The 61,513-nt window shown below is 36.3% G+C and overlaps 4 protein-coding genes across 6 annotated transcripts; 1 reads left to right on the forward strand and 3 right to left on the reverse strand.

Moving 5' to 3' along the window:
• The first annotated feature begins 35,491 nt into the window (after positions 1-35,491).
• On the forward strand, positions 35,492-44,877 carry tbx20 (T-box transcription factor 20). 2 transcript variants are annotated; one of them, XM_043260242.1, is made up of 8 exons: positions 35,492-35,891; positions 36,933-37,173; positions 37,369-37,533; positions 37,978-38,086; positions 38,538-38,696; positions 39,029-39,105; positions 41,283-41,398; positions 42,320-44,877. In XM_043260242.1, exons 1-8 carry the CDS (start codon positions 35,765-35,767, stop codon positions 42,658-42,660), a joined length of 1,335 nt encoding a protein of 444 aa, XP_043116177.1. In that variant the 5' UTR covers positions 35,492-35,764; the 3' UTR covers positions 42,661-44,877. The 2 variants fall into 2 exon arrangements, with proteins under 2 accessions (XP_043116177.1, XP_043116178.1); XM_043260243.1 differs by having other exon boundaries at positions 41,286-41,398.
• Positions 44,878-47,680: 2,803 nt separating this feature from the next.
• herpud2 (HERPUD family member 2) lies at positions 47,681-53,957 on the reverse strand. Of its 2 annotated transcripts, none has more exons than XM_043261880.1 (9): positions 53,802-53,957; positions 52,763-53,119; positions 51,616-51,693; positions 50,655-50,756; positions 50,256-50,380; positions 50,034-50,159; positions 49,247-49,570; positions 49,042-49,144; positions 47,681-48,310 (listed from the first exon to the last, which is right to left on the reverse strand). In XM_043261880.1, the coding sequence occupies exons 2-9, from the start codon at positions 52,907-52,909 to the stop codon at positions 48,134-48,136; spliced, it is 1,182 nt and encodes a 393-aa protein (XP_043117815.1). In that variant the 5' UTR covers positions 52,910-53,119; positions 53,802-53,957; the 3' UTR covers positions 47,681-48,133. The 2 variants fall into 2 exon arrangements, with proteins under 2 accessions (XP_043117815.1, XP_043117816.1); XM_043261881.1 differs by lacking the exon at positions 53,802-53,957 and adding an exon at positions 53,552-53,792.
• Positions 53,958-54,577: 620 nt separating this feature from the next.
• Positions 54,578-56,117, reverse strand: pkdc (protein kinase-like domain containing). The gene is made up of 2 exons (XM_043260302.1): positions 56,044-56,117; positions 54,578-55,722 (listed from the first exon to the last, which is right to left on the reverse strand). The coding sequence occupies exon 2, from the start codon at positions 55,712-55,714 to the stop codon at positions 54,740-54,742; it is 975 nt and encodes a 324-aa protein (XP_043116237.1). The 5' UTR covers positions 55,715-55,722; positions 56,044-56,117; the 3' UTR covers positions 54,578-54,739.
• A 1,857-nt stretch (positions 56,118-57,974) lies between these two features.
• On the reverse strand, positions 57,975-60,367 carry si:ch211-215k15.4. The gene is made up of 6 exons (XM_043260196.1): positions 60,274-60,367; positions 59,770-59,846; positions 59,281-59,578; positions 59,020-59,174; positions 58,524-58,806; positions 57,975-58,332 (listed from the first exon to the last, which is right to left on the reverse strand). The coding sequence occupies exons 2-6, from the start codon at positions 59,840-59,842 to the stop codon at positions 58,185-58,187; spliced, it is 957 nt and encodes a 318-aa protein (XP_043116131.1). The 5' UTR covers positions 59,843-59,846; positions 60,274-60,367; the 3' UTR covers positions 57,975-58,184.
• Positions 60,368-61,513: the final 1,146 nt, after the last annotated feature.

Consider the following 61,513-nt stretch of genomic DNA (forward strand, 5'->3'; position numbering starts at 1 on the left):
AGGATGCTGAGTTGTTTCGAGAGAAAACAGCATGAATCATCTTGTACGGGGGTTTCAGCCGTGCACGAGGGTGGTGGGACAAACCGGTGTCACCAGATGTGCTATTTTGAGCACGCCACCACCAGGCTGAGGAAGAAGCGGCTGTATTTCATTTCAAATGTGCTACTGATGTCTTATTCAGGAAGAGCCTGAGGAAATTAGTCTGGCAGGAAGCCACCGGGGTCCGACGCCTTTCACACAGTAACGGCTACCGGGCAGCGAGCAGTGACCAGAGAGAAGCATATCAGCCGTGGCCCGTTTGAAATAACCAAAAATCATGTTCAGGATCCAAAATGTTCAATTGGTGGCAGAAAAATTGGAAAATGTATATTTTTGTGACATTCACTTTCTTCTGTGGAATACAAAATAATAATGTTTCTGCTGTACTCTAATGAATAAGACAAAAAAGCCGGAGAACCGTGTGAAAACCATGTGGAGTTCTTTAGATTATTCAAATGTTCTTCACACTACAAAAATGGTTCTGTTCTCTGAAAGGTTCTTTGTGGAACCCAAAACTGAAAAAAAAAGAAAACATGGATGTTGCTCTCCCAATGCTTGAATTGATCAAACTCAGGTTTCAGGTCAGAATTGATGTTGCTACAGCAAATATCCCAGTGTCTATAAGTAGGGATTACTCTAAGCTATAGCTTTCAGTAATTTGCAGCTTATCAAAAAGCGCACTTTTCTGCCAGCTACTTTAAGAACACTTATAACAAAGAGGTCAGACCTGGAGAATTTCAGGCAAGTTCATACAAACAGACACCCTCAAACACACACACGTTACTACCTCCTTGTTTTTTTTTTAAATAAACAACTTCCTTATCATAAAAGAATATTTACTTCATGATTGGAGACTTACACTGCCGTTCAAAAGTTTGGTCGGTATTAAACATAGTAAAACAATGTTATATTCAAATATTAATTTAACTGTATATATTTTAATATGTTTTAAAATGTAATTCATTCCTGTGATGGAAAGCTGAATTTTCAGCATGCATTTGCTGCTCAATAAACATTTCTATTATAAGTGTTGACACAGCTGTTCTGCTTAATATAATAATATCTGGAACCAAAACATTTTGATAAAACATTTAAAAGAAAAGTAATTACATTTGTTTTAGTTTTTTTTAGTAACACAGCTCACAGTCACTTTTGATCATGCTGATGCGTAGTATTTAAATAATTCTAACACAAAGCCTTTGAATTAAATAATAAAATATTAAAAATAGTGCTGTCCGATGATTCATTGCATCCAAAATAAAAGTTTTTGTTTACATAATAAATATACAGTGTGCGTACTGTGTATATTTATTGTGCATAAATACAAACACATTATTTTCAAATTATTTTCAAATATATACTGTATTTATAAGTACCTAATACATACAAAGTATACACACAAAAATAACTTTTATTTTAGATGTAATTAAACACATAAACCTTTCTGAATCCCATAAAATAACTTGATTATAGCTTGTATGTTTAAAATCCATACAATTTTAGAATATATTTTTCGTCTAAAATACTACTGCATTAGTATATAAATATTTCAAAGCTTTTCTAGTGTGCTATCCTTCTTTAAATTAAGCACATCTCTTGTCATTACATTTCCTCTGACATTCAGTGTCAGCTTCAAAGTAAAGCGATTGAGATTTTCACTTCGTTAGACCCCTCAAAAATCTCACAGGTTCTGCTCACACCACATCCGGCGTCCCTTTAAGACTCACAGTCACGTCTCCTTCACTTTAGTCTCCTGATCTCTTCTCGCCTCCCCAATTACAGCACTAATTTCCTTAATGGAGCATTAATGGACAAACAGGCCGCTGAAGCGACGAGGGAATAAAGCTCACTGCTCAGCATAAAGCGAGCGAACACAACACAAGCCTATTAGATTTCACAAACAATGGCACTGCGATGCCTTTCCCGAGAGACAAACATCTCCCAAGTAGCAGTCGCGGCTGCTTAGCATGCGAGACGGGAACACCGAGGCTTGTTTGCATGTCACGGTGTGACCTTGGTGTGAGCTCCGGCTATCGATTGTGCTCTCCACGTGCTCGCTGTCGTGGTGATTATCTGTGTTGATTCTCCAACGGCCCGTATCCAGTGCGGTCTAGTGCTTTAAAGAGCAACGAGTTGATTTGCGTGGCATATTAGGGAAAATTAACTTCATTGCCAGGTTACCGCCGCGAGGCTCTCGTATCCAGACAGCCATGAGCGAGTCGTCGTTTTTTTGTGTTTGAAGATATGCGGTCTCTCGAGCTGATATGTCAGCATGGGAAAGCTTTGAAGCTGTGCCCGCTAAAAACGGGAACGCTGAAAGATGAGGAGTTGTAAGATCTGTTGTACAGTACTTAGATATTGGCATTAAAGAAGGGAGGGTGTCAGGAAAGGCCGAACAAAAAGAACACCACAGCGGCGCCAAGACCCTCTTCTTATCCTTGTCATTCGCTCACACACGCACACAGCTGTATCACTTTTCTCTTGCACCAATAACATTCAAACACTGGACACAGACGTCACACTGCTGGGAACATTGCTGTTTGAAAATGAATAGGAAATCACTAACATCTCACACAAACTCAACTTTATTTTAACCACAATAATCTCACTTCTTGTAATTAAGCCAACAGATGTATTTACAGACAACACACACACACACACACACACTTTCTCTTTAAACATATGTTTGGTTGGAGTCGCAGAAAATCTAATTTGCACAGCCTTTGTGTCCTTGGCACACAAGTCAGTAAAAACATATTGAGAAATTATACCTTAATGAAAGTAAAATATCCAGCCAAAAGACATAAATAAATTAAATAAATACTGTCATTTTGAAATGGATTTTATTGGGAGGTAGGTAAATAAATAAATGCGCATATGTTTATGTTATATTTTTACATAATGCTATAAATAAACAATTAAATTAATACATTGTCTGATAAATAGATATATTGATTTAGAATATATTTAATAAATATATATATTTTTAATATATAATGTCATTTACTTATCATTTTTATACAGTATTATAAATATGATATTATTATATATTATTATAAGTATCTGTGTTGTCGAGTTGTAGCACTGGTAGGGTGGTGTCCAACTGATGGCAAGATGGCAGAAATACACTCAAATATATTTTATTACAAATTAAATCAGTTTAATGTCTTGAAACTTTGTCTTATGCAACTTAATAAACTATGTGTTAGACACCATGCATCAAAAAATCATATATACTGTAAAAGTGACGTGGGTTTATTTACTTACTGCTACAACCATTATCCCATATTTATGTCTTCACTGCATCCAACCCAGAAGAAGGAGGATTTTATGGAAGCCTTTTTCCGACTTATTTTCTCAGAATTGCGAGATATTAAGTCAGAGATAAAAAGTAGCAATTCCGATTTTATAACTCGCAATTGTGAGGATATATCCCACAATTTTGACTTTTTTTCTCATAATTGCGACTATCTCACAATTCTGACTTCATAATTTGAAATTGCGAGGTAACATCTCAGAATTGCAAGTTTGTATCCAAAAAATTCTGAATTGTGAGATAAAAAGTCGCAATAACCTTTTTTATTTGTGGCACAAATGGGCTTCCATAGGATTTAGATGCATTAAAAAAACAATAATAATTATTATTAAAACAAATATTTTTAAACAGAAATATGATTCAGCAGAAGTGTAATTCACTTTCAGTAGCAATCAATCTAAGTACAAATACATAAATGAAAAAATAAAGTACAATTACACAGGCTTTGTATCCCTGCCGGAGTGACATGTCTGGAAACTGTGAACTGTGGGAGGGAGGAAGGGCCGACGGACAAGTTCAGCAGAAAGAAAAGAAAGCAAGTCAAGAGAGCAGAAAAACGCAGCCGCTCTAATCTCAAGTCTGGCTCCACAAACAGTTTGGGTGAGAAGCTCCAGAGGTCAGCTGGACCTGGGACCTGAATCCACCTTCTGAGGAGCAAACAGTCGCTGCCAGATGACTCACGCTGGAAGACCTTCTCTGGTGACTTCATCTTGAGCGGAAGAAGAATGAGAGTCCATACGAATACAGATGCAAAAAACATCTTATGGCACTGCAACGGCTCCCAGTCATGAGAAATGTTGGGTTGTAATGCGTTACAGGTAACTTGTGTTACATCACCCAGGGTTCTTCAGCATTCTACAGGCCAAGGATCCCTGCGAGGGTGCAAAAGCCAGACAGTGCTACTGTTCTGGAAGAACGAGAGCGTCAGGCTGATGGTCAGAATATGAACCCTAACCCAGCTGACTGCGTGCTTCTCAGGCCCTGCTGCGCTGGGGCAGATTCAAAGGAGGGAAGATAAGAGCTGGAGCCAAAGAGTTATAAAACTGACTGTCTGTTTGCATTCCTCACATCTCTCAGTGCCTCCTACCACGCTTAAACACTCACGCTACAACAGTCATACAGTACTGATGCATTAGATAGACTGACAGTAGTTTTACATTTTAAGTCATCGTTTCTTGCTCGTAACTTAAAGAAGTGGTGACAGTGGAATATAAATGGCAATCTTAGTATTATAGATAAATTTGAATGTTGGCTATGAAAATTCAACTGTATGATTATTTTAGAAGACCTTCATATTTACACACATGTGTACATATATTAAAGTACTTTAAAAGTACTCTCCGAATGAATCACACAACACAGACAAACTGTTTGTAAAATAAACATCATATGGTGCACTGAATAAAGTAATAGCTCAAATAAAAAATAATAAAAACTAATATCAACATTTAGATGATGTACGTAATTGATAGACAAAATTGTTCAAAATAAATCAAAATTGTCACGTAAAGCCATTTAAAATAGCATATTACATATTTTTAAAAATGCCTAATAAATAAAAGCTATTATTAACATAAATTAATAAATGCTGAGTTCTTTAGAACTTTCTACTGAAAGAATGTATCAACAAAAGTAAAAAGACATTAACTGACCGGTTTCAACATTGATAATGATGTTTCTTCAGCAGTAAATGATTTCTGAAGACCCGTGTGACACTTAAGACTGGAATAATGATGCTGGAAATTCAGCTTTGATGACGCAGAAATGAATTAAATTAGAAAATATATTAAAATAGAAAAGTTATTTTACATTGTAATAACTTTTCAAAATGTTATTGATTCCACTGTATCTAAACTCAGCCTTAGTTCACGTAAAAAACCTTTTGCCTTTCCTTTAGTTTCCGTCTTTAAAGCATTAAATCTTCAACAAGACAAAGAAATTATTCCACACAATTTGAGTGGTATATTCTAAATCTTCTGCGGTGACAGTCACTGAAGTGACAGCTGACCCTTTAATGAGAAAAAAGTGTAAAGGAGATTTGTGCACACAATAGACAAAAATAACTTGAATATGCATATGTTTATGCGAGACATGATTTGTCTCAAACCTACTGTTACGAATATACTAGTTCATGAACTACAGCTCTGTGCACGGCCGTGAATACCCAGGCTGACATGAAAATAACCTCCAAGTAAAATACAACATCCGATTTCCCAGAGTATGAATGAAAAGGCTGCTGCTTTTACATGCTACGTAATGTTTGTGAGTGTCGCCTTAAACTTTTCGGCAAGACTGTTTTGCTAAGGAACAGAAAGTGCCCTGTGTCAATAACCTTGTTAGTGCCCTCTTTTGTTCTGAACTTGACAGTTCCTCAACTAAATGGCCAGGAGCAAAATTTGCTGTTCCTCAATAGGAAAAGAGCAGGCTGCTTTCCTCTGGCAAGATAATCACTGAAAAAAATGTAAGTGCTTATGCAAAAAATGCAAATTTTTGTCATTGTTTACTTACCCTCATGTCATTACAGCTCAATAATTCTGTCCTTTTCTATGCAATTACAATAAATGGGCACTGAAGATTGCAAACTTCAAAAAGTGACAGCAATGCATCATAAAAACATCAGAAATGAAAACTGAGAAACATATGACACGTGATTCAGTGATAATTTTACTCCTCCATTGTTCATAAACCTGCTACATTGAACTCAAGAACCAGATCAGTTTGACTCCTAAAAGAATCGTTCAGAGTGGTTTTGCGATCTATAACACAACGACGTTCATATAGCATCAGACTTGTAATACGGTGCATAAGTCAGTTACAGAACTTTGTTCATACTTCACAGAAACATTCATTGTAATGAAAAAGTAAAAAGAGCATTGCCAAGCTTTTAACATTTTTCTTTTTGAAGAAATCACTCAGAAATGACAAAATTTCACAATAAATTTCAAAGAAAAGTAACACATTGAATTAAACGTGAGGTTTGGAATCAAAAATACTGAAACAGCATTTCCTGCTTCAATAATCTTTTTTTTTATTTTATTGTTTGTGAAATGACATACACTGAATTCTACTACATTTATTAAGGTAAGTGATCATAATTTATTTGACCTATTTACTTAAAAAAATATATGTTGACAGTTAAAATCAGCTAAAATAAATTGTTTGCAACCACTTACCTTATTAACTTACCTTATTATATATATATCTTTTTTTAACTACATTTATAAAAAAAAATAAAAAATTCAGTGTAAGGATTAGTAAATAATGGAAGGTTTTCCTTCTTTTTTTCAGTCGATTATTCCATTAAGAAATTATCTTCCAATGAAATGAAGTCTAAACTCACCACAATAAAGTGTTGTGAATGAATAGAGGGAAAAAACTGTCTTGAAGTCTTGAATTTGCCAAATAACACAAATGAAAGCCACTGGGAAATTATAGCATTTGGTTTTCCACACTGCCCTGAGGACACAGAAATCTGTGTTATGACAAGAATACATTTATAACTAACACGGCACACCTCTGAAACCACAAAAAGTCATTCCTGACAGGATGTTAGTAGCGTTTAACAGATACCTCCGATCATGAGTGTTAATTGATGCATATAAGCAACCCGTTTATTTTATTTCTGCCGGTTACAAAAGATGAACTTTTGCTATCCCATTCATCTTTGTTGTACTGGAAGAAAAGATTAGGCTTCAAATGTCCTCATTTTTATATGAATCACATTGCTGCTGAGCCTCGGGGGTCACGTTCACTTTCAGTAAGAGCATAAGCTGCCGGTGATCCCAACTGTCATCATTTCCATTCAAACACTTTGATGTATGGAATTATGCCATTTACACAGATCGGAACAGAGTAATGACAGCTGAAGCTTTGGGAGGATTTGGAGACAATAATGAAGCACACTTTACACTTCTCTTTGCACTTTCTCACACAAAAGCACGGTTTAAAGTTCCTCTCCTCACTAAGGCCCCCAGGACAGGGCAAAGACGCTTCACTTTTGAGGTGATCCATCTGGACACTTTGGTCTCGTAATTGCGCGCATTCTTACCTGACTGCATTCGTACTGCAAAACAACACCTCAGGTTGTGAGGAGTATCCGATCCTTGTGTTTAAGCCAAGAAGCGAATGTTACCTGTGTAAAAATCTCAGGTGATTTAATGCTGACACCTGGAGATTATGTGAAATTATGGAAAGAGTGTGTTGCATGAGGAGAGGTAATTATGCCTGATAGCCATTGGAGCGGGGGCCGACCGCAGGTCTCCTCTGTTAATCTCGGACCAGTTGTGGCCAATTAAAATCCCACCCGGCAGCCAAGACTGATGGGAGCTGTGGAGGGGGGCATTATCTGCTACTTTCATCTGATTAAAAGAGCAAAGAGAAAAGCTGCTAATGGGACAGACGTGATTCGCAGAGGGGAGGTAGAGGGGTATGCATCACGTACACACTCATTACATCAAGTCACACCTGCTGAGAACGTCCATCCGGTATTTAAAAAGTATTTCGAAATTTAATTTCATGGTTCTATCAACTTCAAATACAATCAATTTAATATTTAACTTATCGCCGAGTATTTTAAATCTCAAAAAAAAATAGAACTACAATTTTAGCAAATGTACGAAAATATTAAAGGTGCAGTATGTGATATTGGTGGGTTGCCAGATTGAGGAAATGAATGATTTATCCGCACTTTAATATTTGTCCTTTTTAAATGAATTCTGAGGAATTGTAGGTTGGGTGGAATCTGCGATGTCTAAACCGTTTCGCTTCCATGGTTGCAATACACTGTTGTTTTCCGCCAACTGGCAACCTGGTGTGTTGAAATACTGTTGGATAAATTGTCAGTGGGCGAAAACACACAGTCCAAAACAAGAATAGACATTCTGATACAGAGTGCACATTTCAAGATAGAATAACTGACTGTAGCGTTGGAACAAGCATGCAACCTTAGCATGCTTCCTGAATATCTGCAGAGGTATTATGGTATTTTTATGCTTTAGTTCAGTCAAAACAAAACCAAAAGAGTAGTATCTTGGTATTCTGGATGGTTAGTAGGATGTATGTTCTCAATTATATTCTGTTCTTCAGATTTTTAGATATTAATTGAATTCTTCCTTCGTTGTAAATATATGTATTTCTGCCAGCAAAAAAATAATAGGAGGGTTCAGAGCACAAACAGTGCTGGTTAAGTTATAAATCATAATTCGCTGCTTAGGGTCAGGGGTTCGTTCAGAGTCATAACAATAAGCAGTGTCAGGAATTAACTACTTACTTTGTAATTTAATTGCAAAAAAACTAAATGTATTTATAATTAGTTACAGCTACTGCAAGCATTTTCTGTCATATGTATGGAAATATTTGAAAAATGTACCTTGTTATGGTTTTAAACCTGTATCTAAAATCGGAATGATCTCAAATTAAGACTGATTTTAATAAAGTAACTGAAATAGTTACACTGCTTATTACATTTTGGATAATTTTAGGTCATTTGTAACCTAAGTAGCCTTCCAACACTGACCATAAGTACATGGGCAACAGTAATAGTTACATTTGACTGAATCCGCGTTCTCTCTGAAGGCATTATGCTTTCTGGAAGAACGTTAATGGCGACAGTAACTTTACTAAAGTAAAGACGTGTCATGCTAAAGGCTCGGCTCCTGTCTCCATTAGCAGTCTAATGAGAATCAGTCAGAATCACGAACTGTATCGGACTAATCCTGGCCAAATCCCAAACATATTTGAGGGGCACCAGACTACTGATTCCCGGCTAATGGGTAGAATGAGGATGAGGGTACATTCCAGTAGAAGGACGGCCATTGCTCTTGGTCATGGCCTCCTCCAATCACCACCATTCGCTGGAGTGATGCACAGCATTTATGCACGAGATAAGTTAGGGGTTAAAAGGCCTATTACGTCCCATAATGCCTTTTGCTCACGCCATGGCCTGCAGTACCAGTGAGCTAATGCTAAATCACAAAGATATACGTGAGAAAACCTTTCAAGCGCACTCAGAAATGCACACACTGCCGTTCATTCACACAGACACATAAACACCTGAGAGAGGTCAAGGTGCTCGTGTGATCGCATGGACTTCACCGGTTAACAAACACACCGTAAAGCAACAAGGTGGAGACAGGCTTCTCATCGAGTGCACTTCATCTTTTTTACCCACTCCCCTCCAATAGGAGGTTAACACCTTCTGGTACAAGGGACGTGTTTACACTACACTAAAGCCTCTACATATTTATTACCGGCAGCGCAATCCCAGGTACTTAAATGTCTGCTGACGGTGGGAGATGGGACAGAAAACAGAGCCGCCGCTCTGCACTCTCTGCTAATCCTCAGGCATCCCGCTCTGTTATCGAATAAGAGGGTCTGGATCGGGATGAGAGCTACAGTCGGGATTAGCATATTATTCTTATACGTCTACAATATATGTTTTTAAAATAATTTTTCAGTGCACAACAACTATGCATATATTGAATCAAAAATACTGCAATTTTTTTTTATATATATATATAATTTAAGATAACTTCTTGTCTAATTTAACATATTTTAATGTAATTTATTCTTGTGATGGATCATATCATATGATATCATATGATTCTTGATGTGATGCACAAGAAACATTTCTAATTATTATTAATTAAATAAACTTGCTACTTAATACGTGTGTTTTATCTAATTCTCTCATGAACAAATTTCAGGCATTAATATATTTACAAAGTGGAGCTCACAATTTTTAGTGCCTCTGCTATATAATATGCATATCATAATATATAAAACGTATATTTTTTCGCTGTATACTTTTGCATCCAAATTGCATTTGCATCTGCCCCAAAAATTTAAATTAAAATTGCCATCTGTTAAAATAGTAGAAATTTCGAAAATAGAATTAAATATAAAAAAAGTACGTAACTCCTTTTTCACTTGCTGTTTTTTAGAAAAAAAACATTATGCAATAAACAGTATAAGGTGTGAAGTATTTAGTAAGTTTACAGACAGTTTTAGCTGAATTAGTAAGAGCATATAAATATGTGAGAATTATTAAGAGTGTTATGCTATTTTGACAACATTAAAAAAGGCCAGGTCGGGGTATCATTTGTTAAGACAAGTGCTCCGGTGCTAATGCGCTCATCTCTTTTTGTGGCACGTTAGCTGTGGCGTCGGTTTCCAGAGGTTACCTGGAGTGATTTTCATCAAGACAAACAGCCCCGTCCCGTCTCACACTCACTCACACGCCTCTGTTAAGTACACTGAGGAGAGCAGGAGACTGAGGGATGGAGTTAAATGGAGAGAGAGATTGAAAGCGAGGGATGAAGATAAGTGGAGCGGGATTAAGTTGTCTTGAGTCTGTCTGAGGGTCTACATGGCAGAATGGCAGCTGCTGAAGTGTTTATCAACAGGAGTCCTGCTCCGACGCTCTGTTTGTTTTCAGCTGCATGCAGACAGCTCAGAGGTTCACACGCAGAGACAAGCTGAGGCTCAGGCGCTCATATCTCTTCATTGTGATGTAAAACATCATATTTACTTTCTTAACAGATTTACTGTAAATTTGTCAGTGTAGATTATTTGACAAATCATTTTGCAAGCATTTTTGTAAAAACTAATTAATTTTGGAAAAATTATTTCCTGTCGCTCTTCATGATAAAGTCCTGCTCTACAAAGTGACGTAACAGGATAACAATGTGGAGAATTTTAAATTCACAGATTTTTATCTTTTCTTAAAACAAGCAGTGGATTTAGACATTTTTTTTGACTCCTTAGACACTGATCTAATATAGTCATTTGATGTACCATATGATATATGAAATTAATATTTCAATAAATTTATCTGAAAATATCATAATAATAAAAATATATATATATATATATATATATATATATATATATATATATATATATATATATATATATATATATACACACACACACACACACACACACACACACATATATATATATATATATATATATATATATATATATATATATATATTTATACATATACATACATTTATATATATGTACATTATGTATATTATAATAATTTTATTGAACATAGGGGGGTTGTGAAATATATATATTTTCATGTCAATTCCACAGATTTTAGTCAGCTGGTCATGTGACAGATAATCAAATAAAATATATTTTTCAGTAAATGTTTTTACATTTTTTCTTATTATGTTTTAATTAATTACAAATTTGTTTTATTGTTTGCTAATTAATTAGCTTTTATTAACCACAGAGGTTTGTAAAATGTATTCATTTTCGTGTCAATTTATAATGAATTTCACAGTTGGTTTACTGTATATCATTACACTGAGACAGTCCTCGTTTTGAGCTGTCGGGCAGCAGAGTGCAGCTTCTTATCTATGGTGGCCCTCGCGGTGCTCTGGGTTTCTGGTTCTGTGGTCAGCATGGACAGTGTCCATATAGTGGCACGAAGCGATCAGCATGGGCCCTGCTGGGATAAGAATAGCAGCAATGAGGTGTGTGATGAGAAAGGTGACAGGATCTTGTGTGAACTAACTGATAGAGGAAGCTATTCCTGCTCATTCCCACGGACCGGCCCAAAAACATACACTAGACTGTCAGGAACGCCAGCAACACTGCTGACAATACAGAAAGTGACAAGTGTGTTCGCTGTCACCTCTCTACAGGCAAAGCAAGGCCCTCGAGCGGGTGTGTTTACACGCACACACACACACCACAAGCAGCGCAGAAGCTGCTCTATGTAACCTCTCAAACTAATTTAATTGAGGTGCTGATGGCCTTTTCTGCACACTTTGATCATAAAACCTGGATGGAAACAAAGCAAAGCTCTGACAGGAAGACAGTCACCATGTGGCCAGTCGATTGCATGTGTACGTGTTTCCAGAGGTCGCTGATTTTATGAATAAACACCTGTGAACTACACACAGGTTGAAACATTTTATCGTTTTAGTCTAATGTTCACGCACTGCTTGATCAAAAATACAGTAAAAACTATCATATTGGGAAATATTACACTCTAAGAAAAGTAGCTAAAGCTTTGTTTACCTGTATTTTGAATTCTATTAAAATATGAAATTTGTACATTTTATTATTATGTATTCTTTATTTATTTGGTTGTTATATTAAATTGTGTTTTAGGGTTAAAAGAAATGTTCATACTTAAAAATATGATGAAGCATTCATATGATGATTATTTATAGTGACTTAAAAACAGATGTAATAAATTAATTGTCATTTAGCACACTTTTATCCAAAGCAACTTACAAGGGAAAACAGAAACAAATTAAAACCAAATCAAAACTAACAAAGAAGTATAAAAACTATACTGGATTGGCTTCAATGGAGGAGTACAGGTAAGTTCTACAATGGATATATATATATATATATATATATATATATATATATATATATATATATATATATATATATACATTTTATCGAGCTTCAAAATAAGAGCCACTCTCCACCAGCATTACTGAGCTTGGAAGAGCCAGGATAAATTTGTAAAAAATTCAGACTGAGTTCATCTGAAAGAAGGAAGTCACATTATGGGGTCATTTAAATTTCTGGGTAAACTATTCCTTTTAATGTACAATTTCTGCCTTAGCTGATGTTAGTTTCTATTTTGTTTGCTCTAGAGACGCAAGGAGTGACATGCTTTGTCTGGCATTGAACCCGTGCTGCAGGAGAATGAATGCGCTGGCAGTGCGGGAATGAGCTAAGTGATGTTTCACTCTTTGCCCTGCCTTTTTGCTTTCCGCTCTCGGTGTCAACCGTGGAAAGCATCCTCTCATTCAGCCGGTCTGCGGACAGATCCTCAGCCTGCAGACAAAACATTGTCACCCATCACGATTGTCTGCAGCAGCCATGCCTCTGCGGCAGAGCGCTCGTTGGCTCGGCTCGAACCCCCAGTTACGCTGACAGCTCCTCCTTTTGTCCATCACTCAGACCGCTGCAAGCCACCCCGGCACGCAGGCCAAAGCGCAAACAAGAGGACAAAAAGAGAAAGGAAGACACAGATATAAAAGCCCTCCCCCTCGGCTTCCCCTAATCCAATTAGAAGGCTGTAAATTTGATTGGAGTCCTGAGAGTGTGCCTTCAGCTGTCCGTCATTAGCGAGTGCTGAGAGGGGCTCATACCTCACAGCAGAGGTAAAGACTGAGATCAGAGTACAAGGAGACACGCAGGTGAAAATAGAACTGAAAAGGATGCTTGGATACTGTACACTGCAAAAAAAAAAAACCTTTGAACCCTAAAACACAAGGCAATGCACAATTCAAAACACAGATAAAACACCTGTGAAAAGCAATACAGTGAAAAATTAATTCATATTAACATTGCTGAAAATCCTAATTTATAAAAAACATATCAATTACATTATTAACTTAAGTACTTTCTATAAAACTAACACAAGACTTAATTAAATACTTGCACTAAACTTAATATAAAAAATAGCACAGTATGTTTATAATTTTGCTTTGCCCTGTGTTTAACAACATCTCTTTACTATGTCGAAAATCACTAGGCCTTCATTATAATAGACTTGCATCCTGCATCCTGAAACGATTTTAGAAACAATATAATGACAGGGGAAACAACTTTGAGCAAAACTAATAAGGTCATCTGATCGCTCTGTAGTAAAACGAGAAGTGTTCAACATACAGCCTTGTTTCTTCTTTGTCACACAGACACATGTGTCTCCGGGTTGCTTTGTTAAAGCTGCCGGGTTATGGGGGTGGCTCTGGTCAAAACCTTAGACGTCGTGGTAACCAGGTTTGCCGGCCGCACATACAACAGGACAGCAGGGCCCTTTCTTTAGGTCATTGTGTAATTATTGTGTCAGAGCTGCATTAGTCTGATGGCTGTCACAGGGCTGTCCTCAAGCTCTTAGGGTCAGACTAATGGATGTAGTTACAGTGGTCGGTAAACAAATTGACTGAGGAATCCATACAGGAAAATAAAAAGAGAAAAAGAGAGAGAGAGAACGAATGAGCAGACAAGAGTTAGACAATAGAGAGAATGACAGGAGAATGGAAAAAATGGAAAAGTTAAGAGAAGAACATGCAGGAGGGGAAGGCGAAACAAGAAAAGACTGGGATCAATAAAAGTCTGCGGGATCAATAAGAGCTACATTTTCATCTGTAACAGGATTGACTCTCTGCGACCTGATATAAATATTCCCAGTGCATATGTTGAACGGAGGGAGTCCTGCCCTGGGGACGTGCCTGACAAGACTGTATCATACGGACACTGTTTGACAGGAATTTTAAAGAAAGAAAAAATAAATAAATTACATTAACAGAACTGTGCAATTTATGGAACTAAACTATACTGATGCGTTTATTATTTTTCTATTATAGATTGCTCAAAACATTCTTTTAAAGTAACTTTTCATAGTTTTCTTCTTTTTCGTTTTTAGACACAGCAAATCAGTAATTGTGGAAGCTTGTTTTCACCGTATATATATATATATATATATATATATATATTTATATATATATATATATATATATATATATATATATATATATATATATATATATATATATATATACTGTGTATATATATATATATACATTTTTATATATATATTTTATAACATATATAAATATAATTAATATTTTCTTTTTCTTAAAGGTAAAATTTAAAGAAAATCAAAAAAAAATTTAACTGTTAAAATCAGGCATCTACAAAATGTGAGAAAGATTAACCTTGTAACTTTGTTTTAATAAGCTTTTTTCTGCAAGTAAAAAAACAAGAGCGTCTGATCTCGGTCCCTTAGGAACACTGGAAAGGGATCTCATTATAATATTACCATCCCTTAATCTGTAGATTCGCCATCTTTTTGATCTCACACGTGACAACGTTTAGCAGTTCAAATGCCATGGATTACGTTTGAGCAAACCATGCTAACAGAGCCTCAGAGGAGACAAGAGAGCAGTGGATTGATGAATGTATTTACTCTTAACTTTAATTGCTGCTGCCACACAGATCTAATATAAAAGTGCAGCTTATTTCTCAGCTGTTTACCTTCACAGATTCAATTAACTGACTGTTTGGTAACTTTTGCGTTTTAAATGTAAACTTATATGTGAATGAAAACTTAGTTTAGCACTTGCATGCCTTTGACAGCCACTTTCTGTCCTCGTTCAGATGTGTACGCTCAGAAAACTGTATATCAGAAGTTTAAAACACATGATTTCAGTGCGATAAACCTAACATTTAGAGCTGAAACTTCACAGAGCTGAAACTTCTGGGGATGCCAGAGACTTATATTACATATTGTAAAAAGGAGCATAATATGTCTACTTTAAACAACTTAATCTGATTTGGTTGAAACCAGTGAAGACTGACAGATAGATAGATAGATAGATAGATAGATAGATAGATAGATAGATAGATAGATAGATAGATAGATAGATAGATAGATAGATAGATAGATAGGTAGGTAGGTAGGTGGGTAGATAGATAGATAGATAGATAGGTGGGTAGATAGATAGATAGATAGATAGATAGATAGATAGATAGATAGATAGATAGATGATAGATAGATAGATAGATAGATAGATAGATAGATAGATAGATAGATAGATAGATAGATAGATAGATAGATAGATAGATAGATAGATAGATAGATAGATAGATAGATATCTTTTAAAAGGAAGAATGTATATTGGACCTGAGATAGCTCTGTTTGGCACAAGAGTATTTGTGACCTAATTAATATCTGCAGCGAGAACATTAGTGTGCTCTCCACTAAGTCACTCACAGATATGCTCATAGTCTTATCTTTTATTGGCTGGTTGCTCTCAGTCTTATCTTTTATTGGCTGGCTGCTCCTATAAGCTGGGCCAGGCCTGCCTGACCATCCCGTAGCAGATAAGTCTACTGCCACAGTCTGGGAAAGCAGGCCTGTTTCCACTTTCTCCATCCCCTGTGCTCCTCTTTCTCCTTCAGTGTAGGGTGTTTGTGGCCGGACAGGATTAGAGTCTGCAGCGCTCCTACATTCATCATGGCCTCCGCACGCTCTTTTGATCTCACTGCTGAGTGATAGTACGGGAAGATGTTCAGAGTCAGGAGGGCTTCTGCAAATTATGGAGACCCGTAAAGAGAGGTCAGAGAAGAAGAGAGATGTTTTTAATGCACCGCTTTGTCTGACATGATCAGCTGGTTTTTGGTATCCTTAAATGAAATGACTTATAACTGCATAACATATGTACAGTTAAGTATATATTTGTACAGATTTTGAGGGCCCAACAAATAAATAATCTGATAGATTTCTACTTGCCTGTCAACTGGCCCCAAAACAAAAAAAAAACATGAATTTAACATTTTTCATTTAAATTTTAAATCAAATAACATTTAAATTTCTACTTGTACATAATATTTTTTTCTATTATTTATTATTGATTTATTATTTAATAGTGATTACTGGTAAATTATCACATAACCTTGACATTTTTATTTACAATTAGTTGCCCTGTCAAAATTTTCAAGGAACCAAAATAATAATAATTATAATAATAATTGTGCATTTACATTTAATAAGTATTATTTAAAAATATAATTTAAATAATGATTTAAAATATTACTAATGAATTATCAAAAAGAAAATATCTTGATAATTAGCAAAAATAGCTTGAAATTATTATTTATTACATATTATTCATTATTCATAGAACTCCCATAAGACAACCAGAAACACCTTCTGGGAACATGATGGCACAATGATGGCAGATGTGACTGTGCAGAACAGACAATAACTTCAGAAAATGCTTGCAGATGGTTAGTAAATGAGGCACAGGTTTTTGCAATGGCATACTATGCATTTAAAGTGATCTTTTTAGTGAATTTCCCCCTTTAGTGTTTCCGTGCCAGAGATGGGTCAAGAGCAGAAACCAAGTCTCATCCAATCAGTCAGTGACCCCAGACCTCCAAACCCCCAGCGACTGGAATCTGGAGTCAGGAGCCAAAGTTAATCCCTGGCTCTCATCAGGATCTCTAAAGTTGAGCTGGGCAGAGGTAATGTACCATGGTCTTCTCTCTCTCTGCCTCTACTACTGACACATGACAGAGCAGTAAAGAGCATCCTCAGCACTCATCTCCATAGCCCTAAATCACCCTAAACCTAAACAAGACATTCCAAACTCAAAGTCTTTTCACCACAGTAGCACCACAGAGCAGAGAGAAAAATCATCATGATGGCTTTTATCCATCATTACCGCTGACGATGCATTCTTCTCCTGTCAGTGATCCAATCCTTTGTCAACATTTCTATGTTCTTTAGAACGGGGGTTTTCAAACTTTCTAACAAAAACCCTCAAATATCCCACCGCAAGCAACCTAAAACGAAATCAAAAAAAAAAAAAAAAAAAAAATATATATATATATATATATATATATATATATATATATATATATATATATATATATATATTATGTGAGATAAATAATGTAATGTTAGAAATAGGCAATAGTCAAACAAAATAATTGTTTTTAAAAATAAATTACTTTTATATTGTCGCTTTATTATTTGATTTTTTTGTTTTAACAAAATTATGCAAAGGTTTTTAATGGTTAAACCAGAGCTGTCAACAAAAAACTATGAACTTAATGAACTGAATTATGAATTAGAAATATTACCAATATTGCTATTCTAAATATAGTATAAATATAATAATAATATAATTAAATAATTGGTTTCAGAACTTAAAACAAATTTCTTTTATGGTAGCATTTAACTAAAGCAAATTATTAAAATATTTTGAAACCAAAAAAATGCTACTTAGAGATTAGTAATTTTATATTTAAATTTATATTTCTAAATCATTAATAATCTTAAAATTATTATTTAAAATTCTACATTTTCAACAATTCGACATTTTACAAGTCAACAGTTTCACTGGCCCCAAACCAAGTAATAACAGAACAAGTTGATCATGACTGAATTTCATGATTTCCACCCAAACATTAAAAAGAATAAGAAAGATTACCAATTTGGCTTGAAATGAAATCAAACATGTTTTTTTTTTTAGAATATTTCTAATATTTTGTAGTAACTATTTGATCATTTTGTTAAGACTTTTTACAGGTTGACCCGTTTTACATTTTGAAAATCCCTGCTTAAGCGCAATCCTCCTAAAAAGACCAGCTTATTCCAGCACATGGGTTTGATTTAAACACGGAAACATCAACTTGTGATGTACTGAGCTTTTGTTAATTCACAAAGCATTTGCTGCTCTTTTCAGCCGGGAAATACCCCACAATGCCCAAAGTCCCCCCACCAACATCTTCATTAAAAACAGACCTGGGTTAAACAAAAGCCCCGTTGATTGTGATATTGGACAGTGAAGCCCTAAGGGCCGTGACACTCTCTCTGTCCAAAACAAACTCACAGAACCGGTTCTTGCAGAACTCTCCCCCTGACAGCTGCACCTGCTCACCAACCACAGGATGAGGTTACTGATTGTGCGTCATTGACAGAACCAGGCTTGGTGTGTATGAGGACCAGCAGTGTCTGGTGTAGCTGTGGACCCATTATCCACTCACTAATTGCTAAACAGTTAAAGAGAAGAGATAACAGTTTTGGCCATCGAAGGAAACAGTCGTGTATTATTAAAAGGAAATGTGAAAAACAAGAAATCAGACAGGTGCTGTGGCACAGCAGCTAAAACTCGGGGCTGGTGAGCACAAAGTTGGGGGTTTGATTTGGAGCAAAGCACATAATACTCTTATGTAAAAAAAAAAAGTGTGTTTTAAGGATATATTCATATCTGCTTATTAAAGGTACCAAAGAGAATTTCAACACTTTAGTTCGGCCCAATTAAGGCGGCATTGGTGTGGACCGGGAAACTTGTTTGACTTTAAACAACCAAAAGTTTATTAAAAACCTGCTGCACAAAATCTACTGGTGTCTAATCAACCATTTTTACTTTTTTAAACAAGTAAACGACATTTCAAGTAATTCTTAAACGGCACCAGACATATATTAGGTACACTTCTTTGGTTGTAAATCATATTTTCAATCATGTTTTAAGATAAAACGCTTGCTGGACTGAAGAACCTTGAATTAACCTTCAGTTATTATCAATGCATCACTTAAAAACGTATGAAACATCAGACTTTTTAAGGTTATTTATTTGTATGCCTCATTGACGGCATCTATTTTATGCATTATACATTTTGCCTCCACAATATAAAAAGTTTTGATCATAAAGCTAGCGTTTCAAACGTCATCACATATTGGATATTGCATGTCATCATATGAAGACCTATTGGAAGATACAAAGTGACAACTAATATTTATATATATTTTAGGCAAGTAGTCAAATATTACATTACATTACAAATATCAGCAACTTAAAAAAAGCATATTTTTGCCTCCTAAAAACCACTGTTTTTCCCTTCTTTAGTGAGCTCTATATTCTCTGATAAAAGCCTGAAAAAAATAACAAATGTCTTTTGAAACTTTTTCTTCAAAACTGTTTTAGTATTTTAGTATTTAATAATGCTCATCGCAGCTTTGGTAAAATAAAGGCTCATGGCAGCCAACACATTCACAGCTCTAAACATAAATCTAGTGAATTACTTAATATAACATTGTCTGCCATTATAATCTAATTCCCACTACTGATTCCCCCTCACTTCCCAGTCTAAGCTCTCTTATTAGTGGCTCCTCATCGACTATGACAGCTCTTTAATAACACTCCACAGAAATAAAGGTAATCAGTATCTTAGTAATATTAAAGTGTAAATATCATATATATATATATATGATCACTATTATATCTGCTGTTTTCTGTCTGTCTATCTATATACTAATAGCAGACGTAATGTTGATCATTATGGAGCACAAATGCTCCCACACAAGTATATTTCTTATCTGTAGTTGAAGACTAATTTGGTGAATTGGACCACTTGAAGCCTCTTTCACTATGATGTGAGGAGATAAAGAGAAATCTGACTGACTTGACAGATGCCAGAGGATGATGAATGCGAGAAGCTGAGACGAAACGAAGTCAATGACCTTCACACGGCCTCGTGAAACCCAGCTTTATGAAAAAGCCACAGTCGTACAGTGTTAGCTGTTGCCTGTTACAAGCGACATGTGTTACCCAGATTACTTGTAAAATGCGCAGGACCATATTTTTACATAAGTTTGACCAAAAAGCAATAAATATGCTAACACTGGAAGCGAGAAAAATGTCTAAAAATAATTTAATATAATAATAAGACCATCAGAGGAGATGTCACATAGCCTAAGACTGGAAAATTTATAGAATATATATATATTGTCCACTTAATATATTCTACTAAGTAACTTTTCAACTACCTGTCAACTCTGCTTAATAACTTTATTTTAACACTTTGTTTTAGTAGATCATGTAGTAGATCTAATGTGGACTGTCAAAAATGAAATGGTCAATCATCATAATAAATACTGAATATAACTGGATATAATTTTACAAAGAATGTAAAATTCTTTATTTTTGCTTTTGATCATTGCAACTGAAAAGTATTAATTTCTTTCAGAAAAAGAACAGAAACACACACACTGACCTGAACATTTCTTGTTTCAGCAAGAAAAAACTACACTGAAGTCTCCGCTTCGTTATGGAGAGGACAGAGAAGAGAAAGGAAAATGGATGGGATGTTGGTCCAAAGCATTTCACTACATGTCGTACTACGTATGTCTGTGTATGTGACAAATAAAATTTTAATTTGATTTTGAATTTGAAAATATTTGGCGTGGAAATGCGGAGCACATTTTAAATCTTCTGAATAGTCACTCATTTAGGATTACCATGTTTGTAGCTCTAAACATAACTGACCAGCTAACTTTAATAACTTAATAATATGTATGTGAATCAGCCCTAAGCAGTGCCCACACTGGCCTGGGTGTGAGAGGTTTGGTTGTATCAGTGCTGCTGCCTGCCTGTCTCCCTCTTATCAGAGCAGACCTCCCCCTGCCGGCTCCTATCAAACCCTGCTGCAGCCATTCTCTAACCGTCTACCACTCCACATTCTCTCTCTCTCTGGAACTATTTCTCTTTCTTTTGTCTGCTGCCCCGCTATAGTTCAGCATAACACTGCGGTAAAGCTCTCGTCCACTCTTTGGCTTTTCATAGACTCTCTTGGGATTGGCCGGTGTTTTTTGCGCACTATCAGAAAGTGAGGGAGCGCTGCGGCTCTGCACAGTGTCTCCGAGCTTGTAGTGTGCGCACATACACACTCACAATACTGGGTAAATGATTGGAGTCAGTGCATTGGTTGTCTTTTAATTTTTTAAAGAAATTAATACTGTTATTTAGCAATGATATCAAACTGATCAAATGTGATTTACAAATTTTTCTTTTTTTACAATTATTTTTTTATTTATCAAGAGAAAAGATGCTAAAATATATATTAATATTGTTTCCTTAATATTCTTTTCTCTTCTCTGTTCTGTCTATAAAAAAGGGGGAAATTATGTGCTTATTATGTGGTATTTTCAATGAAAGGTTTAGTGTCAGCATGTGCTTTTCCTTTTTTTGTAAAGAAATGAATACTTTTATATAGTAATTATATCAAATAGATCAAAAGAAAGTAATTTGCAAAAGATTTCTGTTTCTAAAACAATAATAATAAAAGTATAATGTTCTAAAATAAGTAATATTTTATAATTTGTTAGCGTTTCTGTTTTATTATATTTACAGAAAGAAAAATATATAAAACATACTTATTAATTTTTTTTTCTTTAATATTAATTTATTTTACTTTCTCTTCTCTGTTCTGTCTATAAAAAGGGGGATATTATGTGATTATTATGTGGTATTTTCATTTAGAAGTTTGGAATCAGTATGTTTTTCCTTTTTTATTAAAACAAAATTTAAAAAGAAAAGAAAAAAGAAGAAATAGCAATAATTGAGCAAGAAAGAATTAAGCAAGGATGCATTAAATTGATCAAAAGCCACAGTAAATACTCACATTGTGAGAAAATAAATCTGTTTCAAATGAACTCTGTTTTGCCCAAAAATATTAAGCAGCACAGCTGTTTCAAATATAAATATATCATGTACTAATTTTTTGAAAAAAAATATTAAGCAGCTGTTTTAACATGGCTCATAATAATAAACGTTTCTTGAGATACATATTTTCTGAGGGTTCATGTGACACTGAAGACTGGATGCTGAAGGATGCTGAAAATTCAGCTTTGCATAAAGCAGTAAATGACATTAAAAATGTATTTAAATAGACACTGCTACTTTAATGTTTCACAAAATCACTTTTTTGTGAAAAACATATTTGTATATGAATATTTTGAAATTGAACATTTTACCGACCACAATTTTTTTAATGTTATTGTATGTCACACATGCACATGATGAAACAAGTACACATACTAACAAAGAGCAACATCAAACTAGTTTTAAATCCACTAGTCATCAAACCGGTTCAGTAGCATTATTTTACACATAGATGTTTTGTTCCCATAAACATTAGCAGGAGCTTTTATCACTACTCTGTAACCAATCCAAAACAATCTCACTTCTTGTCACTGAACAGACAAAACTGTTTTGGTCAGTCAGATAGAAATGTGTAGTCTTCCACCGAGGATACCTTCAGTGTGACGAGAGCCTTTTGAATTTCACCCAGTCTGGTTTGGTTTTGCTTACACACACATAACACACAAAAGGACACACAACGTCCCCTGACCACCCACATACCCTTCCTTCAATGTACTCCGCCAACAGACATGCATCGGCTCAGTCAGCGCCGAGCTGTCATCTTCCTGTGTTACGTCACATTGTGAGTGTGGGAGCGCTGTTCTGCTCTGCACTTCAAATGTGTGAGAAACAAACTGATGTACATGTCTGCGGACCACCCTGCTTCTGTTCAGATACTGCCAAGAGTGTAGAGCAAACCTAAAGCAAAGACTAATCTGTTGTACATTTGAAGCTCATCATTGCTCATAGGGACACTATACAATAATTTTTTTAAAATATCATATTGTAGTTGTAACACACACAAACACACACACATATATATATATATATATATATATATATATATATACATACATATACCTATATATATATGTATATGTATAAATATATAATTTTTCTTAATCATACATGTGTGTGTATTTATATATACATATTAAATATACATAGTAAACACATATATTATATAAACAAAAACTTTTATATTGAATGTCATTAATCGTTCATTTATTTATTTATTTTGTAATGTTAAAAGCGTTTTATTACTATGATTTGATCAATTTATGTGACCTGCCGGATTTCTTAAAAATATATATTTTTTTATTGACCACAAACTTTTGAAGTCCTACAACTATATACAAATATGTACACACACACAAAAACCTAGAGTATGATATACAGAACAATCAATATGATGCTATATATAATATAATACACTTTAGTTGAAAGTCAACAGTCAAAATATTAAAAAAATTAATCGGGTTGGACAGGTAGCTGACCCAAAAATAAAAAATGTCAGATTGTCACTCCAAACCATTTGACTGACATTCTTCTGTGGATCAATCAAATTAATACATGTTTTATACAAAAGTGCAATGTTGGAACCTTTTGTGGTCTTGGAAAGACTTGGAATGATACAAGGGTACATTGATTATGAAGATATTTGTGGGTGAATTACCCCTTTATTTGTCTTCACATGACTGACCACTTGCCATCCTCCACAACTAATCAAATCCAGAAGTTTTTATAGATTTAGAAAACAGCAGATTATTTCCAACAGTATTGATGGCTCCATCCTTATCCCCTCCTTCCCCTTCCTCACTGTGCAGTACCTTTGGCCTGTCTATCAGTCTGGACCAAGGAAGCGTGTGTCACCCAGTCACTCAGGGGGCTCAGATAGGCCTGGCTCCCTGCTAGGCCTGGGACATGGCTTATCAGCCGAGCCTGGCTCCATTTGAGGGGGAGTGGGCCGACAGCGTCTCCACACCAGGCCTGAGCACCCCCACCCACCATACCAAAAACATACTGATAACACAAAGCAGGGAGTGTGAGAGAGAAGTTCCCGTTTCGTAGCGTCCACTTATAGTTTGCATTACACTAAAGGAATAGTTCACCAAAGAATTTCTATTCTGTTACCGTGTGCTTGCCATCGTGTCCTTCCCAACCTGTATGACTTTCTTTTTGTCCGTGAAACATAAAAGAAAATATTGGTAAGCAACCATAGAGTTTTGGTTCCCATTGACTTCCATTATTTTATGTCCAATTGAAGTCAATGGAAAGTGAAACTCTGGTTACCAGCATTTTTAAAATTCAGAACATGAATGACACGAGCAAACAATGACAACAGGGTGGACTATCCCTTTAAGGTTTTTTCGGAAAACAGTGCGCACTTGCGCACAACACGTATCCGCTCAGAAGTCAAATCAATTAACCATATAAGTGCAAAATCCATCATATAAGACAGAGTTTCGGAAAAAGGAGAGTTTAACTTAAAGGAAATGGGATTGTGAGTAAATGGGTTAACCAAACCATTATGAACCATTCCCGTATTTCGCTATTAATACGCTGGTTGTGTGCTGGTGAAGCCATTTCAGTGTTGTCATTTCTCTACCTTCGGGCCATATAGCAAGCTCTAACTTTATGGTGGTGCTTTTCATAAAATTAGCATGGCGTAATGTACTTCCTGTCTGACTCATGACTAGAGAGAAAAGAGGGAGTTTATTAGCCAATAATGCTGCGGCACTGCAGAATGTCACTGTGTGCTGTCAGGCCTGATTTCATTACCTTTCAGGATAAGAAATGCACTGTAATATTGAGGAGAAAGTCCATCATTCGTGGAGGGCATTGACAGGCAAGGAGGAGAGCAAAGGAGCCTCCACAACTCCTGGGGGCCATTTCCTCCCGTAATCTGTGAGACCCAGGCTGTTAGAGCATCCTTCCACCGGTCTGCCGTCTCTGATCCTGCGCCGCTATCATCTGCTGGGGCGTCTATGGGCTACATGTGACCCCATGTATCTCACACACATACAGAGACGCAGCCAGTCAGCTCATCTCTTATCGCCTCGGCCTGACGGCATCTTGAGACGCTAACTGTCTACAAATATAGTGATTGCAGGAATTGTCAGCACCAGTCCTGTGGCCTGATATCACTCGGGAAATGTTCAGAAGCACAGCATTTTATCTACACCTCGATTGGTCATGCCAGTGTCACGGGAGACGTCACATGTCAAGATATACAGGTTGGTCCAAAATGTCCAGCGTAAACGTAAATGCCTTCTCTTATTTACAAACAGTTTTAGGATTTCTGTCAATAATAACGAAGACGATATGAAATACGACACACGCAATGTCAATTAAACAATTTTCATTCAGATGTGCTGTTGACAAAATAAGATTTACAAAAATAAAATAATGCAAGATATTGACAACAATACCGTTTCTCGAAAAAGAAAAATATAGAAAGAATATGAAGTTCGGAAAAAAGAATTGTTCCGTTCTGGGAAGGGAGATGGTAATTGAGGTTTTGCTGACGGGGTTAAGGAGAGCAGGATTAACCCTAAACAGACTAGATTTTGACTGCAAGCTTCTTTCCTCCCCCTGCCTGACCCCGACTCACGCACACTAGGTCTAAAGTTCAATGTTCTGAGAAAAAGAGTTCAAATCCACAGTCAGATAACACTTTTAGTCTAGAGACACCAACCCTATGCATGAACCCAAAGGTTAAGGTCCCAGAGACATTCATCTGTGCATTCATCATTAGACCTGGAGAGATAAGGAGATCCTAACTGCATGGAGGTCTGCTGGGAAGCAGGTGAGGGTTAGAATAAACTGATCACAAGACATCAAATTTCACCACAAACATGATTATAAATTACACATACTGTAATTATGCATACTACATATATTCTGAATGCTTTTATTAATGTTAATTATGTTAGTTTTGACATGTATTAAACTTGCTTTATTTTTACTTAGTTACAAAGATAGTATTCCAATTCCAAAGTTTCACATTTTCATCCAACATTTACATTTTATGTCAACTTTATTTTATTTAAAACTAAAGCTTTGAATAATACGTTTGTTAATTAAAAATTTGTAAAATGTAAATAATAAATGAAAAAAATAATTAAAATTAGAAATGCTGAAATAAAATAACTGAAAACAAACATTTAAGACATGGTACTAAATTGCTAAAACTGAAATGGTGAGGCTAAAGAGAATTAAAAAAAAAAAAGAATTATATATATATATATATATATATATATATATATATATATATATATATATATATATATATATATATATATATATATAAATAATAAAACAACTAAACCAAATAAAAATAAATTCAAGATAAACAAAAAACAAATAACTCAGTTCAAAATATTAGCAAACAAATACTAAAATAGCACTGGTTTGCAATTAAAGTAAAAGATGACATTTTAGGATGAACTAATAACAGTTACAGTGAACTGTGTCTAAAGATTCTTTGTTCTGCTCCATCCTCATCATGTGAGATCTTAATCCCATTCACTAGACATCATGCTATTTAGAGACATAGGATATGCGCACAACTTGTAGAAATACAACTCACATTCAACAGCCCTACTGCAACAAAGTGTACTTATTCTACTCTTACTCTACTCGAGGAACAGGACGAATAGGAGACATCTAGCAGTTTGTAATGGTGTGACTGTCCCTGTCTGTGTTTACTTCACACCTTTCACCGAGTGCTAATGCAATCGGAGCATCTCACAGCTAAATGAGCCTCACTCGGGACGTCAGGGAAGCAGTGACGCTCTCAGTCCCGTGTGCCTGACAAACAGCGGTGGTAATGGACGCTGCGCAGGGGGTGGAGGGTGGAGATTTTGCCATGACCCTCTGCCACAATTTCAGAGAGATTTTCTGCTCCAGCGGAGGCACGAGGAAGCCCTCTTCTACCTCAGCCTCACCTCCCCTCCTTCCCTGTCTTCACGTCCTCCTTGGCACCCTCTCTCCCACCACTTGTCTTATCCTCTAAATTTTTGGTTCTGTCCCACCTCAAAAAACTCAATCATTGACTAATCAACAAGATTTCCTCTCCTGAGAGAGCGCCCAGCAGGGGTATATCAGGGGAAATGGGCTCAATGCTGCACTCCCCCTCATCCATCCAGCAGCATTTTAATTGAGCGAATATTTAAACTAAAGACAACATTTCATCATGGTAACACAGGCTTGACCTCAGATGTCAGTCATGGGTGATAAAGACCAGGGCATTGTCTGTTTCACACCTTCACTCTTGGTCTCACTCTTACACTTGACAGACTATGAAGGAACTAAGGTTACGCGAACTGACAGTGTAAATAAATGTAAAAAATTAAAATGGTAAAAATGCTATATTTAAAATGCTTTTTGTCATTTTGACGGACTACAAAGGACCTGAGGTTACAATAACAAGCTATACCAAAATGTAAAAAAAAAAAGTTGAAAAGAAATTTGAAAACGCTTCTTTTTATTTCCACAGGCTACAAAGGAACCAAGGTTACACTGACACTGTACCAAAATCTAAAGAACTGAAGCCTTTTAAAAAAGCTGTTATTCTTATAGAGATTTTCAGAGAGAAATTCCAAAACTTTACACTTTTTAAATTGTGAGGTGAAAATTGGAAAGTTTTTTATTGTTATATATTTTATCAGATCAGCATGTTTTTTTTATATTATGCCATGAGAATAAAAAGATCAGCATGGTTTTTCTTATATTATGCAATGAGAATAAAAAGAAACAAAAGTTATTTTTATATAAACGTCACATAAACAGATAAAACACGATGGAAAATTAGTTGTAGCACGACATCAGCCTCCGAACACGCTGCAAAGAGCAACAGGAGTTCACAAGCTGTGCTAATACCTTCAAAAGCCTGAAATAGTTTTTGTCCCTTCAACACTCACACAGTGCTGTATTTGACCCTGTATAGAGTATTAGGGCAACAGCAAATCTCTGAGAAAATCTCAGCTAAATACTTAAGAAAGGGCTTCAGCATGAAACTGCCTTTGGTTAGATTCACAGGTTAAGAACACGGTCAAACAATAGGCCTTTATTAGCATCTTGCTCTTTTTTTAACGCTAGTGTCATGATTAATTCCACTCATGTTATCCCTATATAGTGGATATTTTATGTAAAGGCTCAATCCGACAGCCTGCAAAGCCCTACATAAATCCTGACTGAGCTTGATTAAACTTCACAGCTTAAATTAATACAGTTCATGTGCAAGAGTGCTTGAAATCAGCACACATAAACAGAGCCAGAGCCAAATCTCTGTACTCCGAAAACAACCTTTTCTTTGTGAAACTTTTGTACTTTCAAACAATTCTCATCCAATTTTGTTCAAAACGTTCATTTTACTTAATTACAAATTTCTGTTATCATTAATTCTTACGTTTTTAACAAACAAGAGACTTAATTTTTACTTGTGTGTTGATTTCAGGATAACCCGTGTTGGGTCACTGCGTGCTATTATTACATGGAAAAAGTGGGGTCAGCCGTCTCCAATGTGCTTCATACAATGAAGTTAGACAGGCTTAAAATGACCTGGGTGTGTACATGATGACAGAATGACATTTTGGGTAAACTATTCTTCTGAAAGGACAGTAAAACCAAAAATGAAACTTTTGTCATTGTTCATGTCGTTCCAAACCTCCATGATTTTCTTTCCTCAAAACTCAAACTATGTTTAAGACAGTCAAAGACTAAATTCACAGACCTTGACGTCAAACGTGACCACATTTGAATTCTTGGAGCAGTGCAGCCTGAAGACCACAGCAGAAGGCCGTTAGGTTATGAAAGGCCCAGGAGAGACACTGCAGGAGTGCTGAAACAGAGCAAAGGTTAAAGTCAGAAAAACTAACAGAAGCTCTTTGCACATGTAGACCTTGTGGCCTGATCTAGCTGGGCTGAATATTAGCACCACGGTCCCGGGTCACATGCACCTCATACATGCTTCTTTTCTCTCAATCTTCAGGATGTAACATTGTAACATTTACTGAAGAGGGCACCTTTGAGAAAAATATTGTTCTGATTAATTATGCTTCTAATCAGTTGTGTATTCTAATGAATGTCCCTCATAATGCTAAACTGAGAACGTTTCTTCCATAACCTAAAAGAATAATTCACCCAAATGTATTATAAAGGTAGTTCAAAATATTAAGAAAATCACAACAGTTTCTAAATAACATTAACATATTCCTGGTAACATGCAGGTATCAGTGGTATTTACATCATCAAAATGAATATATATATAATATATATATATATATATATATATATACATGAATGTTGCATATGCAAATGACATTTGAGAACTATTTTGACCAGATGTTTAGTCAGTAATAACTAAGGCCACTAAGTGTAGATAGCTAAAATGTATAATACAACATGAATAGAGCACAGTTTTGTTACTTTTGCATTTCATATTAACAAAACAAAACCTATAAATACGGTTTATAGACTTATCCAGTAAGCAATGCTGAAAGGTTCCTCAGATTGCACTATAGTGAAAATCTGTGGAAGTTAAGGGAGGAGATCAGAAGCAGAGGTCAAAGTAAAGAAAGGACACCAAGCCCACAGTATAGAGAGTCAAGTAAGATTACCACTTCAGTCCTGTCTGGAAATGTGATCACCGCTGGAGAGGCACAAGACGTAAGGGACAGAAGCGGCTGAGTAGAAACACAATTAAAGTGCTCCTTAAAGAGATGTTCGTGGACTTCAGTCCCTGTGCAGCTCACAGTGTTGTATTACTGCAGACCTGCGACTCTTGGTGGCTTTTATCACCGCGCGCTCGCCGCTAAAACCCCAACAACATCGGTGTGATGCTGCAAAAAGGCTTTCAGCATCACAGACATGCTCTCTCCGCACCGTTCTGTGTCACACCCTATCTCCCCGTGGGACGGACCGCTCATATTCTTCCCTCACAAGTGTGTTAAACCACATTAGTACCGTTTTTAACCACCGGGCTTCTCTATTATTCATGGCTGTGGCAAAGTCAAACATTCCCATTTAAAGATTTTACACTTGTTTGACCAGGAGAATGTCCGATAGTCATGTACGGACAGGAGAGCATCTCAGAGAAAATGAGCCGAGGGGAGGGGAAGGACAGACGCCGTCTCCTTTTTCTGCAGCTCGCTATTGCCAATGCGACAGAGGGAGGAAAAAGAGATAAAGAGAGCTGAAAGACAGAGACAGCGAGAGAGATCCAATCACATCTCTGATGAGGACCTTTGAAGGTTGCCACTTGGTGTGGGGAGCGCATGCTGACCGGTGTGACCATGGAGAGACTGGGCTGCCCATGCCAACGCTTTTATCGCACACTCACTCTGTCCCGCATCAAACAAACACTCACAGAAGGACACTGACGTGAGCAGATATAGGACGGTGCTCTCAGGAAAGATACATTAAGTTAATGTTACGCCAATGGTTCAGTTTTTTTCCTTTGAAAAAATATAGAAAAACTATTTAAGATTTATAAAAGGCGAACGATATACAAAGCCAGTTAATTAATAAGAAATCCAGCAAGATTAGGATTAGTGAAATTGTATGCACTACCATTCAAAAGTCTTGTATGCTCACCAAGGCTGCATTTATTTGTAAAATGCAATTGTGAAATATGATATTTCATAATAATAATAATTTAGATATTATATTATAAGTGAACACATTTTAAAAAGTAATTTATTTCTGCCGTGCCAAATCAGAATTTTCAACATCATTATTCCAGTCTTCAGTATTAAATGATGTTTCAGAAATAATTCTAATATGCTGATTTGCTGCTCAAGAAACATTTCTTATTATCATCTAAGTTGCTCCTTAATAGTTTTGTGTATACTGTTGTCGTTTCCAGAATTACGTATGAAAAGAAAGAAATAGAAATAAAATGGAAATAGAAATAGAAAAGATAAATGTCTTTACCATAACTTTTGAACAATTGAATGCGTCTTTGAAAATATTTTTTATATTTTGTTTAATTTAGATATAAATCATATATTTTAATTTTAGAAATCAGGCAGTTACCTTGCCAATCACCATCCACAGTTCATGAGCCACTGTTTTATTGTAATAAAAATTTTGCACTTTTGAACAAAAAAAAAAAGTTTAAAAAGAGACATTTGATTTAAGCCTTAAAAAAACTCAAAGCACCAGCAATAACCACAGTAGAAAGTACTGGCGGTGTAAACTAATTAGTGTTAAAGGTCACACCTAAGAAGTGGAAAGCACATCCATCAGTACTATCGGTAGCCTTCCTGTGACATGGCAGTGTTAACCAAACTATGAGCATCTCTCCAACAAGTTCTCACTCACTCACACAAGACTAATGACTTTAAGCCACTTTCCCTGTTGCATGGGGCCGCCTTCCCCCTCTGATGAGCCCTGTAAAAATGACTGCCACAAGCTGAAAGAACAGAAGGGTTCGAGGTGATGAGAAGGCAAGAGGTCAGACTCTGACTTCCTGGGTTGATTTAGCCCTGCTTGAGCTAAGACACCTCATTCGTTTTTTAGTCCTTAATGAGCCTAATCTGAAATACGTCTATTACCCCTCCTCCTTCTCGTCCGAACACTTATCCTCTACAGTCCGTGTTCCCTGCACACACCGCCTGATCCCGAGCCTGTCCCCAACAGGCTCCGGTCACGGCCCAGGTCAGGGCAAAAAAAGGTTGAGAAGGGGCCATTTAGACGGAGGGGTGGAGGAGTGCAGTGAGCCGGCGCTGCATTTGAACTTAACCTCCATGTGCCCCTAGACGGACGTGGCAATTAGCACCAGGGCTCAGCATCAAAAAGAACAGCGCAGCGTGAAGCTTGTCTAATTAGTCATATGAACGGAGGCACTGGCTCGGCCACTGCATGCCTGTCAGCCCAGTCTTGGTTGGAAAGGGCTCGCCTCTGCCTGAAAAAAGGGGGAATATAGGGGCACTTCTCACAGGTGAAAACTGGAAAAGCTTCTCTGTTTTTTTGAATCAGCCTGATGCAATAGGACTTTAGTTTGCTGCCCTAGAATTTTAAGGTCATTACTAACCATGGCAACTTAGCACAGCTGAGCGAATGTTTTACTTTTCCTGTTGAGGCCTCTGAATGGAGGATGATTGTTGTATTTCACGCCTCTGGATTAATCCCGAATATAATTAATCCACTTAATATTGGCCCAACAACAATACTGACAATATAATTCACACTTCGTGAGGTAATAAAAGGAATAAAGATAATGTGCATTTGCATGAATGGAAACATTTATTTAGTGTTTTGCCTATTTCTTCATGGGCACAAAGCAATGCTTCATTTTTTAAACGCCTACAAAATTAATACAATATCTGAAATAGTCTGACAGCATAAAAGCGCAACTGGGTTAAAAAATTACTGCTAAAAAATAAATATATATTTATGCATACTTGCATAGAAATAACATTGCAACAAAATCATTATATGTCAGTATTTTGACAAAAAAAATGCATTTCTCATGTCTGATAATCATAATACTAATAAGCAATTATCTTCGCAACTTTAAACAAATATTTAAGATTGTATAACGTTGGGGGAAAAAACAAGATATGTGTGGGCAATATGATTTGGCCTGCATATGGAATAAATGGGATTGAATTATTTTAAATGGACTTATTTCATAATGATGATCAACATATTCATAAAAACGATGTTTGCGCGATTATGGGCAACACATTAGCCATTAGGCTATATTCCAAAGCAGTTGTCTCAGTTTGCCTCACCAACGTTATATCTCACATCCGATGCACAGCAATAATTAAAATAGTCGTCTGTTGAATGTCACCGTTGTTTTGTTTTCGGATTTACTTCAGCAGTCCCAGAAAGGAGTCCGTCAGATGTGTGGTTCCCGTTTTCTGGCTCGTGCTATTTTTGCCAGAATGGAATAGGCTCTCGCAGCGTTGCCAGATGTCGCAAGAAAGCAACCAAACTGGTTTGAAAAGCGAGCTGTATGGTCATTATCATTAGGCCTATTTAAAAAATCATGGGTTGCACAAAATATAAATTAAACACTGTGACAAATTTATACAATATTACACATTTTCATTTCAATAATCATATCCTCTGAACGAAATAAATAAATAAATAAAATATGCTGCCGTGTGTAAATGTGTGAAAAGTCAATGCATGCACAAAATATAAAGGACGGGGAAATTAATAAAGGCATAATATTGCGCTTGAACAGCAGGTGGAGAGATTTGGCAACTGGTCACATTTTTGCCGAGCACTAGCAAAGTCGTGACCCTGTAGTCCAAAGTCGCTTATAAGAAGCGGATATGGCAACACGTTCCGGGGGTTTGTTGTATCTTTAAAAGTCGCCATGGGCCGGCTGGCACATCGGCCCCGAAAGTGTGAATAATATTCAGTAAGGAGTTACGCTAAGTGGGAAAGCTTTTAGCACATTATCCGCTGGCAATTGCACAGTAATCTAATTTTTTTTCCAGCCAAGGTCCCTTATAATATATCTGCAGCATTGGATTTGCATTTGAGTGTCGCCTTAATGGGTTTAAACGCTGTAGATCTGGGGCTCTTGCGTCCAGAGAGACTGACATTGAGGATGAGGTGATTCCTCAAGCGGAAAATACACAAGAGTCAGCGCTTTTAGGATATATATTTATATACAGACTCTCACGCGGCTCGAGCACGGGCAGGAACTGTCTTACTATTCAACAGGGAATAATCAAAAGCCTGTATCTTTATTATATGTGCTCATATATATATATATATATATATATATATATATATATATATATATATATATATATATATATATATATATATATATATATATATATAATATGCACCAAAAGAAGCATTTAAGAGGTATACTGTGAGCCTAAGAGTCTCATCACGCCACAGCTGACCAGTTTAACCAGGTTAGGCATAACGCGACTGACCAGTGTGCTTATTTGTGGGAAACGTGTTAGCTAAAATCTGCACTAATGATTTCACCGAGCTTGATCGGCATAAGCTCGCTAAGTGTTTGACTCGACAAAGGGCCTGTGTCTCAATTTTGGCATCAAGGGAGAGCGGTGGCTTGAGGTGGCGTCTAGACAGGATTTGTTCTTATCAAAAGTTCAAAAGGATAACGCAGGGGGAAAAAAAACAGAGAAACGTAACTGTTACGAATCAGATAAGAAAAGGTACTGAATCTACGGAAGTAAAAACATTAAATATGATAATTGTTATTATTTAAACTATTATTAGGCTTTTATGCAGCCTGTTTCATTATAGAATAATACTATTTATGTTTTTAGTATTTTGTCTTTTGTTCTGAATTTCTGTAATTTATCAATTACTAACGAGTAAAATTAGTGAATATATTAACTTCCTGATTTTCTTCGCTTGTTTGTAAGGACAGAGTCAGGTCTGCGTCGTTACAAACAAACGACAAAATCAGGAAATCTATGCTCATGCGTGAAGCAGATTTAGATTAAAATTCTTAAGATACGATTTTACGTATAAAAAAATTAAGTAATAAAGAGGAATAAAAGTAAAAGCTATATTCATGTTTTAAAAACGTTTGGATGGACGTGTGTTTTATCGGAGATAAATGTTCAGAATAATGCGCTGGCCTATATCATGGTATAAAATATAGGTAGACTCCCTGAAAATAATATATTAATATGATATATAGATTTATATATAATAGCGTACAAATAAATAGCCCAGTTTAATTCTATGTGATACAACTTTTGTCACGTTAAGGAAGTCGGCGTTCCTTTACAAGATGTGGACATTTGAGCTTTCATGCATGATGGAAGCTTATATACATAACCAGCGTTTTAGTGTAGACAGATGTGACGTGTTAAACACTGATGAAGTTTATTTAACGTTTTGACGGCTCTCTCAGGTCCGCGCGCCGTCGGGTGAACTCATGAATATTAATAAGGCCGTCGCTGGAAGTAGCCAGTCGCAAGAGCTAAAAACTATCGATAAGCCACGCCTCCGCCGAAATCTATCGGTTGCGATTGGCCGGCGCGCCGACGCACGCTCGCCAGCGTTACACTTTCGACGAATCAGGAAGGTTTACGTCACGCGCGTACATTAATATTCATGAGCGGCCAGCGTAGTAGGATTTGCAAATAAACTGAGCGGAGGATGCCAAATAGCCAATGATCTAGAAGCAACGCGGGGATTGGTCGTGTCTGTGTACGACGGAGGGGCTTGCGAAATTAAGGAGACTGCAAGTGTCCAGCACTTACTATGAAAATCATACTTGTGCGAGAGAACTAGAGGGTGACTGGAGCGAGACACACAATGCCCCAAACGACCTGGAAGTGACACGCGCATCAGTCTGCATCCCGCAATCTTCTTAGCCCCGATTTAAACGTCGCCTTGCGACCGAAAGTCGTTTCGGGACTTGATCCGGACGTTTGTGCAGTTGAGAATAGTTTCGAGCTCTCGCATCATGGAGTACACCTCTTCCACAAAGCCTCAGCTCTCTTCCAGGGCGAACGCTTTCTCCATAGCCGCGCTCATGTCAAGCGGGAAATCGAAGGACAAGGAGTCGGAGGAAAACACCATCAAGCCGCTGGGTAAGAGCTGATCCCACGCTTTCACGAGTTTTGATGCGCTTTCGTGTTTTGCAGCAGTGACACGAGTTTGCGTGCGAGGCGTGTTACAGCGGACGTGTATTAGAGAAAACAGCCTAGTATAAAGTAACCGGGTATTGAAATAAATCAATATATGAATATATAAATAATTCCGTTTTTTGTGGGTCGTAGAAATGTGAATATTGTAAGGAAATGTGTGACCTGTCAATATAAGGAGTAGCCTGTTAAACTTCTAAAAATAGATGAATGGAATGGAATGATATATATATATATATATATATATATATATATATATATATATATATATATATATATATATATATATATATATATTGTATTTTAACCAGTTTGTGTTGTTTTGTTAAAATTTGTTAGTTTTCCTGGCAAATCAAAATGAATAAATGTAATTTTGTTGTTATCCTAAACCCACAAACGACAAACCGCCCCGTACGCCCAACCGTTTATGTACGTTTACAATATAAAAATAGAAGTAAAGTCTAATTTGACTATCAGTAATTATTAAACAAGAACAACAACAAAAATCACTGGTTTTTCCCGCTGCATTATTTCTCGCGACCCTATGCAGTTTGTATTAAACTACATTTCAGGCAAAATTAATTAAAATGTCAAAATGAAAAGACTTACGGTTCTTCACAAATATTTAAGCACGTAAATACAGTTTATTTTTATCCATTGTTAAATATTGTTTACTCATATAATTGTATTTTTTTTTTACATTTCATATGGTCTAATGTATCATTATTATTATTATTATTATTATTATTATTATTATTATTATTATTAACAGTTATAATAAAACTAAATATACCGTACAATATTAAATCAAATAATCAAAATCAAATGTAAATGATGTTATGCTGTTTTTGTATATGATTGTGATATTTTATTGGATCCAAGGCAGCTTTTGCATGCCTGTCCCAGACTAACACTCACCGCAATGAATTCGCGCACATATATTTTTATAATTCGTGATCTTTTTGGTTTGTTTTGGAATCGTTTTAGAACAATTTGTGGAGAAATCGTCGTGCCATCCAAACCTCGCAGACCTGCCTTCGCTGGAAAGCCACGGGGACTTCAGCGGCGGCGGCGGCGGAGCTCCGTTATGCACCGAGCCGCTCATTCCCACGAGCCCCGGCGTGCCCAGCGAGGAGATGGCCAAGATCTCCTGCAGCCTCGAGACGAAAGAGCTGTGGGACAAGTTCCACGAACTCGGCACGGAAATGATTATCACGAAATCTGGGAGGTAAAAAAAAAAAAGAAGAAGCTGGACTTATTTTACTTTTCGTGTTTTTAAACTGTATTTAGTAGACGCATTTAGGCCTGTTGTCAGGCGTGGGTTTTAAAATGTTTCCACATCTAAAATAGTCTGCCTCAGATCACTTGTTTCACATGTTTACTCACGTATATGTCATTTATAAATATTATGTTGTTTCAACAGACGAATGTTTCCGACAATCCGTGTATCATTTTCCGGAGTGGATCCGGACGCCAAATATATCGTACTAATGGACATCGTTCCGGTGGATAATAAGAGATATCGATATGCCTATCATAGATCCTCGTGGCTAGTGGCGGGAAAGGCAGATCCGCCTTTACCTGCTAGGTGAGTAGCTTTTAATATTACACGCGTGCGTTGTTTTGCTGCATTGATAACTTAAAAACGTTAACCGTTAAAGCCTCAACAAAATACGAACAACCAATGTAATTAAAAATGGAATAAACCGTTAAAAACGTATTTTTTTTACATTATATTTTTTTATTTTATATGTCGCTTTACTGATATGTAAATGTAGAATTGATAGCCAGCTGAAGCGGAAATTCGCTTTGAACGCGAACGTTTAATTCGAACATATTTGAATTTCGCACGTTCGATTTTTTTCTGTTTTTGTTTAAATTAAAAAAATGGAGTTTTTTTGGTCATTTTTTTTAGTTTCAAATCCAAATTTTGATTATAAGGTTAAAATGTAAACAAAAAATCGAATAATGCACGTAGACTATATCCGGGCAAATCTACAGCACGCTTACTTTTTTGTTATTATTTTATAAGGCTGTACGTGCATCCGGATTCGCCGTTTACCGGAGAACAGCTATTGAAACAAATGGTTTCTTTCGAAAAAGTGAAGCTTACAAACAACGAACTGGATCAACACGGACACGTAAGCACGCAGCTTTATTTTTAATCTGCGCTATAATTCAGGTTTACATCTTATTCAGCGTATGTCAGTGTGTACTAATTACAGATAATTGTTTAATGAGAAAAATGGCCTATTACTTATGTAAACATAAGTGGCTTTACAGAAAGTATATTTTGCCTGTTAAGACCAATTCTTTTATTTATTTGAAAAAAATATATATAATGATTAGCCTGTTCAATAAATATACATTGAGATATACAATGTAGCATATTTTAATTTAAAAGTATGCTGATGATAAAGCGTAATAGTGTTTACCTATATTGTGTAAAAGATGATAATAAATATTTCAGTAATTAATGAAATGCATAATACATAATGCAAAGGCCTGTTTTTATATATTTAGCCTGTTCATGGTTTTCCTGCCTCACATAAATGAAAATGTTCTTATATTCGTGATCGATTTCTTCGACAGATCATCCTAAACTCCATGCACAAGTACCAACCGCGAGTTCATATCATCAAGAAGAAAGATCACACAGCGTCACTTCTCAATCTGAAGTCTGAGGAGTTTCGTACATTTGTCTTCACTGAGACAGTGTTCACTGCGGTCACTGCTTACCAGAACCAGCTGGTTAGTACAAATCAACCAGTTACCTAATTCCCCTGTAAGGCAGCAGGAAGGCCAGTATTTAGTCAAAAATATATGTAGTATGTATTCCCCCACTGGCTATTTTAATGCATCTGTTCCACTGTAAATTCTACAGCTTTTTTGAATTAAAAAAAAAAAAAAAAAAAAGTGTATAGTGTGTATTTTGGCAGTTTAAAATTCATTCAGCATATCAGTTAACCGGAAGACATCCGTCATTCCATTTGGATTTAAGTTTAATTTAATGCCCGTGACCCCGTGTGGGAGAAGAAAAGAGCTGCTGGATTAATTTAGTCGTTTCCTATTTTTTGCTGCAGATAACCAAACTGAAGATTGACAGCAACCCTTTTGCCAAGGGCTTCAGAGACTCCTCCAGACTCACGGATATTGAGAGGTATGAGGAATTCTGCTGCTAGCCGTGTGTTGATTTCTGAGCCGCGTTCGGTGCAGTGAGCGATTGCAGAGGGAGGAGGAGCGGCTCTGGGGAGCGAACGGCGTGTGTGGTGGAGAATGTTCAGCCAAACTCATTAACAAGTGCACAAGTGGCTTTTCATTAGAGCCTCATTAGACTTAGACTTGTGTGGGCGGGTTGGTTCAGTGAAAGCTGGGAAAAAATGCTATCTGTGGTAAAGTGTGGTTCAAGTGGTCAATAATAATTATTAACAATAACAATATCATAACAAAAATATTTTGTTTTTTAATTTAAAAATGTTATAGTGAAAAAAGTTTTTGTTTACATAATATATAATAATATGTGTGTGCACTGTGTATATTTATTGTTTATATATAAATACACACATGTGCGTGTATATACTTAAGTAAAAAATTTATTTTTATATATTAATATGTAATATAAATTGTATAAATATATACATGTGAATGCACATTTCTAAATATATACTGTATGTGTTTGTATATTTGTATATTTTAAGTCAATTTTAACATATATAAATAGTACAAGAAACGCACTATATCTTCAACAACGTCAATATCTCTGTAACCCAAGTTTCACAAACAAGACAATCGAGAGACCCAAAAATAATTGAATAATGTTACAAATTCTGGAAAAGACTTGTTTTGGTAATGTATATATATCTATGAATAATGCACTTTTTTGCCCACTAGTGAATGTGTGTTATATGATATGATCTCTGATCGCCATATATTTTAATTAAGTTAATATTAGCACACAAACACACACACTAACATATAAAAAAATTGTAACATTTTTAAAAATCATGCATTTTATTATGTTATCGTGTTATCAATGCACAGTGAAAAACATGAAAAATGGCCAGGATTGCTTACTTAACTTAATAACCCGAAATAAAATGCATAAAACTAGAAATGCTGGAAATGACAGATTTTGGCAATGTGCTCTCGAATTAGCATTCCAGTTAAACATTTGCCAGCGAGTTCCATTTCATACCCCAACGAAAGAACAACCGAAAGTCAATGACTGCCAAAAATACCACACAAAAATGCATCCTGCTCCCTCTCTCTTTCTCCGTCTCTCTATTTCTTTTTCTCTTTGGAAGGGCTGTGAATTAGATCTGATCAATTGATCTTCAGGGAGCTGCAGAAATCGCATTAGTCTGGAGTCGGGCACTGCACTAAAACACAGCGTAATTCAATTGTGCCCCGTGACTGATTGAAAACAGCCACCCAAGTTGTAGGGCTTCGAGGCCCCTCTCCTCGGGAGCGCATCGCAGATAAAAACACACATATTTGTATTGCGCTGCTGACAGATATTGCACTTTCCTAACCTAATTGGGGGGCTAATGTGGACGCATGGCTCTTGTGATGCAGACCATCTCAGCCTGTCTGAGGAGTCTAATCTAACAGGAGCTAATGCACTTACTGCAAGGCCAGCAGACACACTTCTCTCTACGCACTTGCTGTGTGTTAACATATTTTTATGCGCTTGTTGTTTATCACGAACCGTCTGATTCATTGAACGCACAAAAGCTGCAGAGAGACGCTTTGGATGTGTTAATTAACTAGCGTGCATTCACACTGTAATGTAGGGTTTAAAATGCTAGAATAATAAATAAAGTGCCTTGCTTTGTTGCCTGAAAAGAATAAAATAAAATAATAAAACGTAAATCTTTTACAGCTATAATTTCTTTTTTACCTTGATATACTAAAATAACTAAAGCTAAAATTTAAATTTAAATAATAATAATAAAAACATGTAAATAAAAAAAAATACAAAAACATACAAGTTAAAAAAAAACATTTTTCTAAATGTTTTTTACTCAAAAATCTAAATTGTGGCAACATCACCCTCATGTCATTTAAAACATAACTTTCTTCTGTAAATACAGCGATAATCATTTGGGCCCAGTGTTGTTTTGAAGCTGTAGTTACATGAACAAAAACTGTTAAAATATAATTTAGTTTTTATTTTTAGAGACTTAGATTCTCTTATAATTACATGATATCATGTGATGGCTTGAAAAATATTCGTTCAGTTTATTAAAATGAAGCTTACTTAGGAGACAAATTATTTTGTACAAGTGATTGTGGATATAGAGATATATTTTGGGCTGTTGTCTTTTGATTTTGCTGTAGGGAAAGTGTTGAGAGCTTGATCCACAAGCACTCTTATGCCCGGTCGCCCATTCGGACTTATGCTGGCGATGAGGAAACCCTGGGAGAAGATGGGCACTCGGCACACAGTAGAGGTAAGAAAATTCAACTTTACTGGTAAAAATATTCTATATAGTTTGAAAAGTGGCAGCTGTAAATGCTACAGTTTCACCACCAAAAAGGTTTCTAGGATAATATAGGATGACATAACCATATATTATACGTTATAGTTATATTAATATACAAATTGACTTTAACTTACAAAATGTGCTTTGTAAGTAAAAATCTACTAAAAATAGAAAGCCATAAGATTAATAAGAGTTCATCACATCAGGGGTGTTCAATCCTGATCCTGGCGATCGACTGTCCTGCAAAGTTTAGCTCCAGCTCTAATCAAACACACCGGAAGCGACTAATTAAAGTCTTCAGGATCGCTTGAAAATTATAAGCAGGTGTATTTGATTAGTTGGAACTGAACTTTGCAGGACAGTAGATCATAGATGGTACACAAAAAGATGAAGAACTATCACAAATGAATATAGTAATGCAATAATATGTAAAATACAATCATATGTTCTTGTTTCCCAGTACAGGTTTTGGTTGCATTTTATTTTAATTTGTAATATTAATGAACTTATGGTTCATTAGGGTTTGGCTAAGGGTTACTTGCATGTTAACATGCATAATTAATTGTTCTTATAATAGTCGTTACATTTATTATTAACCATTAATAAGCAGAAAAATTTACAATTTAATGAGGGAAAAGTCATAGTTAATAGTTAACAAGTGTTACCAAAGCATTTATTAAAATGTCAAAAATGCTTCTTTTAAGAAATGTTCACTAAGGTTTGTCGTAGAACCAATAAATGTTTTTTCTTTGAAATCACATTTTCGACCTTCATTTTTAAGAGCGTAAGCTACCAGTTATACCAATGCTAATCGTAAAGTTTCTGTAAAAATTATGCTGTAAATATGCTCATTTTATGGTACAAATAATGCTTTTTTTTTCGCCGCAGGTTCAGCATTCACAGCATCGGACAACCTTTCCCTCAGCTCCTGGGTCACCACCACGTCTGGCTTCTCCGGCTTTCAGCACCCTCAGTCTCTGTCTGCCATCGGAACCAGCACGGCGTCCCTGGCCAGTCCTCTTCCTCACCCCATCCAGGGCTCTCTACCCCCTTACAGTCGACTGGGCATGCCTCTCACCCCGTCCGCCCTGGCCAGCTCCATGCAGGGCAGCGGCCCCACCTTCCCCTCCTTCCACATGCCACGCTACCACCACTATTTCCAGCAGGGGCCCTACGCCGCCATCCAGGGACTGCGCCATTCCTCCACAGTCATGACCCCGTTCGTATGATTCCTGCCACTTCAGCCTGATAAGATTTCCCAGTCACCGGCATGCAAAGGAAGACATACTGCACCCGTACACACATGCTTACACGAAAGGAAGAACCACATGTAAATAACATTGACCGACGACCGGACGCGCGCTGCTTCTCGCGGTTGCGCTGGAGAAAAGGTGAACGAAAAGCCCGACGGACACGGATTCTTGTAAAACAGAACTTCGAGCATGAGTTTTTAGTGTTGTTAAGAGACTCAGAGATCCGTCTTCATCTGCAAATGCATTAGTGCTACCTTAAAAGGGATAGCTCACCCAAAAATTTAAATTCTGCCATTTTTTAATCATGTTGTTCCAAACCATTCCCATTGACTTGCATTGTATTTCTGGTCCATATAATGAAAATCAATGGGAAATTGTGTTCTGGAAGACAATATGAATCCAGCTTTTTTCAAAATACCTTTTGCGTTTCGCAAAAGCATGCAAATTCGTGGTAACGCTTTATTTTAAGTGTCCTTGATGCATATGTTACGTGTACTTACTATTATATTAACAATTAATTACTCGCAGTTACATGTAAGTAATACACCTAAACATATAGTAAATACAATAATACTACTCAGTACTTATACTGTAACAAGGACATCTTAAAAAAACGTGTAACCAAACTCATACAGGTTTGGAACAACATGAGAGTGGGTAAAAGACTGACAGAATGTACTTTTTAGGTAAGCTGTTTCTTTACAGATTCATCTCATGCCTTTATCGCCACCCAGAGCCGGAAGAGGGAGAACGTAACTCACTGAACGTAACACTGGACTACTGCTGTTTCTCATTCCCTGTGATCCATCACTTCTTAATGATACAACACAGTATCTGTGGAGCTGCCGACCTCTCAGCCGTCCTTCTCAAATTGTGGACACTAGAGGGCGCTGTGATATTTGAAAACCGCAATACTGGATAGGAACCGTGTACATGCTGGACAGCCTGCTTTATCTTTCTGGTCAGAAAAAAAATCATTTTCTTTAAAAAGTCTCTCCTTTAGTAATTCTATCGTATTTCATATTTAAAGAGACAGTTCACCAAGAAACAGTTCTGCCATCATTACATTACCTGAAATTGGTCTAACACAAAAAAAGATATATTTTGAAGAATGCTAGTAGCTGTTAGCTTCCATCGAGTTCCATTATATATTTTTTTTTGTCCGTGGAAGTTTAAGGGAACTTGAACTGTTTGGCTACTATTCTTCAGTATGCGTGTATGTCCTCAGCGAGAAACACTAATTCACATAATTTTATTAAAAAGACGACATGAGGGTGAACAGCAACTGATATGAAGCAGTCGACGCGTGAGGCCATTTCTATGAGTCACAAACGAGAAATCCGGAGGAAAATGGAGCGGTTTCTGTTTTGTAGCTAGCTTGTATTTCTTTCCAGTGCCAGAAACTGAGCTTTAGTCACTCGAGGCTGCTTGTCGACAGCCAGCTTGCAGGAAGTCTACACCTGTAAATAATGGGCTAACTTTTAAGTAATAGTCTCGTCTTCCCCAGGGGAACGAGGGAAATTAGGTGACTTGTGGCTGAGGCGTTCCTATTTGTACAGTCACATCGACAATTCATCAACATCCTGTAACCAAATCACAGAGAAACAACGCTTGCTGTAATAGCCAGATGAAGAGGAACTGGAGTGCGTGTGTGTGTGTGTGTGTGTGTGTGTGTGAGTGTGAGGAACTTCATGATGCTGCGTTTTTTATTTATCCTTCAAATCTGAACTGAGCAGACAAGCGTAAATACACAAACAGAGCCACACAATACTTTTCAGGGTTGAGGGTGTTTTATTGAGATTGAATGTGTTGTCTAAAGGATGATAATAATGCGCCCACCATTTCAAGCCTTTGATTTGTTATGAACAGACTGTACAAACAGTTACGTAGTTGCAATATATTAGCAAATGTTTTCTCTTTATTCCTTGGTTTGTGTGTATTTCTGCGTCAGAGGTGTCCTACTCATAAGGAGACGTCTGACCGTTTTTGTTTCGATGCCTTTTTTTTAAGTGCAATATATTTATTTCAGCTATGAAAAAAGATATGGCTAATGTAATATTTGAAGCAATGATAAATGTTATTTGTAAACAAAATGAAATATATATCACCCAAAAATAATGTTGTGAGAGTTTGATTTTTTATGTTTGCGTTGTTGTTAGTGCTGCCGACACACTCTTAAAAAATAAAGGTTCCTAATGGGGGTCTGTTGTTGCATGAAGAACCTGTAACATCCATAAACCTTTCCATTTCACAAAAGGTTCTTTAAAAACACTTTATAGATTATTAAAATGTTCTTCGTGCTGAAAAGAAAAAGGCTGTTTGGAACCATGGAACAGTTCAGTTTTGGTTTCGTTGGGAAACCAATTGTTTTTTAATGACACCATTGTGAAAACACCAATTTTTGCAACCTTTATTTGAAAGAGCGTAGGATATTTACATTTAGCAATTTTTTTTGTTTGTTTATTTTATTTGCAGTGTAAAGGTTGAGCTGACAGAGTAAATAAAAAAAACTGACTCATGGAATATTAATTTAAGCATCAAATTATATGAATATACATTGGGGAAAAAATACTTTAATTTAATTTAGTTGTTTTTTATTAAATACACATTTTTACTTTTACTATTTACAGAAATTTTTTTACAATGAAATGGTAAGTACCACTGTGAACACACACAGACACACACACACACGAGAAAGACTGAAAAGTATTCTAAGTATAAAGAAAGTATTTTATAGTAAAATATATTCCAATTATCTTAATTTTATATTTACAACTATTAGAAATTTATTTTTATTTTTATAGATAATTACTGCAGAGTTCACAATAAAATAGCATTGAAGCAAATAGTCAAATACTAAATATTATTTAAAAAAAAACTTTTAAGCTTTAAAACCTTTCAAATCTACTCTGGTCCATGTTTTTTTTAACAGTGCATTTATTGATTGGTTCAAATAAATGGATTTGCGAGCTAAATCCCCAACAATTATCTGCTTGTTTCTGACTAATCATACACAGAGGCGACAGCAATTGTCATTTATTATTCTGCATGCGTTATTTGTGTGGCAGCACGCTGAAGTGCAGGAAATGTCTGAGGTATCTGTAGCATAATTCTAAATATAAAGATGGCCTCTCTATCACACGGCCATCAATATCATGGACAAACCAACAAATCGATAGCAGGTCGTTAGTCACCGTTTCACCAGGAAGAAAAGGCACTTCTACCCTCTGATAAAAATCAGTTACATCCTTTGAAAATAAATAAATAAGCAAATAAATAACATCCAGTGAGAGGGTGATTGGATTAAAGAGATAGCAGAAGGGCGGTCTGAGGCCGTGAGCTATGGAGAAATAAATTGAAAGGAACAGTTACCAGGGAGTCCATTTTAAGGAATAAGAGTGTCATTTACACAACAAGGACTGCCAGCTAAATCTAATGCAATTTCATTCAGTTTTGCATATTTTTTTCCTTCCCGCCATGATTCTTTCATTTGTCCCCAAGACAAAAGGAGCACATTTCAATGATATGGGCAGGAATGGAAAACTGTCTGCTGTCTTTGGCAGCGAATTAAGGTTAACCCACATCCCTGTCGATAGAGTCCATGTTCTTTATTGCCTCTATTAAAACACTGGTCGACCGTAGTTTTATAGATGCCTCATTTACTTTTATTTGAAAAATACATACATTAATTAGATGGCGGAGTCAAACAAAACACTTTTTTACTTTACTTCTCATTTAATAGAGGCTAGATTTGTTTAAGGTTGTATAAAATTGCTGAAATTGGGGAGACTTGGGCTATTATGTCACATTTTTGATATTCTGGAATTTTGATATTCAATATTTTTCAGTCTGGGTTTGTTTTAGAGTCCAGGATTAACAATATACGGTCAACTGAACACACACACACTGTTAAAAAAATGATCAGATATTCTTCAGTTTTCAAAATATTCAAGTTAAAAATGTGACAAAACAGCCCAAGTCTCCACAACACACACACACATATATAAAATATATATATATATATATATATATTTTTTTAATATTTGTTTTTGTTGTTGTTCGAAAACCACATACAAAACCACTGCTGAACTTAACATTCTTACTCAGAAACGGCCTTTGTGACAACTAGCCCCAGTCTCCTCTAATTTATACAGTTATCAATCACATTGTTTCTATCCCTTTCTTGTATTCCTACAGAAATCCACTTAATTCAAGCGAAATAATTTCAGCAACTACATTTGTCTAGGTCTATCCAAGAAAGGATGGAGTCATGATGAAATCAAGGTCTGTCCGACAGAGATCGGTTCTCCTGATAAGAGTTGTCCTACCTTGGGAAGAGGGACTATAACCCGATTTGTCCAGTTACTTAGTGGAGTCCGGGTGAAATGAGCCCAATAAATGTCTGTGTCATGCATAATTAATTGTGTTGTTACAATGAACCGTACAAAATCCATCTTCATTTGATTAGAGGTTTTCTGAAGGCACTGAAGTGCATGATGGTCTACTTTGTCTCCATCTCACCTCAGTGTCTGTATGCGAGCGGACGGAGGGAATGCATGACAGCTTTTATTTCAAAATGTAAAAAGGGATTTTCTAGCGTTCATGTGACCTACATATACAAAAGTGCCCACTCTGACCAATGCCATGCAAGAATGGGTATGAACGTGAAATATTAAGAAATTGTTCTATATATATATATATATATATATATATATATACACACACACATATATAATTTCTCTCCATCTGAATATAAATATATATATATTTTAAGTAATTCCTGCTCCTATATGTATATCTTAAGTGTTAATTTATATATATATATATATATATATATATATATATATATATATATATATATATATATGCTACATTTAATAGAGTAAGAAAAGGTATTTATTGCAGGAAAGAAGCACCTTTGCAGTGCAAATAATTTTTTTCATCATGGCGCCCTCTAGTGGTGTAACAGTTGATCAGCTGAAATCAAAACCACTTATTACGATAAGAAACCAAAACCTGATTTTATTCCAAAAACACACCTTATTTCAATGAGATGCATATATTCATATCTGTAAATATTTACTATTTATTTACACACAAGGAAGAGAAAAATAGTTATGCACTAAAGTAACTGCATGATTCACTAGGTCTTATGGTCTTATGTGTTTGTCAACCAGTCTTGAAGAAAAAAAAAAAAAAGCCGATTCGTAACAACATGGACAGCGCATCCATGAAACCTCCCCCCGACTTGTTGAGAAAGACGGGAAGAAAAGCATTAGGCAATGGCATAGGGGTAAAACTGAACACCATTGAAGCAGCATTACAGACTTGCCGGGACATGGCAGACCATGTTGTACATGTTTTGTTTTTTATTATTATTATTATTATTTTCTTTTTTTTTATGTCTATTGTTGATTCTTCTCTCCAGACAATGCGGAGACATCCGAGTTCAGTTGGCAGCGTGTGGAGGTCCCTCAGGGATGAGGGAGGTGAAGAAAGTGCTGATGAACGACCAAGCGGCCGACAGGAAGCCCGGCTGATGCGGGTCTGCGTTCATGGGATCTTCAGGACCTTCCTCCCCGCTGTCCCCCTCGTCATCCTCCATTCCCTCATCCATCATACGCTCCTACAGGAGAGAGAAAGAGGGAAAAAAATGAGAAAGATGTGTGTTCGTTTTAATCAATTAGTTTTAAGATAATATCTGACCATTTTTTTTAGATGGTTGATATAAAATGTAACTTTTAAACTCCCCTGACTCCCCTTAACGTATAATAAGCATTTTCTTTTTTTTAGCATGTTTTTAAACATTTTATTCAACAATACACATGGCTGTGGAGAAATTTGGGGACATTTAGTTTATAATTTCAAATAAATAGATTTTTTTTTTTAAATAAATTGTGTTATAAGGGTACTATCTTTTCTCAAGAATCCTCAAGAAAAATAATCAATATTGCTGCAGCTGAAAATCTGCTTTGCATCAAAGGAATCATACATTTTATAATTAGTAATTTCATTATAATTTAAGTTGAAGTAAAATATATTCAAATTAAAGATATTTGAAATGGCTAAATTTCATAACATTACTGTTTTCGCACAAATAAATGTATGACTTTCAAAAACATCGTAAAATAGTTACAGGAAGTTATTTAAAAAAACAAAAAATGATATATTGAGACCTAAATGAATAATTAAATAAAACAGCTTTTTCCCCACAAATGGACACGCTTCATATTTCATCTTCTACGCCGAGGGCAAAGCATTTTTAAGATCATGAGCAACAAATTCAGTCAAGTGTGTCTGTCCGTGCGATCTTGATATTTGCAACAGCATCTGCAAACGTTGACCTCTATAACTAACCATCTCTTGCATATCCTGATTTTGCTCAGCCTCGTCTTGTGGGCCTTCTCCAGCTCTCGGATTCTGCAGTTCTGCTCTAAAGGGAAACCAGCCAGCCTGGTGCCTGAAGTACACAAACAGAGCAAATGAAGAGCAAACACGACGTTTAACTTCCTACAGGTCAACTTCTGCTTTTCAGGAAGCGTCTATTCGGTACACAACCTACAGATAGACTAGCAGCATGGCACCGATCACCACGACAAAGCGGCCGAAAGAGGAATAGAAATAGACGATGCTGAGCAGAATGGCAGCACGTGACACTGTGTACATCCAGTCCAGCCAGTCCCGGTTGAGCTCGTCGTCGTTCAACATGGCTCCTCCCTGAGCGTTCATCTGGATGTTGGGGTTGGCGGGGCGGTCCTCGGGGGCGGGGTTGGGCCCCATAGGGGCTGCAGGTTCGTTAGGTCGAGCTGGCGGAGTGGTGGGGCCAGCACTAGGAGGAGGAAATGGATCCACGCTGGACGCCCGGGAGGCTGCCATAGCTGCATGACTAAAAGATTGAGAATGAAAAACTGTGATCAAAATACTGCACACATTACATTAAGTGGGAGAAGGAAGTGAATAAGGGTCTGTTGTCTTTATAAAAAAATTGGTAACACTGTTTTTAAGATGTCCTTGTTACACATTACATACTTATTATTAATAACAATCAGTTATGCATAATTACATGCAAGTAACAGAAAGTCAAACCCTAAACCATTTAGAAAGTACAAGAAAAAAAGCTGTGTTTAATAACCATATACTACTGGTAACAATTTTGAGTAATTCATTTAATTAAAGTCTATGCATTTATTTTTTATAATAAGTCTCTGCAAAAATACAGTAAAATAGTGAAATAATAAACTAATGTACTTTTACTTTTTTATATAAATTCTGTAATATTTTTAAATATTGTAAAATAGTTTTTAGGTAATTTTTTTTTTTAATGCAAAACTGAATCTTAAGTAACTTACTATTGCATGTAATAATGGCGGGCATACATCTGCTGCCACCAAAACATTTGCATCGGCATGTACATAGGGTGAGCGGGGAAGCCGGCAGCGGGACCACCTTGCATGGGAAGAGGCATTCCTTCAGGCCTAAGTGAGCATCGGAAAATATCCAAAAGTTAAACTCAAAGGCCTTCAAACTCAACTCTGCTTGTTTTGCCTTGAGAGTGTGATTTGTGCGTTGACCTCTGCATCACACCAGTAGGGGCAGGATTGAGGCCATGTGTTTGTGTTGGGTTCCCCCGGTGCCGCAGACCATCAGAACTGGCTGGAGTTTCTTGACTAGGGGATGGACTTGTACCGTCTGACGTCTAAGAAGAAAAAAAAATGGATAGGATAGTTTAGAATTTACAATAAGGTTGTATTTGTTAACATTGATTAAAGCAATAACTAACATAACAATGAGCAATGTATTTTATTCATTTATTATTCATTTATTGTTAAGCTGTCTAGTAACTGTTTGGGCTTCTTTTTTGTGTTCAACAGAAAAAAAAGAAACTCATGCAGGCGAGTATAATTTTTCATTCTTCAATAAGAAGTTTTCTTCATGGAGTCATATATATTTTGACTAATCTATGCACTCACTGAAGAGCTGGAGTCGTTGGTGCTAACAGGGCAGCTGGATGTGGGGGATGAAGGAGGGCTTTGTGACGCACACACCAGGTGGACCATGTGGTATTCATCTTGCTGTTTGGGTTGAAGAAATACAGTAATTAGAATCAGTACAAAAAAACTGGTCAAATACTTTAAAAGAATACAATATATACACTATATACAAGTTCTTGCATCAGGTTTGTCCATTGTTACTGCTGATTAATGTACAAATGCATTTAAAGGAATAGTTCCCCCAAAATGAAAATTCGAGTAGTTTCATACCTGTATGAATTTCTTTGTTCTGCCGAACACAAGGAAAGATATTTTGATAAGTTTGTAACCAGGCTGCTCTGGGTCACCATTGACTCCCAATAATGGGAAAAAAAAAATACCATGGAAGTCAATGGTGATTTAAAACAGTGTGGTAAATGATGACAGACTTTTCATTTTTGGGTGAACTATTCCTTAACCAATAATTGTGTCGTCTCTCAGTGTTTTTAAAATGCCATGTGAGGTTAGTTTTAAAGGAAGCAGAAGTAGGAACAGATCTTTTGTTCTGCATTGTCACATCAGAGTGAAGCAAATTATAACAGCGAGTTTGAGCTTGAAATTGTTTCATTACAAAACAATAATAAAAAAAAAAAAACTGAATGCGCGCATGGACAAACTGTACACAATAGGATAAATAGTTTAACAATTAATTTAATCATTTTAAAAATAGATAGGGCGAAATTCAATTTCATGCTAACTTTAACAAATAAATAAAATAAAAAATGTAATTTGTGGTTATACAAATAACTGTGCCACATATACATACATACATACATACATATATATACACACACACACATTAACAGTCAGAAGCACTTGTCTCAAACAGTTTGAAGCATACCAGTCTTTTGTGCATTGCATCTGATTTCATGTTTAAACGAATCAGAGAACAGGACTGTACCTTTCTTAATACATCCCTCAACTGCAAGTGATCCTGAAGAAGCCGTCCAGAATAGACAAGTCTCTGATCCTTGGATAACTGAAAGAATGCAAGAAGGATTTGATTAAAAGGTGTTCAGTGACATCTCAGACAAAAAAATGGCATTCATAATGAAGCGGCAGCAAAGTATCTGGAAGCAGAATCTGAACTGCACAGCTCTGCATGGGGCTCTCAGGGAAAATACCAGCAATGCCAAACATTCTTGTAGAGCAGGTGCAATCTAGCTGGCATTTCCAGAAGTCAACAATCAACTTCATAGGTTTCTTCTAAAATCACTTTTAGAAACGTGTTTCAAATAAGACATAACCTTGGCTAAAATGTAAGTCATGTGATTCATGAATATAAACCTCTTCAACGGCCATAAACAAAACTTTCCTTAACCCCACAGCACAGAATTATGACACACTTAACTTCTATTTCAGATCATTAAGTATGAAAATAAGCAGACCACCCAAGACATAGAAGAGTTTCTTCATCTGAAAAAAAATTTAGAGAAACGTAGCATTGCGTAACTTGCTCGCCAATGAATCCTCTGCATTGAATGGGTGCCATAAGGAGTCCAAACAGCTGATAAAAACATAATAATCCACAAATAAACCACACTACTGACTCCAATCCATCAATTAACATCTTGTGAAATCATGTTTGTAATAAACAAATCCATCATTAAGCTGCTTAAGTCAAAAAAAAGCTCAAAACTCTCCCTCCAGTGACATATTTGTTTAGAACCATTTTGGACTGTTTCCGCTTGTAAACTACTTTCCTGTTTCAGAAAAGTCAAACATACCCCTTTAAGCTTCTCGCATGTTGAGTGAATTACTTTTAGATTATTGCGATGCTTATACTAGCTTTTCGGATTCGGATCCTGGCACCCATCCACTGGTGAGCAAGTGACTTAACGCTACATTTCTCCAAATCTGTTTTGACAAAGAAACATATAATCTACATCTCGAGTAAAAATTCTGCAGTTCTCATTCTGAGAGAACCATACCTTTAAAACACCGCACTAATGATTAGTTAGACGCTAACACTTAAAAAACAGCTCTTGAAAAATTTGCAACAGACTAACTGACTTTATAATAGAATAATAACCTTGATATGCACTCACCGGCTTGCTAGGATACACTTTGGATATGTGTTTTTTCAACTTTTCTACTGTCCAGTTCAAAAAGCAATTGATGGTCTGGTCATCGTACTTCTGGTTGGGCGCCTTAATGACAAGAGTAACGGGGCTGTCAACTGTTCCCTGGTCCATGGTTCATAATAAAGCAGCTCTTGAACTCTGAAACAGGGAAGTCACACTGCACCGGTCGTCCTGTTCAAAGGCGAGGATAATTTCCTTCCTCAGACCTGATTCATGGTTGATAAACTATGAAAGCGTCCTTCATGTTGCTCTCCAGACTGTCTCCGCACCCAACATCAGCGAGAGGAATGTGACAGCGGCAGGTGGATGCGCTCAGCCGGCCTTTAAAGAAAACACAGGGAGAAGAAATGTTATGACGTCTTGAAATAAGTAACTTTTTGCTTTGAGTATAATAGTTTTGCATGCCAACAGGCCTGATAAGTCACACCACAATAAGGCGATAAGCCCATTAGATTATTAACACCCAGCGCAAAGCATTTTGCAATGGGTCAAATATTCACTTTATGTGTGAGGTGTGCTCAGAAGTCACATAAAATAATTAACTGCGCGAAATTATTCTGCACCTAATCTGCGTATTATTATACAGCTCTAACATTGATATGTGGCGATGGCAGGAGCTTAGAAACCTAGCTTAACAAATAAAACAATACAATAAAAATATAATACATGTTCAATCACCAAGCTCCTACAGGTACAGACTAGCACTAGGTAGCTAATCAAAACAATACATCACACATAATGCCCTCAGATTACCTTTCGGCCTGCTCGGCAGGAAAATACACGCGAATTGCTTAGGTTTTCTCTTTAAAATGATTGTTTAAGGATCAATTAACAGTGCACGCACAGAAAACATCACACCAGGCGATGATAAGCAGCTAGCTAGCCGGTGAGCTACAGGCTTAACGTTAAATCCCCAGACAGCGGGAACGCTCGCTACGAGATAACGCTAAAACAAACGCGGCGTTTCTGAGGCATTCGAAGGGAGAGCTCAAACGATACGCACCCGAGAACAAATATCTTCCCCGCAGATTGTTTTCGTGTAAAATGGAGTCGGGCGTAACTCCGGAAGTGTCGTCAGCACAGCAGAAACAGAGCAGAGAGTTCCGTACATTTGGAGATGTTTCCACAGACATAAAGGGAGCTGCGAACGCGCTGATCTGGAATCGGTTTCTCGAATACAGTTATCGCAGGCTGCTCCTTGATCAGCACGAAGGAGATGATCTTCTCAAAAGAAGATCAGGGTGCCCATTAAAATGTGTTCCTTCTTTTATGATTGTGCATTCAATGCAGCTAAACCGTAGATCGTTTTGAATTGCTGAAATGAAATGCAATAAACATTTGCGCATAACTTTATACGTACTTTGTTCAAGAGTTTATCAATCAGTATTTCAAACATCTCCAAATGAGGGAGAATTTTTGATGAAGAGCATTTTTTAATTTAAAAAATAAATATTTAAAGAGACATAAAGAGGTTTTTTAATTAAGAATGTATTTAAAATTATTTTTAAGCCATTTTTTAATGAAAGACAGATTTGTGTATGTTTTAACATTAAATGTTTATTTTCAATCAATATATGTATACATTAAATAACAAATTCTGAGACATTATAAATAAATATAACTATTCAATAGAAATAAATATTTTTTAATCTCCCAAAAAAGTGTTTACATTAACTACAGAATAAATCCAAACCCTTACAGGTTAATGATGCCTTTATAATTTTGTGCACCTATAAGATGATAGTGTGGGAATTTTTAAGATTAAAAATGAATACCGAATCCAAAATATGTTTTAATCTCACAATGAAGTGCTCACTGCATACAGAATAAAGCCAGTTCTGAAATCATTGTGAGTTGTGCGATACAGCCTCAAAAATCCTTTACAGTCCAGTGTATTTTGTTATTATAAAAGTCAAGCCATATATTTTTTTCCTCTGTGTTTCAGATCGATTGAGATTGCTTCAATTTGTTTAAAACCTCCTGAGTGAGTCTTTTGCTATACTTATTAATCTTGTGATGACCTGGCATCCATCCAAGGAGAAAGCGATGAAAGTCAGTCCAAGCGAAAGCAAACATGCTACGCCACTCTTTCTCCAGCTCCGGAAAGCTGGCCTTCTCGTCCAAGGATCTCCGCAGCTCTGAAAAATAGTGATCCAGATAGCCAGGCACTCTCTTTTCACACTCCTTCTCATCCATGCAGCTGCCCAAAAAATAAACCACATCCTTCATCCCACACCCTCCACCAACATACTGAAAATCAACGGCTGCAACTTGTAAACCATCTTTGGAGAAGCAGAAATTAGCTAGTTTTGCATCGCCGTGCAGAATAGTCTTAAAGCGGCAGTTGTTAAGGACGCTGTCTATCTCTGCAGCAGCTGCTTTGAGTTTTTGATCTGACATGGCTTCTAGCTCTTCAGGCCTTGTTTCTAAATGCCAATATGTGCCTATAGGCCAAAGTCCTTCTGGGGTGACATTGAGGAAAAGCGCATGAAAGTTGGCAATCCAGCTGAGGCAGGCCTTTGTTTCAGCATCGTTAACGTAGTTTTTTCTCACAGGGAATCCTGCAACATCAAGGTCCTCCAAAACAATCAACTGCTCATCACCAAATGACTGGGCAGCGAGACAAGAGGGAACTCTGCAGCGTTCGTTGGTCGTGTAGTTTTGGTACCAGTGACTTTCTATTTGATAGGATCTCACTTTGCGCTGGTGAGATATGTCCGTGTTCCAGCCCCCTGGATGTTTCTGGTTCTGGGGAAACATCACATGTTTGACAACCACAGAGGGACTGTCACATCCCTCCAAGTGGACTCGTAATATTTCACCATAACCGCTCCACAAAGTCTGAATCTTTGCTCCGGTCTGCAGGGACTTTGCTCCGCATGCTTTTAAAACGAGGTCTTCGTGTTCCTGCTTCATTCTGGAGACTGAAATGAACAGAAAAGCAGGTTTGCCTCATAATAATGCATCACCTAGCGCCAAGTTACACGTAGCAAGTACTTATTAGTACTGGAATAAAAGCCTGATATTAACAGATTCAATTACGATTTTTGGTTGGCATTGACAGCCGGGATAATTTAGGAAAAGTCTGACAAAAACGATATCTTGTTTACAGCTGGATCATTGAATGAATAAACACACGTCAAAACAAAAACGAATGCAAATCATTAAATGTTCTGTCGTAGCTCAAAGGAGGAATAAAATTAGCTACTGCTGTCATTTTATATTACACCTATGTTTACATTTACCTTACGTATCTTGAAGTGAAACGTGTTCTTCAAAAGACGGCGAGAATGAGGGACCATCTTCCGGTATACGGAGCAGTGCATTTTGGGAAATGTAGTCTTTGAGCTAAGCGAACTAAACCTCTTTATTATTTTTACCTAATTGTATTCTCATTATTATTTCTCAGAAAAGATAATCAGATACCACAGGGAAATTAACTTTTTTCATAGTGTATTTGTGGATAGTTACTGAAGGGAGAAACAAAAATACGTCTGACTGTAATTTTATTAAGCCGTTTGAGTGGCAATGATGAGTGTTCTACACGGCGTTTCACGATCATCGATGACCTGGAATGCTGGGAATTCTTTAAAAGTTGAGTAAGAAAACATAATCGTTTTGAGAAATTCTGAGTTTTAATGAAGCTAAATAACATAATAATGTAATGGCTTTTAGAGTCAATATGATTAGCGCTAGAATAACAGAATTTTGGCTTCTGCCCTTTGTCATATCGTAATAAACAAACACTCTTTGTATTTGTTTTCTGTTTATATAAAAAGCAGAAGATTGAGAGTCTGGTGAATTCGAATGAGATTAGCAGATTAAAATGAATGCAGAGAATATATCATTAGAATTACATGAGTTTCAGTTCATCAGTGGAGCATCACAGTTTATCAGGTGAGTACAAATGATAATGTATTTCAAAGGGTTGTTGAACTCCATCAATCAAGGTCTTGGTTGTTGTACATTTTCTATAGTTCACCATCCACTAGGGGCCAGTCTGGGTCTTGGTATTTCTATACTGGGCTGCCTTCTCTAGCTTTACACCCTTACGTTTGTATTGTAGAATAGAATTTATTACATGAAAAATTAAGTTACGGAAAATATTTATCTTGATGTGTGTTATGTTTTTGTGTTACCTACTTTAATAATAATTAAGCAGTTATTATATGTTTATACATAAAATGCTCACGCTAGCATGCACAGATACAGATTTATAGAGTGAGAGAGAGATTTTACATTTTAACATTTTGCAAGATACACTCACCTTTACAACAACAAATTCTAGTATTCACTATTGAAACTTTGATTACAGGTTATAAAAGAAAAAAAAATTGAAAGTACATGCTTCTCAATCCAATGGTGATCCATACACTTCAACCTGTAAGATATTCTTGCCATCCAACAACACTAATATAACGTCCTTCCATCCCATCACATTCAAAGGTGGTGAAAAAAAAAACCAGCAGGAATGGAAGAAATCACATCACACGTGATGAAAAGGTGAGTCATGTAATGAGATAAACACTAATACACTAATAACTGCACTAATGCACTAATAATCACATAAACAAGAAACAGAAAACTGGTGGCAAACTGGGCTGGGGACCAGTTCTTTTAGCCATGACTGTGGAACGCCTCTTTTAATATTTATCAGAATAATTAGACTTTCTTATCCTATAATTGAATTCAATATGCAACTAAGTCAATTATGGCGTTATGAATGATAGCATGAAAACCTTTTTTTTTTGTTTTAGCTGACTTTTTATTCTCATAGACAAAATGAAGGTGACTCTAGGCTAGAAGTGTTCATCATAACAGCTATAAATACTATATATATATATATATATATATATATATATATATATATATATATATATATATATATATATATATATATTTGGAGGAAGTGTTATTATTGTTTATAGACTACTGTTTTGAAGCAAAGGTATAATATCTTAATAATGAATTTGTTTGTTTCAATACAGCTTTTTACTTCTCAAGATGTAACTGATGAACTGGAGTGGTGTGGATCACTTGTGCAATATTATGATGTTTTGATCAGCTGTTTGGACTTGCAGAGGACCCATTGGTGAATGAGATGATGCTAAATTTCTCTAAATCTGTTCTGATGAAGAAACAAGCTCATCTACATCTTAGAAGACCAGAGAGTGAGTACATTTTCAGCAAATTTTTATTTCTGGGTGAATAATTTTAGGACAATACATGCCCTGCTTAACTGTATCACAAACTCTGATAGTTTGAATGTTTGTTTAAAGTAAAGCCATACAGCAATCAATATTTTTTTTCCCATTTAGATCCTGTTATTTAATTCAGCTACTTCATTTGGAATGTGAACATATTTACAGTTAAATTCTTGTGCTTCTTAATCCAGTGGTGATCCGTACACTTCAACCTCACACAATAAAAGATATTCTTCCCGTGGAATAACAACAGTAATGTAACGTCCTTCCATCCCATCGCAATCAAAGGTGGTGGAAAATCCAGCAGGAATGGAAGAAATCACAGCACACCTGAAGAAAGAGTGAGTTAAGCATCTTGAGAAACTCTGTAGCAAATCAGTGTGATTAAATACAAGTGAAAAGATTCAAAAACACACAATAATGTTCCCGTTTGTAAAAAATGTTATATGTTATTTTTAGTACATATACGATAAATTCTAAAAGTATTTGAAGAACAATAAAGAGATTTAGAACTAATTTACCTTGGATTATTGATGCCGTAGTTTTCTAGGCTGTCTCCAATTCTGATTTCTGCTCCATTTAATCTTTCAGGGTCCTTGTCTGCTGCATTTGTAATTACTACTGAAAACACTTTGTGTTTTTTCAGTAGGTCTAGTCTCCACCAGGGATTGAGACATTTTTCAGTGTGGGAACAGGATCCGTGACTGTAAACACCATCTTTGTTCCCATCAATGGCGTTGGATGCAAAGCCATGTCCGAACAGGTTACTCTGTGTAGCTCTCCCTTTTAAAGCCACGTTCTCACCTAAAGCAACAGATGAGTTACAAGTGAAAGAACAAAGAACTTGTCTTAGAATATAGAAATAGAATACATAAAAAAAGACCTTATTTTGTCCTATATTATAAATGACCTATTAAATTTTTTGTTGTTTTTGAATAAAATGATTGAGCAACTAAGCATTCTCTCTTTTGAATAATGACTTTTAACAGAGCTATACACTGTTTAAATCCTTTTTACCATCAGGAGCTGGATAACCGTAAACCTCGACCTCACAGAGAGTAAGAAGGCGATTTTTTCCAGGTATGACCACATTGATGTAGCGGCCTGTAATGCCTTTCTTCCATTTTAAAGTGAGCGATCTCCCTCCTGGAATGGAGGAAATCCTTCCAGCCCTGTTTAAAAAAGACAACAGATGAAAAGTGTGTGTGATTGTGCGTATGTAACCTAATCACATTGTTCTTTTAAAATTCTAACAAAATAGTAATGTAGTTTTCTTACAATCGATTGTCGGTGCCTTCTTTCAGCGGAGAATCCCCAATGTGTATCTCAGCATCATCAAGTCTTTCAGGACAGCAATCTTTTCGGTTGGTGATGGTTATGGAGGTCACTACATACCTGTCAAGTAGGTCTAACCTCCACCATGGGTCATCTTGCCATTCGGTAGCAGTACAGGAGCCATGTTCATAATTAGAGTCACGATTTCCATCGATAGCATTAATGGCATGGGCATTTGCAGTCCAAGGATTCCCTACCAGGTCTGATTGTGTGGCCTTGCCATATAAAGCAAGATTTCTGGCTGAAATTAACAAAGCACTTTAGTTATTTTCTATGTATATATATATATATATTTTTGTTCTGTATAGACATACATTAGGTGCATAAGAAAATGATTTAACTATAAAAATGTAAGACAAAGCAATTAAATGAAACAAAAGTCTCTAATGTACTGTTAAGCATGTCTGTATTTTCAAAACAAACCAACTTTACCTTTAGCTGTAGTTGCGCCCGTAGGACGAAGCATCACACAGGTACAAAGCAGGAAAAACACAAGCAAGTCCATTGTTCTGCAAATGAGAAGTAAATTAAATCAAGCTTTTAGTTGCAGTTTCATTATAAGTAAAGTCAGAAAACCATTTGTATTTCCTTTTAGCAGTTTTTCCCCTTTATTATTATTAAAGATGACAGAAAACAAAGTAGGTGAGAGAGAGAGGGGCGAGATTGGAAAGGTCCACGAGCTGGGATTTGTACTCAGGACACCCGTAGCACAACAGTGCTGTATCTAATATTCCCATTTAATAATGGAATTAATATAAGGGTTTTAAGACAGACTGTAATTGGATTGACTAAAATCATTAAATTGCCTATATCACAAAATGACAACATGCAGATAGCATTTTTTATGAACAAGAACCATGTAATAAGTTGACAGTAATGGAATATTGACTTTGGTTTTAACATTTTTATAAACAAGTTCAAGATGAATTGACCCACCTGTATTTTTAAAGCTTCGGTATGAAGACAAGATGAAGTATACTCTATGGGCAAAATGTGCTCATCTTAACACAACACCAAGAGACCGGCCGTATTTATATGATGCGGTTATATAAGGTGTGTATACAAATCATCTTTTATGAAGGCATTGCATCACAACTGTGATAACATTTTATGACATGTTTAAAATTTCATACATTTGCAACAAAACTAAGGGAATAGACTATGTTATTCTCCACTGTTATAAAGTTATGAATGCACAGTGCAAGTGGACAAATGATGAAAAGGTAAGATAAAACAGCTAACTGAGAATAACTGACATGATGTTGACATGTCTATAAACGTTTAAATGTTAATAACCTCACATGTGACAAACAAAATCTCAGCATTTCTTGCTTGCAAAGAAAGCAGTTAAACAATGGTAATGGGTTTTGTTGCTTTTAACTGTTTAAAAAACACGAAGGGGTGAGAATTTGTGCTGCCTTTTCAAATAGTGGCTCTAGTCCATATGCAGGGTTTAGACAATTAATCACACAAAGAATATTGTACAACATTCCGTTTTACAAAACTTACCTTTGAACAAAACCTTTAGTCTTTGCCTCATCCCTGTATCTTATCTACAGCCTATTTCTATAGAAGTATTTTGCAATAATACATAAAACAGGGCCTTGTTGCTTCTCAAACTGACCTTTTACATATTGTTTTTGAGTCTGTGCGCTGATACGCATTATCTTTTTGGAACAAATACATGATCTATTTAAAGTTTAAAAATTGTTTACGTTTTAATCCTGCAAATGAGAGACCCATATAACTAAAACTCGACAGCTCAATCATTAAAGAGCCAAGATAGCCAAGAGTCTGTGGGTGACCTTGTTTTGTCAGTCGACCGAAACGGCAGTCAAGTTTACAGAGGCACAAAGCTGATATATTTTAGGCCTATACTGCCATGCATAGGCAAAACAAAGTAATTGCACATTGTGTAATGACCTGATTATGCTCATATTAGGAGAGTAGAAATATTGTGAAAAGTGTTTGTGCTCAATATGATTAAATATGATTAGCTCAAGAATATCAGAATGCTGCCTTGTGTCGTATTTGGAAAAAGAATAAAACATGATATGTCTACAAAACACAATTCTGACAGAATAGCACACAAGCTTCAAAATATAGGACATATATAGGTTTAGTAGTTGCAGGACGTTACCCGCCCAAAATAGGCTAGGCATTATTAATAATTGTT

Source organism: Puntigrus tetrazona, chromosome 16 (genome assembly GCF_018831695.1).
Source record: "Puntigrus tetrazona isolate hp1 chromosome 16, ASM1883169v1, whole genome shotgun sequence".
NCBI classification, from domain to species: Eukaryota; Metazoa; Chordata; class Actinopteri; order Cypriniformes; family Cyprinidae; genus Puntigrus; species Puntigrus tetrazona.

Bases quoted from the DNA above. Each gene is read 5' to 3' on its own strand.
- tbx20 (XM_043260242.1), top strand. From the start codon at position 35,765: ATGGAGTACACCTCTTCCACAAAGCCTCAGCTCTCTTCCAGGGCGAAC. The intron at 37,174-37,368 runs GTAAAAAAAAAA...TTGTTTCAACAG, and splicing joins ATTATCACGAAATCTGGGAG to ACGAATGTTTCCGACAATCC. The intron at 37,534-37,977 runs GTGAGTAGCTTT...TTATTTTATAAG, and splicing joins GATCCGCCTTTACCTGCTAG to GCTGTACGTGCATCCGGATT.
- herpud2 (XM_043261880.1), bottom strand. From the start codon at position 52,909: ATGGACCAGGGAACAGTTGACAGCCCCGTTACTCTTGTCATTAAGGCG. The intron at 50,757-51,615 runs GTACAGTCCTGT...CAACCCAAACAG, and splicing joins TGAGGGATGTATTAAGAAAG to CAAGATGAATACCACATGGT. The intron at 50,160-50,255 runs GTCAACGCACAA...ATGCTCACTTAG, and splicing joins CCTACTGGTGTGATGCAGAG to GCCTGAAGGAATGCCTCTTC.
- pkdc (XM_043260302.1), bottom strand. From the start codon at position 55,714: ATGAAGCAGGAACACGAAGACCTCGTTTTAAAAGCATGCGGAGCAAAG.
- si:ch211-215k15.4 (XM_043260196.1), bottom strand. From the start codon at position 59,842: ATGGACTTGCTTGTGTTTTTCCTGCTTTGTACCTGTGTGATGCTTCGT. The intron at 59,175-59,280 runs GTAAGAAAACTA...TTTTTTAAACAG, and splicing joins GAAGGCACCGACAATCGATT to GGCTGGAAGGATTTCCTCCA. The intron at 58,333-58,523 runs GTAAATTAGTTC...CTCTTTCTTCAG, and splicing joins TACGGCATCAATAATCCAAG to GTGTGCTGTGATTTCTTCCA.